The sequence below is a fragment of the Miscanthus floridulus genome, chromosome 15 (genome assembly GCF_019320115.1).
Source record: "Miscanthus floridulus cultivar M001 chromosome 15, ASM1932011v1, whole genome shotgun sequence".
NCBI classification, from domain to species: domain Eukaryota; kingdom Viridiplantae; phylum Streptophyta; class Magnoliopsida; order Poales; family Poaceae; genus Miscanthus; species Miscanthus floridulus.
This window is the reverse complement of record NC_089594.1, coordinates 44,346,151-44,418,239: the sequence shown is the minus strand read 5'-3', so window position 1 is coordinate 44,418,239 and position 72,089 is coordinate 44,346,151. Positions and strand designations below refer to the sequence as shown.

The 72,089-nt window shown below is 43.7% G+C and overlaps 2 protein-coding genes and 1 pseudogene across 3 annotated transcripts; 2 read left to right on the top strand and 1 right to left on the bottom strand.

Annotated features, from left to right (window-relative positions):
* The first annotated feature begins 29,823 nt into the window (after nt 1–29,823).
* On the top strand, nt 29,824–34,536 carry LOC136508348 (4-hydroxy-7-methoxy-3-oxo-3,4-dihydro-2H-1,4-benzoxazin-2-yl glucoside beta-D-glucosidase 2, chloroplastic-like). The gene is given in 13 exon segments (XM_066503001.1): nt 29,824–30,305; nt 30,618–30,687; nt 30,860–30,918; nt 31,163–31,238; nt 31,514–31,591; nt 31,705–31,755; nt 31,758–31,791; nt 32,047–32,302; nt 32,397–32,730; nt 32,837–32,871; nt 33,110–33,212; nt 33,810–33,918; nt 34,113–34,536. Coding segments are annotated over 13 exon segments (1,692 nt in total). The 5' UTR covers nt 29,824–30,032; the 3' UTR covers nt 34,327–34,536.
* Nucleotides 34,537–40,136: 5,600 nt separating this feature from the next.
* Nucleotides 40,137–41,283, bottom strand: LOC136507437 (uncharacterized; annotated as a pseudogene).
* A 6,893-nt stretch (nt 41,284–48,176) lies between these two features.
* On the top strand, nt 48,177–56,085 carry LOC136508316 (calcium-dependent protein kinase 29-like). 2 transcript variants are annotated; one of them, XM_066502967.1, is made up of 8 exons: nt 48,177–48,905; nt 54,078–54,201; nt 54,320–54,463; nt 54,595–54,747; nt 54,838–54,953; nt 55,056–55,223; nt 55,405–55,626; nt 55,739–56,085. In XM_066502967.1, the coding sequence occupies exons 1-8, from the start codon at nt 48,324–48,326 to the stop codon at nt 55,931–55,933; spliced, it is 1,704 nt and encodes a 567-aa protein (XP_066359064.1). In that variant the 5' UTR covers nt 48,177–48,323; the 3' UTR covers nt 55,934–56,085. The 2 variants fall into 2 exon arrangements, with proteins under 2 accessions (XP_066359064.1, XP_066359065.1); XM_066502968.1 differs by having other exon boundaries at nt 55,726–55,901.
* Nucleotides 56,086–72,089: the final 16,004 nt, after the last annotated feature.

Here is a 72,089-nt window from a genome sequence, read left to right as displayed (position 1 = left end):
CCACTGCGATGAAATGAACTAACTGTTATAAACACTGAATAAACTAGCACACTACCAATTATAGATTGGGATACACAGCATTATTGACATCCAGATACATAACACAATTAACTAAGTTCAAACCATCACCAAACTCATCTTGTTGCCCTTCCGCTTCTGCACCCTTTTTTGCATGTTTGGCCTGTGGCAAAACAAGGGGGTTAGACTGTCCTTTGGTTATTGATTTTGCATGTCCAAGATAAAAGAGCTGGCTGGACACCTAATATATGGCCTGGGCTCGTCTAATACAACATGGCTGGACTGTGCTTTGGTGGCATAAAAGATTAGGCACCTATTCCTAGGTCTTAGTTGGTTTTGTAAAGCTAGGCATGTCTACTTGCATGATAAGAGGGGAGCAGTGCTACTAGAAAGATATCATAACATCAAACCAGACTTCATATATATATGTGGAGTACAACAATAATATGAGTTAAGACTACATAACCATGCCTTCATCGACCATAATAAGAGGAGAAATGTGCCACACTACTCAAAGTCATACAACTACTACATAAACATACTAGTTCTAACTACAGATGATTAACATGAATTCCTAGTAGTAATGAGCACCAGGCAGTGTACTCGTCCTAACTACAAATGTTTACATGACTTGATACTACTAATTAATTTAATGAGCCATGCCATCCCATAGCTCTAAGCAACAACCAGCAAACATATCCGCCATGTCAAACTAGAGGATCACTTCACCCGCTCCCACCGTGGTGCACCTATAGCGGATCCAGCGAAGGCGAGTAGGACCATGACAGGGCCACCACCGTAGAGCCCTTGGACATGTCCTCGGCATATAGCTAGAGGGACTGTGATGTCGCAGGAGACCCGCTCCCACGGTGGGGCACTAGGAGTGGATCTGGTGATGGCGAGCTCAACCACGATGGGGCCACCAACGACGGTGAGGTGGACCACATCAGAAGCCATGGTGCTGGTGGAGTCAATGCTGTCATTGTGGGTGACGGGGAGACCAATGCCAGCCTAGGAGACAGCGTGCGGGCCTGCGACGATAGCGAGGTGGACCGCATCAAGAGCGTCAGTGGCGAGGGAGCCAACGGTCCTAGAGGCATCAACGGTATTGTTGTGGGCGACGGGGAGACAAATGGTAGCCTAGGAGATGGCGTGTGGGACCGCGATGGGTACTAGTAGTCAAGAAGGGTACGAGCAGGCATCGAAGTGGGGTGCAACAGTGCATTGGAGGAAGTGTGGACTAGAGCCCACCCATGGTTCCTCAAGAAGGACCTAGAGCACTTCATGGGGATGGCCTTCATGGCAACCGATGGAGAGGCAGAGGTGGGGACTTTGTGAGGCAGTGCAAGGCGAAGGCTTTCGCACAATGCAAGGGGGAGTGAAACAATGGGAGTGAGGTGACCATAAAAAACAATAGAAGTGAGGCCATGCTTTGTACAAACAGGGATGCCAGGGCTAGAACAGGCTTTTGATGCGAGCGCACCACGTTCAGCATTACTAGTATTTGAGTAGTGAATATTTTAGACGGTTGGACCTTCTGTCATATGGTGAAGTATGGTGCAGTCCAATCCATGGAGTCGCATGCTCGCAATAGCCAAGGGGCAGTAGCTAGCTAGAGATGTCTACATGGTTTCATAGGTTTTGATCGTCTGCACTCCCTTGGCTGTGTTTGAAGCTGCCGCTTTAGGAATCCAACTACTCCTACCTTACTACTTCATGCATGCAACCATAGACGGTGTAGGTCCTATTTGTAGCACAGTTGATCAGGCAAAAGTTTTACTCATAGATAAGTACAAGAGTTACATGTCTGGCCCATTCAAATTTACGCTGCTCGGACTATCAGGCGAACATACGGTTTACAAAAAACAGGTAAACATCATTTTGCCTAATATCATAGACAGACGTGGTTAGGGGAAAAGTTGTGATCGTTTGTTGTAGAGTAAACATCCATGGTATGGTAACTAGTTGCCATCTGTAAGCATGATTTTAGTTAGAATAAATGTCAACCGAGATCCTCAAACCAGCATGGACTGCAATAATAAGTTCATACAAATAGTACGGTTTGATAGGAAGCACATTACCTTTATTTAGATCCTCAAACTAGCATCGAATGTAGTTGGGAAAATGCAAACTATTGAGGGGGAGCCAGGAGGTAGGCGATTGATGCAAATGCTATCGGATGTGGGAAGGGGGATGCTCCTTTCTTATAGACCCTACACAGCTGATGAGAGTGAAGCGAATGTGGCAGGAAAGCTGGACACAAGAAATGAATCTAGAGAAAGAGCTTTTGGCCACCATGACATGCTTGACACCTAAATGCCTGGTGTGGTTGTGATAGGCATTTTCTGTACTTATTTCACTCCAATCCAAGCAGCCACGACAGTTGAGGGGCAGACTGATTGCTACTCCATACGACACTTTATTCTGTCCTACGAGATCAAATACTCAGTGGGCGGACTTTCTTGTGTTCGCAGTAAAAGTCAACATCTATGGCTCCTGTGTTGTGCATTAGATCGAGGCGAGACTTGTTCAGATGAATTCCTCGCTGCATGGTTCTTTCAAGGTCAACAAAATTTATGAAAGACACGAGTTGGCTTCAACAGTGATCAAAGGCACTCATGAATGTTTAACATATTATAGATCAGATCAAAGACAACTAGAAAGAAATCTATAGCGAAAAGCAACCAACAGGGGCTAGAAACTAGCTACAAAATGACCAAAGGACCTAAGCTATACCACGATCAACAGAGTTTAACTCACCTAATACAAAGTTCAACAAAGTTAACATAAGAGTTCACATATTTGCAAGAGCATCCATGACTACTGTTGGTATATTTTAACGCACAGAAATAAATCTACAAGTGCACGGATACCACCATAGCTTTCACCCAAAAATATTCCAAGTATCGTATCCACAGGGAAACATGTGAGACTAACTAAGGTCTGACTTAACTAAGGGTAGCAACAAGGTTAGAATAAATAGGAGCGTAGAGAGGAAAACTAAGGTTCTCTAATTCTAACTTGGGTAAGCTATGTCTTCTACTATTCAACTAGGGACATTACTAGAGCAAGACACCAGCAGAGGATGCTTTCCTTTGCAACCGCATCCTACATGCCCTTACAAATGGGAGGTGGACTACAGAGGATTCAACGAGGCTATAAGAGTCACCCTCATGAGCTACCACCGATCCAGAATGCAAGATGCATCTACGATTAACCTAAGTCTAAGCACCACGCTTACACTTATGATTAATACTTTACTCCCCATAGGAAGATAATAAAGCACTCAAAAGAGTCGCAAACCTGATGAACAATATAAACAAGATGCTTACTTGAATCAGAAGTTGATTACCAGAGAAATCTCAGAGGCAAGCTTAGATAGAACTTGGATCCACCAAGGTACAAGCCATAGAGAGAGCACCGACAGGCCAGCACTCCTCCAAACTCTTCTCTCACTCTCTATCTCACTATTATTTATAAGACTAGATCCTAAAGAGGACTAATCTTCTCTTAATAGCTAGCTCTAATCCTAACAAGGAGAACATTAATTAGGGTTTCATGATGGCTTCAGGGAGGGGGGTAGGGGCTGGTATATATGGGATGGAGCATCAATTCTAGACCCTCGGATCAAACTGACTTGAAAGAACGGCATAGATGCAATCTAGGATGTGGTGGAGAATCGACATTTGAAGGAGGGGCTGACAGGTGGGCCCAGGGGGCCAGGCGGCCTACAGATGGGGCCAGCCAGCCCCACTTGGTAGCCTTTGCCCCTCTGCTTCAGCGTGGAGTCCTCTCGAGTCTTCTAGAATCTGTTTCGCTGTGGATAAGCACGATTAAATCTAACATGTAGGTTCACCTTGATGGCTTTCTAGATAAACCCTACTGAAAACATAGATTCACCAAAACTCATGGAATTTATTAGTTTAAACCCCTATACCTATGTTTGGTGATGGAATTAAGTATAAATACAGGTTATGTCGATGGTTTATAATTAATGTTTGTGACCGTCAACAAGCTCCCCTAAGCTTAACCTTTGTCAGTCCCCAAGCAAAGCTAAACTCAGCAATTGGATCAGGAGTTGCTACAATGCTTTCATGCCTCAAAAGTACACATGCGTTCAATCAAAAATTCTCCTTCGGATTAGAATAAATTGATCTGACTTTCAAACTTACCCATGTTATCTTCAACCATGGGGCTTCTTAGCCTTCACTTGGCCCTTGAGCAATTGAAACATAGAATGATCAAGTCAAGCACTATGTCTCAAATTCTTTGTTCAACCATCATTCCAGAGTTTTTATAAATTTTCAAAATAAATCTCAGAGATTTCATTGTTTGACACTCTCAAGTCTCTCAATATATATGGTACTTGTGGATCCTCACCAAGGCAATAAAGATGTTATACCTTTTTTCTCTTCCTACCACTAAGGCTTATGTGGAGTTCAAAGGTTGGGAGAAAGTTAGGGCATACTTGCAATGCATATATTGTAAAGTCAAACCTCGGATCCAAAGAGAGTTGAGTCATATAATCAAATCAAGATGTGCATGTGTGTGGAATATATGGTGGATATATATGGTGGCTAATCCTAATTGTACTTTGTTCCTTAAAAGCTTATCTCTCTGTTGAAACTTGGAAACAATTGCTAGAGAGCAGGGGCTATCTTATTCATCTCTTTTTTTAGGCGGGCATCTAAGTACCCATTGTTTTAGATATCTCGGACACTTGTCTATTTTTTCTCAACTTTTTTTCTTTATCTTCCCTTTTTTATGAATAACTTTTGCATAGCCCCATGCCTCTTTTCTGCAACAAAACTTTAGAGAGATGGCAACAAGATCAAGCATGTTTTTGTGTTCACTCCTAGTGTAGGAGTAAAACATTTTTAGGTGGATTTAGATGGAAGGCATGTTTTTACGGCTACCCCTAGTGTAGGAGTAGTGCATATGTGGGTGGTGTGTACATGATCTTGATTTTAAGAGCATGACAAACCTCTCATAAGGGTCAACAAAGCTGGACTGAACTCAATGCAAAGCAAGCAACATATATGAGTAGAAGTTTTTCTAGCCTAAATAACATGTATGGCTCTGGTAGGAATTCAAGCTTTGTCAAACAGGAATTCATAATGTAGTATTTTTGTGTTTTTCAAAAGATAAATCTCCAAAACTTTAGTGTCACTTGGAACAAGATAAACAACAGCTCAGACCTTCTTATATCATATCCGTCAATTACCTAGACTTAGATCATGCATATGATACCCACGTGTTTCAAGTTCAGAGTAAACCCTTATGTCAAAACAATCTTATCCAAAACTCAGGAGAATTCGAGGCTGAAAGCTAGGTACTTGAAAGGAATTACAACAGAGCAACTATTCATCATTTCCATTCGAGAGATTATTTTGAGTCCTCTTCATTTTATTTGGTTCTTAAAAACAAACTATCATAGACACTTTTCTTATTTTGTTTCTATTTTTAGATCACACATTATTACTATAACTATATATATTTATTATGAGGATAACTTTTTATTTTGTTTTCATTCATCAATTTTTTTAACTATATAAAAAAACTAAAAATGAAAACAATGTGACGAGCCTTGAGGCGACGACCTCTACTATAACAGGCTGTTGACGCCACCCATGTGCGCGCCTATGCGGGAATGCAGGAGCACGTCGTTCATCAATTACACTATTCGGATAGTGAAGATTTCAGACGGCCAGACCTTGTGTGATCCTATGAAGTATAGATAGTGCGGCCTAATCCAAGCAGTCATGACAGTCAAGGGTTAGACTCAGGACTTGCTTCAATTTCTCTTGATTTGCAAAGGCACGCATCAGATTAAAAAAACCAAATTTTGAATAAAATTATCTTTGATGAATGGTTCTTGCAAGTTCAACAAATCTTATCAAATACATGAAAATAAGATGAGTTGGGTTCAACAAAGATAAAAGCCACTGATGACTACTACTACTAATGATACAAATGTTGTAACCGAGTGCACTTGGTTGGCAATAGTTTTACTCACAGCTCTGTACTGTATAGTGTCTGACAAGATCAAATATGCCGCATTTGAACTTGCTTGTGAGTGCAGTAAAATATGAACATCTATCTGGTTGCTCCGTTTTGGGCCTTGTTCCTTGATGCATATTTCTCAGAAGGCATGCTCCTTAGTGATCGTGGAGATGTGGCCTCGCGCCCTCACCTTACCTCCCGCTACCGCCCGGCATCTGCTGGAACTCAATCGGCTGTGCGCGTCCCCTACTATAAAAATAGAGGAAAAATAGGGGAGTCAGTACAGTTGCCTTGTAACCTTGCGAACTCACCTTTCCTGCTCACCGCCTCCTCCCTAGCACCTCGTTCTTCAAGCTTGAACCATGGCGGCAGAGAAGCATCCAATGGAGGAGATAATGTTGCGGGACCTGGATGTGACCAGGCAAGCTCGTCGCATAGAGAACCAGGAGGCGAAGTGGCTGTGGTCATGCCTCTTCGCTGTGGAGATGGCACTCACCGTAGCCGATAGGGAGATGGCTGCTACTGAAGCCTCAACGGGTTAAGCGCAGGTGTAGCTTGCTGGTAAGGCACTGTCATTACTGTATCTTCTTGTTTTGTGTGGCATCACATCTTATTAATTGGTAGGGTTTTCTTCATTCTTGCTCTTTCAGCCGTCATGGAGCAGCTAAACGCCGCGTCCGTGCTGCCAACAGGGCCAAACTTCCTTAAGCACGTCCGTGCTCTACCAGCACAGATCCGAGAGGTAGTGACACATGGCATTCACCATGGGGCTGCATCAGCCCTGGCCGCCGCCCACCTCCATTCAGATGTAGACTTATGTGCGGTGGAGCCGTGGTTCCTGCCGGAGCTGTAGGTCCAAAGAGCTTCATATGTTTTTTCCTATAGGATTTGGATCCTTCAAAATTCTTGTTTCTCCTCCATTCCAAAGTAGCCATAAGTTTTTGAGTTTCTTTTGTCCATTTCTCGGGATTCCAATTTGTAGTGTTGGTGGGCCCTGAACAGACGGGGAGATCTGCCTGCGTGAAAATTTGATTTTCGGCAAAAATTTCGCACCGTGCCGAGCAGTCCCGCCAACACGCACCAAAAATTAGATATCTGTCTTTTGCCCTCCACTCGGAAATCAGGTTTACAATGCCATCAATTTCAGACAAGGGCATTTGTGGTACTGTGATGGCCACATAAAAGCACAAGGAGTCACCGTCAGCCGCCCCCTCTGCCACCCTCTCTGGACCCTAGGCGCCATTGGCACAATAGCTCAACTCATCAATCTCCAGTCTCCAGCTGCACCCTCTCTCATAGCTTTCCAAACCCTAGCCGGAGCCAGATCCCCTTCGATTCATCGATACCAGGTCATCTGACGGCAGAAGGACCGCCTCAATGATGGTATAGGTCAGATCTGGATCCCCTTCTTCAGCACCTATCATGACCAGCCGGATCTAAACCCTAGCCAGAGCCGAATCTGGTACCCCTTCATCAACGCCGGTCGCACCAATTCCGCGACCACGATGACAAGACGGCTGTGCCAATGATGAAGCGTAGCCAGGGTACGTGGAGGAAGAGGTACCCAAATTCCTTTTATGATGTGTGCTATATTGTAGTGGTTCAACCTGGGATATGTAGATAGAAATGGGGTTGCATATTTCCTATAGTTGAGTGTAGCTGACATGTGCTTTATTGGATCAATGACTTCCATATAAGCTATTGTTACTAGTTAGGTTCTTATTTGCATACTCTTGCTCTTTGTTATGTTGACATTCGCTAGAAGCTTTAGTTAATAAATATCTTTGTAATCTAGATGAACAGACACTAACTGCTTTTGAACGAGAGCGGGATGCACAAGTCACAAAGAATCATAGGAAGATGGAAGAACCAGGGGTGGTTGTTGAGAGATTTGGTGATACAGATGAAACATATTCAGATTTACAAGATGGGCCAGTGGCCCTTGCAGTTGAGGTGCATGTTCTACCTTGTATTGAGTTTGGGCGAGGGGTGGGGAGGGTGCAGATAGCAATGCAATGTTTTGCTGTATGGATAGCAATGCAATTTGTATATGCTTGCTGCTTAAATTTATTTCTCCATTTTCAGCATTCGGTTCGAAGAAGCCACAGAGGAGGCTCCGCCAGCAGGACAAAAGGCAACGCTGATATTAGCCCTAGAGGAAGGTAGTCCAAGAGACTAAAATCAACACGACTTGGAAAGTTGTCTCATGGATCTAAGAAAAACAAGCAAAACCGTGCAAAAGTGAAGTGCCACTAGGCTACAGGATCTCGCTCCTATGCTATACAGCTGCAATTATTTGTAAGTGATGGTTGTGTTTTATTGTTACTCTAGCCTTTGTATAAATAGAAACTCATGTGAGCTGTTAATAGAAGCAATATTGGTAGGAGCCTAAGGCCCCCTTTGGAACGCAGGATCGAAAAACGTAGGAACAAGAAAATAAAGGAATATGATTGGAATGCAAGTTAAAAATAGAGGAATGAAAAACTAAGAAATTTTGATAGAATGGGTGTTTGGTTTTGTATAGGAAAAACATAGGAAACCAATATAATGAGGTTTCACTGGATGTTTTTTCCTTTGTTTTTCCTATGAAAGTTGAAGGATAGGAAACTTTCCTACGGTTTTCCTTCCCCCATTTCTTCCTTTGAACCCAAGGTCTCTACGGTGCTGATTCCATAGGATTACTGATTACTACATTTTTCTTTGGAAGTCCTATGAATCAAAAGGGCCCTAAATTTGGCATCATCATTTAATTTTGAAGTTGCAATACCTGTGCATTGTGCTTATGTAATCCATATCTGTAGCCTATTGTTTACTGCTTGAATTTCATAGTATGTAATCCATATCAATACCTATGCATTGTGCTTATGTAGAGGGTGTTTGGTTGAGGGCCACTGGCCGCCACACCACAAACTGTGGCTCGCCATAGGAGCCGGAGTAGCTGTTTGGTTGCTGACTTAAATGAGTCTACCACAACTTTACTCAGTAGAGAATGAGCCACAAGAGTGTGGCGGACAAAAACCCTGCCACCGCCACAACTCACGACAGCATGGCTATATGTGGCCAAGATCCAAACAACCTCATAATCCATATCAATATGAAACCTATGTTACTTGTTATGAACTAATCTCTTGGGGTTTTAATTAAAGTCCACTTCCACTATTTGTAACGTAATGTTTACTGCTTGAATTTCATAGGAAGCTATGGAAACTATGCAAGCAAAACCTGTTGCTGATGGGCATGAACCAATGACAAGTGCTAATGTTGTTTCCATGGTCCTTTGCCTCTCCCATGGCAAGGTCCACTCCTAGGTCAGTGGCAACACCCTTTTTTTTAAGAATGCTAGTATCCCAACAAGCTTCGCTAGAACAGAAACATCGGCTAAGAGAATGCTTTGGCAACAGCTTGTTGCTAAATAGGAAAATTCTGCTAACCTCATTGAATAAGTGGATGAACTGAAGAGCAAGACAGAAAAGACTGAAAGGGAGTTTGAGGAGTTCAAGATACAACAATAGGAGGAGCACAATAAGCTACGTGATGATATCATGTGCTTTAGCTCTTCTTTTGGTAACTCTCAGTCGCCAACTCTGTTGGCTTGATGCAGTAAACATTTGTGGTTTGATGTGTGTACTTGTGTGTTGGTTTGATGTGGTGAAACTATCAACGGGTTGCTACTGATGTGGAAATAGTAATTTATTGTATTTGATTATCATGCTAAATAATTATGTAAACATCGTCGAATAATTATGTAGTCAATCTTTGCAGCAGTGACAATCTTGAATTACTTTTATGATGAATTGATTATTGGGCACGTGGTAGAACCTGGGCAGGCCACGTGATCAAAAAAAATGCGACACATGGATGAACTAGTGGATGACACGTGAAATAGCCATGTCACGACATGTGGGCTAATAAAAATCTGACACATGGAAGGAAGTGGGCAAGCCATGTGCCCGAATAAAAAAAAAACACAGATGGACAGCACTGTGACACATGGTCAAATATGAAACGACCACGTGGACCAATAAAAATACGACACATGGTCCAATGAAGAAATGACACATGACCCAACCACAACATGACACATGTGCCAATAGAAAACAGACATGTGGAACAACAGCGACCCGACACGTGGTCCATTAATAACCCAAAACATGCCAGAACTAGAGATGGCCACGTTGTCCAATAACAAGGTGATATGTACCCGAACCATCTCCAATGCAACCGACTATAGCAGGTACACATGGAAAGCATCTCCAATGGAAGCAACCGCCAGCGTGGCTGCCCCCTGCCACGCATGCCAAAGCACTTCTATGATGATCAGTTTTTCATCATAGATCTATCCAATTCTATGATGATTTTCTAGAATCATCATAGATGTGCAAGAGTGACGTGACTTCTATGACGAACCAGTTTTTGTCATAAATTCATCACAAAACTGAAATTATGACAAATTTGGCTTCTTCAGTGATGAAATCTTTTCGTCATAGAAGTGGATATTCCTAGTAGTGTATTTAGGATATTGTATTTTTCACAGGGAACGGAGGTACTCTTTTAGCTAGTTTGTCCAAGGACAACACCAAGGTAGAGTTGGTAAAGGTTGGGTTGTATTCCTATGGTTATAGGGTCTATGGATAGATAAACTCTACTTCTACTTGCTTACTTTGGGCACTGGTGAATACTTGGTCTGCCAAGAAATGCCAGCCTATAGCTCTACGTCGAACCCTAACGTGGGGGATTACAAGGGACGGACAGGGCTGCCACCACCTACCGCCTACCCCTCAACCATGGGGAACGAGGCAAATAAAGGTAGCCTCTAGCCTTGACACCACATCTACACTATCTACTACTCTAGTATGCCGGCAAGGGTTATCTGTCTTTATCAGGGCCCTTCTACTAGAGCATCCACCACAGGGATGGATGATGAACCCGCAAACAAATAAGAGTAAAGTTTAACTAATCAAAGACTTTTCACTATAGAAAACACGAACTCTTAGTTAGCGGGAGAACCCATTGAAGTGAAGATGCATGTCGAGGTACAAGTTGGGGAGACATCGACAAGTCTGGCTCTTCCGAGCTCTCCCTCACATCTCTCCCTTACAACTCTACTAGCTATCTAGGGCCTAAGCCCTTGGAGTGAAGCTCAAAGGTGGAGTGCTCTTGCTCTTGTGTGGTGTTGTCTTGAATAAGAGGGAGTGAGGGGGTATTTATATGTTGAGAGGAGGAATGGAGGCCACTCAATGCGCCATGTCAACGATCCATGTGCCTCTCCACCATAGCCCTTGGATCAAACCGTCATAAGATGGATGGTGGTGATGGAGTGGAGTTGTGTTTCCTTGCATGCCTTCCTATTTTGAGCAAACCGCCATCCTTCGGACCAAATCCTTCATGAATACCCATGCAACCGACGTTGGTGAGGCAGTGGGAACCAACTGACCAAAGTTCGGGCTGAACGGAGCCAGTGGGGGTCGGTCGCCCCCCACTAGGCCAAATTGGCCCATCTTTGGTAGTGACCTCCTTTGGGCTTCTAGAGTGGGACTTTGTTGGTATTCCACAGAGATGAGGTGATTTGATTTTGGTTTGTCCATGTTCTCCTCTCTTCTGGGTCCTATTTTGCCTGGTTGTGGGCCTCCTCCCCCTTGGGCTTGTGTCGGACATCTATAATATTGTATTTCTTGTATACTTTAGGCTCATTTTTGTGGAATTCCAACATGTCCTTTTGCAAATGAATAATCACCAAAACTTGTGGAATTGATTAGTTATAAGTCCTAATTCTAAGTTTGGTGTTTATTTTGGGCCTGTTTGGTACAACATATAAGTTGCTTATGGCCAAAATAAGCTAAAATCAATAGCCAAATGCCACGCTTTTCAGCAGGTTATTCTAGCCATGCTTGTTCCCGCATCTCCCATTTGTACTAAAAAGCAGAAGCTGGATCAGACTAGCTTATTTTGACCACCGCTTTTACTCTATTTGTGCAGCTTATCTGGGAAGCGCTTTCCAGATAAGCTGTACCAAATAGGGCCTTTAGTAGTTTTTATATGATAGTTGGCAGCTAGAAATTGGAGTTAAGGACCGCCAACAAAGGTTTTCATGGATGACTTTTTAGTCTATGGCAAAATGTTTAACCACTGTCTGGAGAATCTAGACAAAGTCTTGCAGAGATGCCAAGAGAAGGACCTAGTACTTAACTAGGAAAAGTGCTACTTGATGGTCCGTGAGGGCATCGTTCTTGGGCACCTTGTGTCTGAGAGGGGGATTGAGGTCGATAAGGCCAAGATAGAGATCATTGAGCAACTACCACCCCCGTGAACATAAAAGGGATCCGTAGCTTCCTAGGTTATGTAGGGTTCTATAGGCGGTTTATCAAGGATTTTCACAAATTGCTAGACCCCTCACAAACCTGTTAGCTAAGGATGCACCTTTTGAGTTCATAGATGAGTGCTTAAATGCTTTCCACACTCTCAAGAAAGCACTCATCTCAGCGCCAATCATCCAACCACCCGATTGGTCGCTACCATTTGAGATCATGTGTGATGCTAGTGACTATGATGTTGGTGCGGTCCTTGGCCAAACCAAAGATAAGAAGCTTCACGCAATCGCATATGCTAGGAAAATGCTGACGAGAGCACAACTTAACTACGCTACCACAAAAAAAGAGCTCTTAGCAGTCGTTTTTGCTATCGACGAGTTTAGGTCTTACTTAGTGGGTGCAAAAGTTATGATTTATACTGATCATGCTGCACTTAAATATTTGCTCACTAAGAATGATGCTAAACCAAGATTAATACGATGGGTTCTCTTACTCCAAGAATTTGACCTTGAAATAAAAGATAAAAAGGGAGTAGAGAACACTATCGCCGATCATCTATCGCGTTTGCAAGTCACTAACATGTAGGAACTCCCAATAAATGACTTCCTACACAACGACATGCTACTCAAGGTGACGGACTCAAACCCATGGTATGCAAACATTGTGAACTTAATGGTTTCAGGATACATACCACTGGGCAAAAACAAAAGGAAGCTGCAAGCAAAAAGCAGACATCACCTTTGGGATGACCCATACCTGTACAGGGTATGCTCTGATGGCCTATTGAGGAGATGTGTACCAATTGCGAAAGGATTGCAAATCATCGAGAAGTGCCATAGCACTATAATGAGGCCATTATGGAGTATTCTGCATGCAAGCCAAAATCTGACAATGTGGGTTCTTCTGTCCAACGATGTACGAAGACAACAAGGAGTTCATCCAAAGGTGCCAAAAATGCTAGCTGCAAGGTGGCATTATAGCTTGCAATGCAATGCCCCTCCACTACAACCTACAAGTGGAGATCTTTGATGTTTGGGGCATTGACTTCATGGGGCCATTCCAAAAGTCCCATGACAATGAGTACATCCTCATCGTCGTTGACTACTTGTCAAAATGGGTGGAACCTTTACCCTGTAGAGCTGCTGATGCCTGGCATGCAAGGAAGATGTTTCATGAAGTAATCTTCCCCCACTTTGGAACACCATGAATGGTGATAAGACATGGAGGATCCCACTTCATTGACAAAACCTTCAGAGCCTTCTTGAAAGAGCTTGGGGCCAAGCACAACATTGCCACCCTGTACCATCCTCAAACAAGCGGTCAGGCAGAAACTTCAAATAAATAGATCAAAAATATCCTGTAGAAAACGGTCAATGCAATGGGAAAAGGGAGGAAAGACAAGCTACCTAATGCACTTTGGGCATATAGGACAGCTTATAAAACTCCTATTAGCATGTCGCCGTTCTAGCTCGTATATGGGAAAAGCTGCCATTTACCAGTTGAGCTTGAACACCGAGCTCCCTGGTTCATAAAGAGTTGGAGCATGAATGTGAAGCTAGCCGGCCAAAATCGTCAAAAACAAATTGCTGAGCTAGAAAAATGGAGAGAGAAAGGCGTACCACAGTGCCAAGCTCTACAAGAAAAGAACAAAGAGATGGCACGATCACCGAATCCAATACAAAGAATTCAAGGAGGGAGACAAGGTTCTTTTGTTCAACTCTCGAGTCAAACTCTTCAGTGAAGGAAAACTAAGAAGTAAATGGCAAGGACCGTACACCATCATCAACACTTTGCCACACGGCGCAATCACCATCCAGGACGATGACGGTAGCATTTTCAAAGTTAACGGTCAACATTTAAAAGTTTTCCTAGAGCCTTCTTATAACACTAACTCAGAAATAGATAGAATATATTTAATTTCTTTTGATAAATTTATTCAAAACTTATGAAAATTTAAAAATTAACTATGCTAACATATTCTTTCATTTACTTAAAATATATATTTTTTGCTTTATCTTCTTAAGCAAGTCATCATGGTAAAATGACCTTTATGCCCTCACTAGACAACCCATGAATCTTGCTCTATGTTGCTTGATTTTTGCTGATCACATGTATATTCACTCATTAATACAAAATCATGTGAAATTTGCAATATGATTATTCTCTTGATTCACCATGATCATGTGCATTTTGGGCTATCACTTGCTGATTCTAGTGAATAAAAATCCAACACCACCATCCCTAGAATCCCCATGCATGCAAGTGCACCTGGATGAAAAATCAGGCCAAGGGGAGGAGCTAGGGGTGCGGTCGCACCACCCATGGCTCTGTTGGCCCCCAATCTTTGCGTGCATCTCTTCGATCTCCTATGTATCGCAGCCATGGCGGTGCTTGGTTTGTTTCCTTCACGGTAGAGGCCCGAGCTCTTATATAAACCCCCCATAGCCTCTCATCTTTTCACACCAAGCTTCAAAGCTTTCTTTCTCCCTCCACATAGCAATCTAAGCTCTCTCAAGCCCAAGTCATGGCCAACCATGCCCTCACTTTGTACAAGGGTTCTTGCTCCACCTACAACCTTGATGGCATTCCGGCATCAATTGATCTTGTACCCTAGAGCTCATTCATGAGGGAAGAAGTGAGGGCAATCTTGGAGGCACCGCTCGCTATCATGGCACCACTGAGCTATGCCTGTAGCGGTGGTACTAGCCTCAAGTCCACGGCGTGTTCCAAGGTGCCCCAAGGTGGTGCCAAGGAGAAGAAGATGGTGCCCACCTGACCTACCACCAGTGCCATCGGCCTCAAAAGGAAGGCAACCGAAGTTAGCGAAACTAGCAAGCGCTCCCTTGTAATGCCTTTAGCCAATTCAGTTTCATGAGCTAGTTCATCCTTACCCTCTGCTAGGCCAAGTCCTTCTTACATCGTGGTAGGCGTGCGCAAACCTGATGGAGGATACGGGAAGGCGCTCATGCGCAAACCGGCTAAAAAGCCGGTGAGTAAGCTGGCTCCGTCAGGAAAGGAGTCAGAATCCTCGGGTGCACCCCTTAGGTTCAAGAGGATGGTGAAGCCTCAAATTAGAGGGCAGCCCGCTGGATTCTTTAGCGACAGTGATAGCGAGCAGCCACACAAAGGCCCCATGCTCACATCTCTTAGTACTAACAACAAAAGTCTATGCGAAAGTATTAAAAAGGCTAATGATCGTCTCATCGAGAGTCTAATGAAAATGAAAGACCTCGGTGATGATATCAATGAGTTTCACCGTGGCTTTGGAGAAAAGGTTGCTAGAGTCGCTAAAGCAGCGGGAGTTGAGCATGCTTTAAATCAACCTCTCTAGAACACTCCCGCTGTAGAAATAAATTAGGCGCACCTTTATATTTCAAGTTTTTGAATTCCAATCTTGTAATGCGCCTATCATTTTATAATTGAATAAAGTTTTATTTTTAGAAATATTTGTTGCACTTGTTTTCTTGTTCTTTTTATTGTCAAAATAAAAATAGGAAAGAAAACAAGTGTGGGGGAGGAACCACACTCACCTTCGACTCAGTTGCACAAAAAGACAGTCAAATTCAAATTTGGTTTGTGCAACTCTCACTCTCTCACTCCATATTTAATAGAGACTTTAAAACTAAATAAACTTTAAAATTAAGTAAAAAGAAAATGCTCCATCTCAATGTCTTCCTATGATTAAAAAGTTTGCATACTTTTTATTCCTTGCTAACATTCCTAAGAAACTTGTGAACACTTATCAATAGGGAACCCATTTTAACTAAGTAATTGACGAATGAGATATAGTAGGCCGACATGACACTTGCTCATTTCTTGCAAAGTACTTGGGATTTATTTTACAAAACAAAATTCAATAGCATGTTCCTTGAATGATATTCAAACACCCACCAAGGCCATATATGATCATGCATGACAAAACCTTCCCTATATCCCTCTTACTTTGTGTTGAGTTTGGTCAAGTTTTGTGACCCCTGTTGAGAGATGTTTCATGCTCCCAAGATCAAAACTCACATACATGCCACAAATAAATAGCTATTCCTACACTAGGAATAGGCTAAAACATGTTTTCCATCACCAGCAAAATAAATACTCCATGCTCTAAAAATATGATCTCTATAAGCATATATCTTAGAAAGAGACAAAAAAAGGCTATGCTAAAAGAAAAAGAAAGAATGGGACACATGAAGGTCCCAAAGTATAGAAAAAAGGGACACATGAAGGTCCCAGAAGCATTGAAAAAAAATATATAAATATGGTCACATGAAGGCTCGTAGAGAAAAATAAGCTAGCCATGTCTCAGAAGAAAAGCTAGAAAAAGAGATCATACCAAATAGAGGAGTATATTTCCACCAAAAATACCACACACCCGCACTGTTTCGATCAAAGAATATGATGCTTCTCTCCGGTGAGGTCCAGGATTTGACTTTACAACAAATGCAAGGTAAGAGTGCCTCACAAATTTTCATCCCTACCTAAAGCTCCATATAAACTTTTTAGAAGTAGGCTGATCAAAAGAGAAGGAAAAATTTCAAAATATGCATTGGTGAGGAACCACTTACAAATTTGAGTGACCCAAGGGAATCGTTCAAGGTACAAAAGCTATTTTTATGTTTTAAAAAACATACAAAAACCCAAGTTTGTAAGTAGGGATAGAGTGAGAAGATTTGAATCCAAGTTATTCCGTTTTTCTATTACCCAAGATATTTTGGTAGACACTTGGAAGTTCACAGGTTTAGGTGAAGCTTGGAATTACTTGTATGCAGATTTTCAAAATAAAGGAGATGAACCCGCTTAGTCCTTAGAACTTTACCCGAGGACGAGCAAAGGACTACGTGTGGGGGAGCTTGTTGGCGCTGCTTAACTCATATTTCTACTGCAATGTTTAAACAAAATAAAACAAATAAGAATGCCAAAACTTAGAATTAGGGTTTACAACTCACATTTTCCACGAGTTTTGGTATATACATGTTTTGCAGAGCAATACGTGAAAACACACCAAAATGCACAACCAAGAAGGCATATTCAAGCAAAACACAAGCAAAAGCCCATTCATACTGCACATCAGGGCCGAGCACTAGTGTAGGAGAAGACTAGGTCTAGGCAAGAGCCCACACGCTGAAGGCGGTGGCTAGGCGCATAGCCCAGGGCACCTCCCCCAGCTCCCCCTAGCCCCACCTTTCTCTAGCGGTGCATTCACTGCACGGGGAGGCGATTGCATGCGGTGTTTCCTAAAATACCTGAGCAAACCGACCATCCTCAAGCTATAAAAGGAGGCCCCTCTTCACATTTGTAGCAATATACACATTGAAGAAGAAAAAGAAGGGTTACACTCATTCCATTAGCTTCTAGCTAGACTAGAGTAGGGAGTGAGAGGGGAAAGAGTTAGAGGAATAGCGAAGTAGTGGTGCCCTCTACATCTTGTACTCCACGAGCCTAGTACATCGAGTAGTTGGAGTGCCGGACTTGTTAGCTCCCTCTACACTTGTACTTCTACGTTCATCTTACTACTTGGCATAAGAAGTTCATGTTCATCTTTTGATATTGAGTACTTAAGTAAGTTATCTTTGTTCTTACAAGCTTGTGGGTTCGTCGTTTGTCCCTAGGGCGAATACTCTAGCAGAGGACTCCGGATAAAGACAGAAGTTCTTGTCCAATGCTAGAGTAGTAACGGTTAGCGTAGACGTGGTGTCTAAGCTACATGTTACCTTCGTTTGCCTCGTATTCCCCGGTTGAGGGGTAGGCGGCAGGTGGTGATAGCCCTATCCATCCTTTGTAATCCCCCACGTTTGGATACATCGTAGAGCTGTAGGCCGACAACGCTTGGTAGACCAAGTGTTCACCGGTGCTCGAAGCAAGTCTGTAGTAGAAAAGTTATCTTCTCTTAAGATCCCAAATCATTAGAAGAACCTCACTACCCAAGTTACCCCTCTTCTTATTCTTGTTAGGTAAACTAGTCAAGAGACTACTTACACCTCCATTCCTTGTGGAAATACGATACCTTGAATACCACCGGGTAAAGTGCTACAATGGTACTTTCATCATGTGGACTTTTCTGCTTATGCTAAGAAGCACCAACAGTCCATCCATGATGTGCAAGAGGACATGCAACTGGTGCACATAGACCATATACTAGAACCCAAACTGACTTGTACTCAGCCCCTCCTTAGAATATAAGGGGAGGGACAAATATTGTAGAAGGGAAAGATTCCCAAACAAACTAGAGAACCTCAGCTACAGAAGGTAGTTTCTTACTCGCTGGGGAAGAACACTGACAACACTAGGATATCCCTCAATCTCCACCATTGTAATCCTTGATTTGGGCATTTCCTAACACAAAGAACATGGACGTAGGACTCAGAAGCCTAAACCAAGATAGATCATCATGTCCCTCTTGTGTTTTTGAGCGTCCGAGCCATCGAAAACCCACACATCGAATTCCGACAAACAACCACGATGCTTATCGTGGTTACGAACCTGTGACACCGACCACCTCTCATTCTCTATTGTTATTGTCTCTGAGTTTCCCAATCACAGGAATGCCTGTGTGCACAAGTGATGATCTGGGAAAGTAGCTAGAACTCTAGAACCACAACATCCACTGTGAACCTGCATGGGCAACGGGTGATCAGGCTTTTGGAGAGCGCACCTTCTATGTTACTACTCACATCTTCAATACACGATGGCAAAAATGAACAACTACTTTTTGATAACGTTCAAGTACACGGTTGAAAGCTCTAGTTTGGTTTTGGTTAATTGATGAAACCCTAAGTGCTAACCTAGTTTATCAAGATGATTATGAGATAGGTAGCACTACTCCAAGTGATGAAGCAATGGCAAAGATCATGACAATGGTGATGGCATGGTGATGGTCAAATGCTTAAACTTGGAAAAGAAGAAAGAGAAAAACAAAAGGCTCAAGGCAAAGGTATAAAATGTAGGAGCCATTTTGTTTTAGTGATCAAGACACTTAGTGAGTGTGATCACATTTAGGATAGATAGCCGTACTATTAAGAGGAGTGTAACTCATATCGAAATGCGGTTATCAAAGTGCCACTAGATGCTCTAACTCATTGCATATGCATTTAGGATCTAGTGGAGTGCTAACACCCTTGATAATATTTGTGAAAATATGCTAACACATGTGCACAAGGTGTTTGCAGGGTTGAGATGGGTTTGGGTCGAAATGATTGGTGGTTGGCACATTTGAGCAAGGGTGAAGAAGTTAGAGTTGAAATGGAGTTGGTCGAAATGATGCTGGCGTCGGTCTACTGACCAGACGCTGGGTCACTCAGCGACCGGACGCTGAAAGGTTACGTCCGGTCGAGCTGTCAGACGGTACAGTGGCTAGGGTTGAGCACCAGACGCTGGTCTACGTCCGGTCAAGGTGGACCGGACACGTCCGGTCGAAAAAACATGCCTCAGGGAGCTTACTGGAAATGACCGGACGCTGGGGCTTCAGCGTCCGGTCAGTTTTGACCGGAGCATCCGGTCAGCTTCATAGCCGTTGAAATCTGATGAACAACATTTGAAGCTGGTGACGCGTGGCATCCATCAGGTGACCGGATGCTGAGGGCCAGCGTCCGGTCAGTATGACCGGAGCGTCCGGTCAGAGCGCGTTTTGCCCAGTGAAGGGGTATAACGGCTCTATTTGATGGGGGCTCTATTTATAGCCCCATGGCCGGCTCAAGGGATAACTCTTGCTTATTTTCATTGACATAACAACCTTGTGAGCTTAGCCAAAGCCCTCCCACTCATCTCCGTCATTGATCCATCATCATTGTGAGATTGGGAGAGAATCCAAGTGCATTGCTTGAGTGATTGCATCTAGAGGCACTTGGTATTCGTGTTGCGCTGCGGATTTCGCTTGTTTCTCTTGGTGGTTGCCACCACCTAGACGGTTGGAGCAGCGGTGGAGGATCAGCATGAGTTGGTGATTGTTCGTGGCTGTCTCCGGTGATTGTGAGGGGAGTTGTACCTTCCCCGACAGAGCGCTAAAAGGTAACTCTAGTAAATTGCTCGTGTCATTGAGTTACCTCACTTGTGGGTAGGTTCTTGCGGTGTCCAATCGTGTGGACGAGGTTTGTGAAACACCTCTTAGCCGCCGAACCACCAAGTGTTGGTCGACACAACGGGGACGTAGCGTGTTGGCAAGCACGTGAACCTCGGGAGAAAATCGATTGTCTCTCTTCTTTGGCATTCTCTCGATGATTGGCTATATATTCATCTTGTGATTGGTTCATCCCCTACACGTCGGTATAATCACTCTACTCACTCATTTACATTCTTGCAAACTAGTTGATACAAGCTCTTTAGTGTAATTAGAATTGAGAGCTTGCTTTATTATTTACATTCATCTAGTTGAGCTCATTAGAGTAGCAAGGTTGAGAGCTCTTAGTGAGTAATTACATAGCAAGTTTGTGTGCCTAAGTATTCATTACAACTAGAATTGTTGGATAGGTGGCTAGCAACCCTTGTAGAGCTAGAGCAAGTTTGCATTACGCTATTTGTCATACTAATCAAATTGCTCTAGTTGATTTGTAGATTTTTAAATAGGCTATTCACCCCCCTCTAGCCATATTAGGACCTTTCAACAGTGGACAGGCCCGACCCTGGGGGGTTCAAGCTGGGTCGCCGCATTGGGCCCTCGAGGCCAGGGGGCCCAACCCCAAATATGTTAGTAGTAGTAGTATTCTTTCTATGGCCCATAGGAAGAGCTAAACCAGGCATATGAGATATGACTCCACGTTGATTGCCTTCCACGTCCGTGACTCCCGTGCCCTTCCGCCGCGTGGCCATGACTCCGTTCCTAATTGAGTGCCAAGTTAGGGACTCCTATGTGAGGCTGCGAGCAGTGAGCGATCCGGTGCGTCTTGGTGATCTTCACGAATCGTGACTCCCGTGTGAGTGTGAGCAGCCACCGGCCAGCGGCATTCACTAACTCTGTCTGTTCCTGCTCCTAGTCTTCGTATATGGTGGTAAGAAACTGGCCCTTGGCCCTAAGTGGACAAGCCCCCCTAATCACCCCAATCTTTATTCTTTACTTCTTTAGATTTGGGATTTAGGAATCCCATATGATGTAGCAATCATGTTGAATTTAGTATGGCATATTTTTTAATTACTCACTACTTTAATTTTCTAAATTTATAGTGAACTCATGTTGCCCAAAAAACATGCATCTGGAAGTGAGAAAAGAAAAAAAGAAGAGAAGGATAGAGGGCTTGATAGATTCACAAAGAGGATCTATTGATAATTTTTTAAGAGTAATACAAGCACTACAAGAAATCCAGATGAGTGGGCAATAGTTGCTGTGGATGAACAAACTACGCGTCCAGAACATCAAAGCCCTATGGAAGATAATGTTGGCATCGACACGGATGATAATGTGAGTGACCATGAGCCCATATTTAATTCTCCTACAACAGAATCTACTCGTGTTGATGAAGAACTAGTTTTGTACTATTGATATGTATGATACAATATATTGGGACAATCTTGACAAGGGAAATATTAGTGGAGAAGGGGCCTATTAGAGAAGAAAATATTGTGTTTCCTATGGATGCCAGATCAAGATGTTTTGCATACACCCAAGAAAAATGAGTAATGGAGAGGTACGTGACAGGAAATGGTTGGTCTATTCAAGAAGTGTTGACAAAGTGTTTTGCTTTTGTTGTAAGTTGTTTGGTTGTAGCAACCGCAAGAGTTCATTGGGGCATCATGGGTTTAGAGATTGGAGCCATGTTAGTCAAAGACTAAAAGAGCATGAAGTTAGCATGGATCATATGACCAACATGAACTCTTGGAATGAATTGAGAGTTAGATTAAGCAAACATGAAACAATTGACAAGAAGTTGCAACATCAAATCACAAAGGAGAAAGAACGCATAAGGCTAGTTCTACTAAAAATTGTTGCCATTGTGAAGTTTCTTGGTAAACACAGTTTAGCTTTTAGAGGATCTAGTGAGCAACTTTACAATGATGTGAATGGTAATTTCTTAGCTTGTTGTGAGATGGTTGCTGAATTTGACTTGGTAATGCAAGACCACCTTAGACGCATTCAAAACAAAGAGCTGCAATATCATTATCTTAGTCATAAAATTCAGAATGAGTTGATTTCACTTATGGCTTCTAGTATTACAAACTCCATCATAAAGATTGTTAAAGAGGCCAAATATTTCTCGGTTATCCTTGATTGTACCCCAGATGTAAGTCACCAAGAACAATTGAGCTTGTTGGTTCGATGTGTTGATATGTCTATGGGAAAATAAAAATTGGGGAGTACTTTCTTGGTTTCTTGAAGGTGGATGACACACCTGGCTCGGGGCTTTTCAATGTATTAGTTGACTCCATCAAGTCATTTGGCCTTAATGTTGATGATATTAGAGGTCAAGTTTATGACAATGGCTCTAATATGAAAGGAAAAAATAAGGGGGGTACAAAGTCGTTTGCTTGATATAAATCGAAGGGCTATGTATATGCCATGTGCATGCCACAGTCTTAATCTCACTCTTTGTGATATGGCTAAATCATGCAGTAAAGCTATATCATTCTTTGGAACTGTGCAGAGGATATATGTATTATTTTCAGGTTCTACCAAAAGATGCAATGTTTTGCTTGAACATGTTCAAGATTTGACCGTGAAATCATTGAGCAATACTCGTTGGGAGAGTCGCATCAAAAGTGTCAGAGCAATTAGATCTCAAGCTCCTCAACTGAGGTCAACTTTCATTTGTTGTGGCTAAGTGAGGATAGAGATACTAAACCAAAGGATAGGAGTGATGCAAAAAATTTATATGACGTGCTTGGCAGCTTTGAGTTCATACTTGGCATGGTTATCTGGCATGACATTTTATATTCTGTAAATATTGTGAGTAAGAAGTTGCAATCACCAACCATGTGCATTGATTCTACCCTGCAGCATATAGAAGGTATGGTGAATTACTTTCAAAACTATAGAAATAATGGATTTGATGATAATCTGGTTGCTGCACAGAAATTGGACTTGAAATGGGAGTAGAGGCATCCTTTCCAATAAAACGTTGTTCTGTCAGGAAGAAACAATTTGATGAAACTAACTCCAATTAATGAAGCTATTTTGCAAGCTGAGAAGGATTTTGATGTAAGTTATTTGAATGTTATGGTTGATATGGCAATTAGTTCATTGAAAAGCATATTTAAAGAACTCCAGTCCTTCAATGAAAAATTCGGATTTCTAATGAATTCAACATCCTTGAAGTCATTGGATGGTGCTGATCTAAAAGACCAATGCATGAAATTTGCAAAAACTTTCTCTTCGGATGGTTCGTCGGATGTTGATGTAAATGACCCGATTTCTGAGTTAGCTGTTATACAGTTTACTCTGCCAAATAAGCCAATGTATACTATGGAGATTTTTAGTTTGTCATAGAAGCTGATTGTTATCCTAATATTTTTATTGCTTATTGGATCATATTCACTATGCATGTGACTGTGGCCTCAACTGAAAGAACCTTTTCGGAGCTGAAATTATTAAAGAATTATTTGAGGTCCGTAATGTCCCAAGAACGATTAAATGGTTTGGCAACTTTATGCATCGAGAAGAAACTATTAGATGAAATTGGTATTGACGCCATCATCAATGACTTCGCAGCAGCAAATGTTAGAAGAAATTTTTAAGGTAATATAAGATGTATAACTTGTTTCATAAAAATATTTTTAATGTGTTACACTTATTAGAAACGTTATTATATTATTAGAGTTGTATTAAAGGGCCCATCGTTCATCATTGTAGCTTTGCTCTAGATCTATAAATTGACAGGACCAGGCCTGACGGTGGACGACGACTACATAGCTTTCTCTCTGCACTATATCAACTTTTAATCATCTATATTTAACACGTTTGGTCAATATGGACCGAACGAAACAACGGCGCCCTCCTGTACTTACAGCACTGGCCCCGCCTTAGAGTACAATGCTGCAATTTATATTGGCTGTTATTTTTATTTATATGATTAGTATATTGGCCCCGTTCGCTGGTCTGAAACTTGGCTGAAACTGGCTGAAAAACACTGTTCCGGCTGAATTGTTGTGAAAGAAAAATACTGTTCCGACTGAAAAAAGAAGCCGAACAAACTATTTTTAAGACAAGCGAACGGGGCCATTGTTGATGTCAATTGCGTGTAGATCACGTATGCACGTAACTGTCATAAATCCTTTGACATTTACTAGTAAACATGCTCGTTCGTTGCAATGGAAGAAAAATAAATCAAATGTTCATGACAAAGGATAATGGGAGTGATACATATATATATATTTATTATGGTTTGCCTTTTGTATACAATTTCAAAGCTATGATTTATTATATGATGACAATGGCATCCATAATATAATTTAATATTAGCAATAATACGACAATGTCATGTTAAGCCTATATAAAATTAAAATACAATGTTGATAGATTTTTTTCTCCCATTGCAAAGCTTAGAAATAGTTAGAGGTAATCATAACTTATATTTTCATACGTACTATCCATGTGTTGCTAAAATTAAATATAGAGTTTCATGACTTTCTTTAAGGATACATAAAAATTTGTAGTTTAAATCTCTAATTAAAGTCGGCGAGGAGTTAGTCACCGACGTGTCAAGGTTTGGTTTGTCCGCTGATGTTTATGATAGGAGACCTCTCTCGTTTTTCAACAAGTTTTTCAACAAGTCCTCATCGGGATTGTGGTGATACATTTATTTATACTAGATTAGATGACAAAGTACTCAAGTTTTGAGTTCATGATTTAATTAGTTAGTATAAGCTGATAAAAAATTTAATGTATATCATGTCACGTCAGCACGAGAAGCCAACGTGGAGAAGTATGGACCTAGATGATACGACGTACAAAGTTTATGAACCCAAAAAGCCACTTTGAAAGTTGATGGACCGAACCGAAACCTCCTCACAAGTTAATGGACCTCTGGTGCATTTAACTCTAAAATTAAAATACAACGTTGTTAGATTTTTTCTCCCATTGCAAACCATAGAAATAGTTAGAGGTAATCATAACTTATATTTTCAAAAGGATACTGCATGGGACGCAGAAAAAAGGAAACAAAGATGTGATGTCATGCTCGTAGCCTGGTACACATGTGGTTCGGATTGGCCTATCTAACGGACGATATCAGCGGCTAGTTTGTCGCGTCCTACACATGTGTGATGCGTGCTAGTCGTCTTCTGGTTCGATGGTCTAACCGGTGCGTGTGTGGTTACCGGTCAACTTCGATCTTCTATACTCCGTACGTGATAATTAAGTTGACGCGGAAAGCCAAAAATGATTCTAAACTGTACAACGCTGGCAAGGCCAGTTCACACGACAGCACGTGATCCAGCTTTACGCGTGCAATTTTTACACCATCGGATATGATGTGCTGGCTCGCAAGTGAGGCCAGTGTCAGCAGTGGAGGTTTCATGTCTTGGTTTTCGGCGCACTATTATTTTGGAAACGGTTAAGAAGAATTTTATTCTCATGAAACTCTCTCTAGGCCTTGTTTAGATTGGGGTTATGAATCAGTATTTGGCACTGTAACACTTTCATTTGTATTTAATAATTATTGTCCAATCATGGCCTAACTAGGCTCAAAAGATTCGTCTCGTAATTTACAATCAAACTGTGTAATTAGTTATTTTTTTATCTACATTTAATACTCCATGCATGTGTCTAAAGATTTGATGTGATGGAGAGAGAGTGAAAAAACTTGCAATCTAAACAAGGCCCTACTTCATTAAACTTTTATCACCTCTCTTAAGTAATACAATGCTATGTCAGAGTTTTTAATGTCTATGAAATTCTATGCAACTCCTATTGTGATAGGCCAAAATAGACGGTGTGTACTATACACATCACGCGCACTCCGCTACATATTAAAATAATTGGCAATAACCCGCTTACACAGTCGGCATCTTCGACTATAAATAGACACTACATCAGCCTCTCCTACTATGCATAAGCAAAACCTTCAATTATAGGGTTCGTCTAATTTTAACCCACAACTACAAAACCGTCTAGAGGTGATACTCCAACTGTCAAAACCGTTCACTTTTAGCACCTGGGCGCGGGCAGGGCTGTTTTGTCCTACGTGGAGCGGTTTTGACCCCGCTGGCATTGACCACTACACAGGCCCTCTTTCCTCCCGTTCTTGCACGTGTGAAGGAGGCAACGGAGCACACAGTGCGGGAGCAGGGCGGCGGCATGAGCAGGCTGCGGCGACGGCGCACGAGCAGCACAACAACACGATGGTCGAGCAGGCTGCCACGGTGCGTGAGCAGGCAGCGGCAACGGCTTGCGAGCAGGGCGGTGGCGCTCGAGCAAATTGCGGCGGTGGCGCCCGAGCAACACGGCAGCGCGCGAGCAAGCTACGGCGGCGGCCTCCTCCCTGCGCCCCAGCCGAGCTCGCCACGACATAGCAGCCGTCTACACTCTGTCGCTGCAACTGCACCCACCGTGGACAGAGCAGCCGCACGCGCCGCGGCAATAATGCTGCCCGCGCTGAGCCTCCTCTATGTGGCTCTGCTGCCCTTGTACCTCTCCCTCACCCTCCGGTCACTTCAGCCGCTGCAGCAGTAGAAATTGGGGGTTGAGCTCCACCGAACGGTAGAGTCTAATAAAATACCACTAATAGACTTGCTGAGACTTGATATAGCTCGTGCTCACCTCACCTGAACCTCTACCGCAGCCATTCAGCCGGTGACGGGGCCATGTCCGCCGCAGAGCGTCGCTGACCTCGCTATCCGCATGTGGCCAGCCTTTAACCAACACCCTCCGCCTCAACCGTAGGCACTGCTAGCACCAAAGTAAGACGTGGATGCTCCCACTCAATCTCTACCACTCCCTCACTGTCTAGGCTTCCTGGAACAGTCGCGCCGGTGTGGTCAGAGCGCTAGAGTTCATCGTTTAACTTCTAACCGCCGCCCATGGTTTCGCTTTGGTCCATATATGCTCATAGACTCGTTAGCTTGGCCGGTGCATCGCTCTTTTGCCTGGCGTAACCGCGCCGTGTCGGTGGGCGCCGCACTGGCGAACGTGGGGGCCCCAGAGGTCTTCTCAGCTCCTCCCCGCCGCAATCGTGGCCGACGGGCTGCCAGTACACGTGGGCAGGAGGCCCCACCCCGCCTCCGGCCGAGCCACGGCTAGCCCCGGGACCGCGCAGGCCCCGCGCTGCTCACCAGCAGGCCTCCTCCACCGCCATGGTTGTGCGTGCATGTGTAGCAGCGGCTTGGCCGCGTGCCTTCGCTGCCCTTGTTGACGCTCTCCTCCCTCTCGAAATCTACGGCGGCCTTCAAGCCTGCGGCTGGCTGCCCGTGTCGGCCGGAGCCCACAGTCGGATCGTCCTGGCTGAGGCGCTTGCGTCATGCAGCCCTACGCGGCTTCGTTGTGAAGGGAGGTGATGAGTGGGTGACGTGTGGGCCTTGTATGTCACCGAGATGGAGGTTGGCAGCCTACGTGGCGGTCAACACCAGCGTGACATGGTCAAACCCGCTCCACGTAGGACAAAACAGCCCTGCTCGCGCCCAAGTGCTAAAAGTGAATGGTTTTGATAGTTGGGGTATCACCGCTAGACGGTTTTGTAGTTTAGGGTTAAAATTAGACGAACCCTATAGTTGAGGGGCTAAAAGTGGACTTAATCCTACTCCGTACGTAATAATTAAGTTGACGTGGAAAGCCAAAAATGATTCTAAACTGTACAACGTTGGCAAGGCCAGTTCACACTACAGCGCGTGATCCAGCTTTACGCGTGCAATTTTTGCACCATCGGAAATGATGTGCTGGCTCGCTTGTAAGGCCAGTTCACACTAAAGCACGTGATCCAGATTTTTTCTCCCATTGCAAAGCATAGAAATCGTTAGAGGTAATCATAACTTTAATTGTCATACGTACTATCAATGTGTTGCGAAAATTAAATATAGAGTTTCATGACTTTCTTTAAGGTTACATAAAAATTTGTAGTTTAAATCTCTAATTAAAGTCGGCGAGGAGTTAGTCACCGACGTGTCAAAGTTTGGTTTGTTCGCTGATGTTTATGATAGGAGACCTCTCCCGTTTTTCAACAAGTCCTCATCGGGATTGTGGTGATACCTTTATTTATACTAGATTAGATGACAAAGTACTCAAGTTTTCAGTTTATGATTTAATTAATTGGAGTATAAGCTGATAAAAAAATTAATGTATATCTATATACCTAATATTAAAGAGGCAAAAATTCTCGTCACCCATTTTTCTTGTCCACCTCGCCGTAACTACCTGGGCTGGGTAGTGGAGAGTTTCTTCTGTGTCTCGTATGTGACCCGAACTCATGGTGCATACTTATATGAGTTAGGACAACTCACATCTATCAAGGATGAATACAGAGTCTAATTCCAATATGTATTGGGTCACGCCATAAGTATCTAGCATGTGACGCCAGACTCATGGCCTACGTTCATACAAGTTAGAACAACTTACATCTTAGGATGACACGGACTCCTATTCCTACACGTACTGGATTCTGGTACAATGCACGAGTGCGTTTGCTATAAGGATAACTTTTGTTTCGAATCAAAACTAAATCAGTAATTTAGTTTCTAGAAATCTTTGTTTCCTATAGAAGTGTCAGTGGTTTAAATGACTCATGATATTATATTTATTATTTCTTTTTTAGAAAAAAAAAAACCATACGGTAGGACTGGGGTAACCAAACAAATCGGAAGCTGACATAAAAAACCGGAAACAGAGGAACGGGGAAAAGGATACTGCATGGGACGCAGAAAAAAGGAAACAAAGATGTGATGTCATGCTCGTAGCCTGGTACACATGTGGTTCGAATTGGCCTATCTAACGGACGATATCAGCGGCTAGTTTGTCGCGTCCTACACATGTGTGATGCGTGCTAGTCGTCTTCTGGTTCGATGGTCTAACCTGTGCGTGTGGTTACCGGTCAACTTCGATCCTCTATACTCCGTACGTAATAATTTAGATTCTACCCAAAATCCAAAAAATTTTAAGATTCCCCGTCATATCAAATCTTGCGGCATATGCATGGAGCATTAAATGTAGGTAAAAAGAATAACTAATTGCACAGTTTGTCTGTAATTGACGAGACGAATCTTTTAAGCCTAAATAGTCCATAATTGGATAATTTTTACCAAATACAAACGAAAATACTACAGTAGCCAAAAGCCAAAAATTTTCGCATCCAAACGGGGCCTAAGTTGACGTGGAAAGCCAAAAATGATTCTAAACTGTACAACGTTGGCAAGGCCAGTTCACACTACAGCACGTGATCCAGCTTTACGCGTGCAATTTTTGCAACATCGGATATGATGTGCTGGCTCGCTAGTAAGGCTAGTGTCAGCAGTGGAGGTTTCATGTCTTGGTTTTCGACACACTAATATTTTGGAAACGGTTCAGAAGAATTTTATTTTCATGAAACTCTCTTTACTTCATTAAACTTTTATCACCTCTCTTCAGCAATACAATGTCATGTCAGAGTTTTTAATGTCTATGAAGTCTATGCAACCCCTATTGAGATTGGCCTAAATAGGCGGTGTGTACCGTACACATCACGCGCATTCTACTACATATTAAAATAATTTGCAATAACCCGCTTACACAGTCGGCATCTTCGACTATAAATAGACACTTGCATCAGCCTCTCCTACTATACACAAGCAGCTCAAAACTTTAGCCAGCTAGCAAGGCGCATGGCTCCACTTCTTGCTGCTGCCATGAATCACACTGCCCATCAAGGCCTTAGAAGCCATCTAAGACGACCCAATAATGAGAGTTTCTCACGGCACCACCTTTCTTCTTCATCACAAAACAGTAAGCGAAGGTGTAACCTTAGCTTTAGGCCACGAGCTGAAAGAGTAGCAGGCAGTGAGAATGGAGTCCAAAAGCTGAGCTTCTGGGAAATCCCTAAAAGGGACTGGTTCCCGTCTGACTTCATCTTTGGCGCCGCCACTTCAGCATACCAAGTATTATTTTCTAGCACGAATGTTTACATCTTTGTTAGATATGAAAAGAAAGTAGTGTTAACAGTTATTACAATGACAGCTAATACCTAGAGGAAAAAGAGATGATGTGTGTGAATGCATTGTTCGAGCTGTTTGGTTTTACCGACACTAACGCAAACGCAAATGATTTAAAGCTGCAGATCTTACCGGCGGGAAATGCTAATTTCATTTACGTTTACGTTACTGTTGTACCAACCAAACACTATGATATTTTAATTATTTGTTTGATATGCACAAAATTAAGTGCTATACATATGATATATATCTGCGTAGATCGAAGGTGGTTGGAATGAAGATGGAAAGGGGCCAAGCACTTGGGATCACTTCTGCCACACTTATCCGGGTAACGTATATATACCCCAGCGGCCCAGCCTTTTTTTTGTTTATAATAATAAGCACGCAGGATGTATATGTACCAACAATAAGATGCAATTTTCAGTGTATAACCATCATATGTGATGTCCTTCTTTCCTTAATTCTTCCTGTTCGTTCTTTCATGTGCATATCATCAATAGAAAGGATAGCGGACGTGAGCAATGGGGACGTTGCAACCAATTCGTACCATTTGTACCCTGTAAGTACTGAGATTATGTCATTGATGACTAGCTAATATTATAATTACCTCGAAGTACCTGAGATGTATTGTATGCAGTTAGCTCTGTTAAACATGTAAATATGTATGATTATGAAGGGATCTATTTTGTATTGTGCATATTTTTTGTGGCAAAAAATTGTTAATGTATATGCACTACTAACTTAATATGCTTGTTAATATATATTGTCATCATTATTTATGTTAGTATACTTTTGACTGGCAGGAGGATGTCGGATTGCTGAAGGAAATGGGCATGGACGCCTATAGGTTCTCCATCTCTTGGCCCAGAATTCTGCCGAGTAAGTAATACTCCCTCTGTTCCAATGAATAAGTCGCTTTGATTTTTTTGTTTCATCTATTTTACTATGTATCTAGGCATATTATTATATCTAGATGCATAGTAAAATGGATGTAAAAAAAAATCAAGACGACTTATAATTTGGAACGGAGGGAGTACATATATTAAAATTACGAAGTATGTTTTCCATGGTGCATGCATTAATGCATCCAATAAGGCAATAAGAGTTGTTGGATTGTTATGATGCTAATTTCAGCGTATGCTTACGACTTTCAGAAGGGACGCTCGAAGGAGGTATTAACTGGGAAGGCATCCAGTACTACAAAAGTCTCATCAACTTGTTGCTAGAGAACGGTAAAAACCCATTTTTCTTCCTGGTTAGATTAGCAGCTTAATTAATTAATGAAGATCGTAATCCAGTGAGAAAAAGTTTTCACACGAATCATTTTTTACTCATTGCAACCCAGGCATACAGCCATTTGTAACAATTTTCCATTGGGACACGCCTCAAGCACTGGAGACAAGTATGGTGGCTTTTTAGATCAGAGGATTGTGTAAGTACTATACACAGTTAAAATAATATGCTCACATCTATCATTATTTAGTCTACTTGCTCTCACTCCCCTTGCACAAACAAAAAATACCAATGAGAGGATGGCGATTCTGGAGTTACATACATTTTGGACAATGAATTTGTATTATGGTTCGCATCAAAAGTATTAGAGAAACAGCATCATCAATTGTCATTCATGGAATTGCCAGTTAATTAGCATATATATAACACATCATTTGGTTTTGCAATTTTTCAGAAAAGATTACACAGACTTTGCTAAGGTGTGCTTTGAGAACTTTGGTGACAAAGTGAAGAATTGGTTGACCTTTAATGAGCCCCATATATTTTGTTCTATGTCATACGGAACCGGGACCCTTGCCCCAGGGCGGTGCTCACCGGGACAAAAATGTGCTATCCCAACTGCAAACTCACTCACTGAGCCATACATTGTTGGCCACAACCTTCTCCGAGCCCACGCTGAGGCTGTCGATCTTTACAACAAGTATTACAAGGTACCTATATATATATTCAAAGACTCATATACACTCTTCTAAATTAATAGGTAGTGGTACAATATATACTCCAATATTGATAAATAAATTCCAGGGTGAGAACGGACGCATAGGGCTTGTGTTTGACGTAATGGGTTATCTGCCATACGAAAATACGTTTCTGGATCAACATGCCCAAGAAAGGTCCATGGACCTTAACCTAGGATGGTTCGTGGAGCCGGTGGTTCGTGGTGACTACCCTTTTTCCATGAGATCGTTGGCAAGGGAACGGCTACCCTTCTTCACTGACAAAGAGCAAGAGAAGCTAGTGGGTTCCTATGACATGATGGGGATAAACTACTACACCTCAAAGTTCTCCAAGCACATCGACATCTCACCAAACTACTTGCCAGTGTTCAACACTGATGACGCCTATGCCACAGAAGAAAGTAAGGAACAATAGTTGGGTACTAATAACCTTACTGCTTCATTGTTCCATTAAAAAAATCTGACATTCTCATATTAATCGTGCACTTTTATTCTTCTGTCAACCAGCGTATGGGCCTGACGGGAATCCTATTGGTCCTTCTGTACGTGCCGTCCTAACACTATATTATTCTTTACCATATTTTATGCTCAAAGTGATAATGTAAAAAACCCATACAAAATTAAATATAATCATATAGTGCTCATGGTTAAAGTTTGACACTTGAAAAAGGAATGTTCGTTAGGCATGCAAATGTTTTGTGTTGGCATTAAATCGGAACAAATATGTCGTTTGTTCTTGTAATATGCATATTGGATCGATATTCATACTTCAGTTTGCAGATGAGGAATTCGTGGATCTACATGTACCCTGAAGGCCTAAAGGATGTCCTTATGATCATGAAGAACAAATACGGAAACCCACCCATATACATCACTGAGAACGGTAAGTAGTAAAATGCTATATATTTTTGCATTTTTGTTGCAATTTAGGTCATAGGTTGTACTAAATTTTAGCTACCTACAAGCAATTGTATATTTTTATTCTTCTTATGGGCCTTTTGTAAATAAAGGGTTTTTGATACTTTTTAAACAAGCAAAACGTTGAAAAGTATGTAACTAAACTTTTCATGATCACAAAGACTGGATCACCGTCACAAATGGTTTCAATTTCGCAAGAATAGCTCTGTCTTCTTTGTTTGAAAGATGAGCTTAATCCTATATATATGCACATTAGCTAGGCTAGATGAATCACTATCACAAAGACCGGATCCAGTGACGTACGTATCTAGTCTAATCGGGATCATATCGTCCCCAAAAAGAAAATGAAATCAGTTGCATATTGAGTCTGAGCTTGTCATATAATAATCACATGGTATGGGCATCTAATCAGGACCATGAATGTGGCGAAACTAAAGCTCGCCCCATAGCTTGCTAATAAGTTACTGTATTCATTAAAACATCTGGCGGACGACTGAGATGACTTGGCCGGATAATCCATGGAAGTGAGGCACTGAATAGGGTGATTTATTTGTTTTTACAGGGATGGCTGACGTTGACAATGGCAATCTACCCATACAAGTTGCCTTGAATGACCACAAAAGGGTAGCGTACCTCCAGTGCCACATCGCAACTCTTAAGGAGTCAATGGAGTATGAATCTATAGAACTTACCTCTAGTTTATTTCATTCTTTTCGCTTATTTCATACATAGAATCTTGTCCGTTAATTAGTACACATTTTGTTGCACTATATACATACACATGTACATTATTTATATGTGGCGCACGGTTCAATTAAGATAATAATAATAATGCTTGCATTTGCATTGCATCCGTTCGTGCCAGCTTGGGAGCAAATGTGCACGGCTACTTCACTTGGTCTCTGCTGGACAGCTTTGAATGGGCCACCGGCTACACCGAACGTTTCGGACTCGTCTACGTTGACCGCAAACACTGCTGCAAGCAGCGCACCATGAAGCTGTCAGCCAGGTGGTTGCAAGAGTTCAATGGAGCTGCCAAGAAGGTTGAAGATAAGATTCTTACGCCAGTGCTTAATTAGAACACTGCTGGCTGATGTATGGTGGCACGCACTGCACGCATGGAAAACTTGCTGTGTGCCTGTGTGGTTTGGAACCCATATTTTTCTTTGCAGTGCCAGAGGTAGTGGAGACATGTTCTCCAGCACCCTGACTAATAATGCATCGTTCCTGTTCACTGTTACCTTGCTATATATGCAATAAATGAAGTGGTACATTTGCCCGTTTCAATATTTGTAATGTTGAATTATTATGGACGATGCCTTGTATTTGTCAGGGGCCCAAAGCAAATGGCCTGAACTTCCATATAAACTATTTTCCAATTGTATAGTATGTGAAAAAAAGAAAATTGAATTTTGTATGTATTTCTTGATGGTTCTGTTAAAACTCTGAACGAGATTGGAGCGGCGGCACTTGTTAAAATGCAGTATATCCAAGACACAAATACCTTTGGAACACAAAATAACTTCAACATTTTTTAATGAAAATTAAAAATATTTTTCTGATTTACTAAAAATATACAAAATACTAAAGGGTCAAGTATAATATATTATATTAATATATACCTAATATTAAAGAGTCAAAATTTCTGCTATTTTTTCGTCTGGCCCGTACTAACTAATTCTGTAGCTTTATTCCAACATGTCCGACGCGTCTTTGCTTTCCCAGTCCACTCCGAATCAGAACGAGTCCAGCACGCAGTTAAGTCCCTACAAAAGAAGAATCCTATAATTGTCCTCAAATCCATCGATTGCAAATCGTAAAGGAAAGAAGTTTGAGACAGGTCGTCCTCGTCCAGTCCGGAGATAGCACGATCTCGTGCAGCAACCAAAAAATCAAATTTATGTCGCTTTATATATCAGATATATGAAAAACATCTAATCAAAGAATTATATTTCTCAAGCAAATCAAACGCCCGAAGCTAAGCAAGAAAAAAATCATGAAGCAGTCCAGCGCCCACCGTCCAGCTGACCGTCGAGCCGTAGAGTCACGTCGCCAAACCTCGTGCCGCTGCACACAGCCCCATTCACCGTATACAAGATGTGCCCCCTTTGTCGGATGTGAGGAAAAAAAGAGATTGAAATCAAGCAAAGCGGAAAGAGAAGAGAGGAAAACAAATCAAAAAGCATAAGAGAGAGAGACGGAGGCTCTAATAACACTTGGATCAAGTGACAACTGAACATCAGGTTCCCTCACTGGATCGAATCCATCCACCATGGACAAGAAACCTCCTCCATCAAATCTTCTCCTCTAGCCAGGAGTTCCTCTACAGGCTTGGTGTTTCTCGCCCACCGCAGCCTCTCCACGGCACCATCAATCTCCTTCTTTGCTTTGCTCAGTTGCCAATTCTTCTGCTTTCCTGTGGGGTGGAAATCTGATGATGTAACTATATTCTTCTGCTTACCTCAGTTGCCAATTCCACTCTGTCAATTAGCACTTTGAGATTTTCTAGGATTCCTTCCTCCTCAATCTCCCCTTCTTAAATGGTGAGAACTCTGAAATTATCCATGCCAATCCAGTGTCTAAATCTTTCTCCCCTTGGCTCAATATCAATGTGGTAAAAACCAAGACCTCGATTAGCACTACCAAAATATTGAGCAACCGGCTGATAGAGGTTTCTGCCATTCATGGCACTTGTCCACCACATGATCCACACTATGGCAGATGAAGCAAGATTTGGGTCTATGGCAGCCTAAACTGTAGTGACCTAGCTCTCCACAATTATAGCAAGCTACATTCACCAGCTTCTCATTGATATCAGGAACTATATCCTCCTTTGTCTCCGCAGCCATCTCAGTTTTTGTTTGCTCAGCAACTTTCTCCTGATTCGGACACTGTTCTGCATCTTGTTGAGGTCTCCCTTGCTGGTTCCTCCCCCTTCCTCTTCCTCCCCCCTGGAATCCCCCTCTAGGTCTGTTGCGCCCAGCGGCGGGGTCGTATTATCAACCATGAGCCCCCCAAGAGAGTGCCACCGCACCTCCTCTTCAGGATCTTTGTGTTGGGTTACACAGACATACCCAATATAAAGCATTCCGAACAACTCACTTGTTAACCACTCAAGTCCCCAACTTAGTTAAAACAATCTTTGATGATAGAAGCTTTGGAGAATAATAATTCCAAGTTTTGTTACACAAACGATACTCCTAGTCAACTCTAAGTTACACTAAGTCGCTCATCAATACATCGGATTACAAGCAGCTCATCTTGGAGAATGCCCAATCCAAGGTCTACTAACCTGGCACTGGATTGAGCTTGGCTCAGGCCAATGTCTTACATACCTGCAAAACAACTTAACAGCAGCACCGTGAGTACATTTCATACTCGCAGGATGTAATTCTAATATATAGATATTTGATGGATGCAAGGATATTATCAGGAATTTGTACATTTGCAGAAAAGCAATGGCGTTTCTTGAGATGACATGCTAATGATTCATTATTAAAACATAAGCTTAAATAAGTTCATAGCAACTAGAAAGGTGATTCGACATATGTAATTCATTCATCATCAAGGTTTCATCATTAACACTGTTAGAAGTAGAATGAGGCCAACCACACTGTATTGCAAGGCCCAAGAGGGCTAGTATACACATGTACATATGCAAAGAAGCCCTCCAAGTAGAGGGAAAACACATATACCTCCTATACATCTAACACCCCCCCTCAAACTCATGGTGGATCTACAACACTGGGTTTGGAGAGTAGAAATCTATGATGAGCCCGGGTCTATGCCTTGGTGAAGAAATCAGCTAACTGAACCTCTGAAGGCACATGGTGGAGCGTCACAACCAGATCATGCACCTGCGATCTCATGTAGGAAGCATCAACGCCAATGTGTTTGGTGAGCTCATGCTTGACTGGGTCTCGAGCAATACTGATCGCACCGGTGCTGTCAGAAGAGAGAGGAGTGGGTGCAGTGGCAGGAACACCAAAATCCTCAAGAAGCCATCGTAGCCATGTCACCTCCGTAGTCACAGTCGCCATAGCACGCAGCTCAGCCTCAGCACTCGAGCGGGAAACTGCAGTCTGCTTCTTGGTTTTCCAGGCAATCAAGGAGGAGCCAAGGAAAACACAATAGGCAGAGAGAGAGTAGCGATCATAATGATCACTCACCCAAGTCACATCAGAATACGCATGAAGCTGAAGAGAACTAGAACGAGAGAAGAAAAGGCGCCGAGAGATAGTTCCACGAAGGTATCGCAGAACACGAAGGAGGTGAGCATAGTGGAGCTGGGTAGGAGCTGAGATAAACTGACTCAAGATATGCACAGAGTGAGAAATGTCAGGACGAGTGATCCCAAGGTAGACAAGACTCCCAACAAGCTGACGATAGCGAGTAGGATTAGCAAGTGGTACACCATCAGTGGGTCGTAGGTGAACACCAAGCTCCATAGGAGTATCAACAGTGTGGTGATCAGTGAGAGCAGCACGGGAAAGAATGTCCTGAGTGTACTTCTCCTGAGAGAGAAAAATACCATCAGATGTGGAGGTGACCTCAAGACCAAGGAAGTAACGAAGGGGACCCAAATCAGACATAAGGAATGTCTCACTGAGACGCTGCTTCACAAACTCAATGTACTGGGAATCATCGCCCGTGATGATCATGTCATCGACATAGAGAAGAAGAAGGGTGAGACCACGAGGGGAAGTGTGAACAAAAAGAGCAGGATCGTGATCACTTGGCGTAAAACCAGCATCGATGACAACAGAGGAGAAACGCTCAAACCAGGCCCGAGGAGCTTGCTTGAGGCCGTAGAGAGAATGGCGCAACCGACAAACCAGGCCATCAGGAACAGAGTATCCTGGAGGTGGCTGCATATAGACTTCCTCTCGCAGCTTGCCATTGAGGAAGGCATTCTTGACATCCAACTAGGATATCGACCACTGACGAACAGAAGCAACTGCAAGAAGAGTGCAGACAGTAGTCATGTGCGCGACAGGAGCGAAGGTCTCCTCATAGTCACGACCTTGCTCCTGTTGGAAGCCGCGCGCCACAAGACGAGCCTTGTAGCGCTCAAGAGAGCCATCCGAGCGGGTCTTTACCTTGTACACCCACTTGCAAGTGATAGGGGTGACGTGAGGTGGCAAAGGAACAAGATCCCAGGTGCTAGTACGTTCTAGGGCAGCAATCTCCTCAGCCATAGCATGTTGCCACTCCTGGTGAACGGCAGCTTCCCGATAGGTCGCGGGCTCAGCCAAGACGGCAGCAGTGAAGCCAAGGCAATCGGGACGACGAAGGATGCTGCGATCACGAAGAGAATAACGAGGAGGAAACTCGGGAGGAGGTCCAAGGACGGACGAAGAAGAGTCAAGTGGTGGTACCGGGCGCGGACGACGAGTGTAGTAGTGAGTGATCTCACGAGAAGGACGCAACGATGATAGTGGAGGAGAGACTGGTGGTGGAGAGGTAGGAGGAGGTGGTGAAGGTGGAGAAGTAGGTGGTGGTGGTGGAGGCGGAGTAAAAGATACCTGAGGGGGCGAAGAGGATGGAGACGACAGCGGAAGATACCACTTAGGTAAAGTGAGGAATGAGAGGGACTCAGTGGTACTAGAAGAACCGGAAGGGGAACGAGGATAGTAAGGCCGGGATTCATCGAAGGTGACATCCCGAGAAATCCTCATCCGACGAGCAACAGGGTCATAGTAGCGATAACCCTTATGTTCCGTACTGTACCCAAGAAAAACACACTCAACAGACTGAGCAGTGAGTTTTGTGCGCTCACGACATGGAAGTAGGACGTAACAGACACACCTAAAACAACGAAGATGGCTATAGGAAGGAGGGGTGTCGAAAAGATGCTCATAGGGGGTGCAACCCCGAAGACAAGTAGAGGGTTGGTGATTTATAAGAAAAACAGCTGTAGAAACCGCCTCAGCCCAAAAATGAGGAGCAAGCATAGAAGAGATCAAGAGAGCACGAGCAGTCTCAAGAGTGTGGCGATGCTTGCGCTCAGCAACACCATTTTGAGCATGAGCACCAGGACATGAAAATTGGGCAAGCGTACCCTGCTCAGCAAGGTAGGAACGATGAGCAGTGGAGATGTACTCACCAGCAGAATCCGCACGAAAAACTCAAATGAGAGAGTTGAACTGGGTACGGATCATGGTGGCAAATTGCTGGTAAATAGAAAGAAATTGACCACGAGAAGACATCAAATAAATCTAGGTAAATCTCGAATAGTCATCAATGAAAATAACATAATATGATTGACCCCCTTTTGAAACAAAAGGTGCAGGACCCCATACATCAGAGTGAACATGATCAAAAGGTTTCTGGGACTTAGACTCACTAGAAAGGTAGGGGAGTTGCAACTGTTTGCCAAGTTTACAACCCGTACAATGAAGAGTAGTGTCACCAGAAACAGGACCTAAAACACCACTACCAACAAGGGTGGACAATCTAGAACCAGAGAGGTGGCTAAGACGACGATGCCACTGCGCAAAAGAAGTGGTAGACGAAGCAGCTGACACGGATGCTGGAGAACTGGGTGATGTGGGAGCCAAAATGGGTGAAGGAAGACGCAACCAATCAAGCTCCCAGAGGCGTTGGGAGTCCCGACACCTAGGCCCAGTTCCCACCAAGAGGCCCGTACGGAGATCCTGAACACAACAAGAATCAGACTCAAGGATTATGCGACAGCCATGATTAGTGATTTGACCCGCAGACAAGAGTTGCATAGTGAGTTTGGGAACATGCGAAATAGTAGGAATATTAAACGAAGAGGTCGAAAGAACACCTCTCCTAGCAACAGGAAGAGAAGTGCCATCTACGGTGCGAACAGAAATAGGTGGATCAGGGGAAGATAGAGAGGATAAGTGTGTTGCATGAGGTGTCATATGAAAAGAGGCACCAGAGTCGAGGAACCATGGGGATGATATACCTGACGGAGGAGGAGTGGAACTAGTAGCCTGAGCTGTAGTCCCGTGACCGGAGGCCTGAGCTGCAGTAGTGAGGCGACGAAACAGGGCAAGAACCTCCTGCTCCGCTGCAGACACGGAACGAGTGCTCTGTGAAGTAGAGGAACCACCAGAACCCTGAAAAGAGCATCTGCCATGATGCCCTGATCGGTCGCGCTGCTTCTTGCGACAATCCTTCTCCTCATGACCATAGATCTTGCAGTAGCCACACTGAATACCAGAAGGTGCCCCCGTCACCACAGGAGAGGGCTGAGATGGAGGCGGAGAGACCTAGGGAGGTGTGGCTGCTAGGACAGAGGGCTGCGGCGGAACACGAGTCACACCCCTAGCTCGAAGACGTGTCTCCTCAACTCGTAACTCAGGCATCGCCTCTGAGAGCGATGGGCGCGGACGACGAGTCAGCAACTGTGCTCGAACAGTCTCAAACTCGGGACGAAGCCGAGAGAGAAACTCGTGAAGGCGAAGAATGTCTCTCTGGTCCCGATGATGGTCACAGCACCGGCAAGTACCACCACCGCAGAACTCAGCGCCCAAACTGTCCAAGCGATGCCAGACAGCTGTCATCTGACGGTGGAAGTCCTCAACTATGGAGTCAAGCTGATGAAGCAACTGAGCCTCGTCAACAACAGCAAGGTACATCGCTTCGTTACGAATCTCGTAGCTGCGACGGAGGTGAGCCCACATAAGGTGTGAAGTGGCAAGACCTCTACCGGATAACGAGAGATCGACCTCCATGCTCGCAAGTAAGATAGCCTTAGCAGATTTTTCCTCGCGCAGCCAAGTCTCATAGACACCGAGATCAGACTGGTAGCTCTCCATCTCAGCCTCAAATGCCTCAAGTAAAGCATTCTTGGCATCATCATCAGCATCTGGCGGGTATGTGGGCGGCGTGGGAAGAAGAGGACGGGGAGGACAGATCCGCTCACCCGTGAGGTAGCCCCACAGCAGCTGCCCATCCATGTGGACCTCCATATGGAAAACAAAATCGCTCCAATTGGTGCCATTGAAAATGATAGGGCACTGAGGGACCAGAACATGGCCAGGATGTCCGGGAGACGCCATGGAGGAGAGAACGAGCCTCTCTTCTTCTTCTTCTTCTTCTTCTTTGTTTTTTTTGTTTTTTTTTTGTTTTTTTGTTTTTTTTTGTTTTTTTTGTTTTTTTGTTTTTACAGAGAGGAGAGGAGGACCGGCCAGCTCGCTAGCACAAGACCGATGGCTCGCTATACAGGTGCGGACAAAGAGAGGAGAGGGAGACAGAAAGAGTTGAGATGAGAGTGGCAGCAAAGCAACTGCACAGGAGACGAGCCACGCACGCAGGTGGAGGCGTCCGGCTCGTAGGGCCACTCGGGAGGGAGCGGGCGCAGTGTGGTGGCGCGGGAGGGCGGCGTGGTGGCGTGCAGGACTACGCGAGCGGCGGCGGGCCGGCGCGTGATGGCGCGCGAGCGGGCGGCGCGGGTTCGCAACCGCTACGCGATGCGGTCGGATGGCCGGGGCGGAGAGCGCAGCGTGAGGGTGGGATGCGGAGGCCGGCGGGGTTGGGCAGAAATCGCCGGCTGCTGCTCAACAGCCGAAGGTAAGGATGGAAACCTAGCTTGATACCATGTTAGAAGTAGAATGAGGCCAACCACACTGTATTGCAAGGCCCAAGAGGGCTAGTATACACATGTACATATGCAAAGAAGCCCTCCAAGTAGAGGGAAAACACATATACCTCCTATACATCTAACAAACACTACCATAGGTACAGAAAGTAAGAACAACCATAAAGGGTTTCCGTCCCGAGGGACTTCAGGCTTTCAACACTCTACAGAGGTGTACAACTGTATACACACGGAAATATGGGACTAACCACCATACTCCGGGTCCGGTAGTAAGGGTTTTCTCATGATTTCCAACATTTCCCTAATTCGGCCTGAATGTCACATGAAAAGTTTGATTGGTGCCCGATTAATGCTATCACCATCTAACCAACGCTACCTTCTTGCTAGTTCCACAGATAGACCGACCGTGATTAGTTACTAGGCTTGCCATTCCCATCCCCAGCATGTGGTCTGTACAAGCGGTTACTCGGACTCACGTATCCCAATGCACGGTCATTAACTGCTCCACGAGCTATGTCACTTGAGATCCCACACTCAGAGTGACCTACCCCTCGCTTGAGCAAGAATTACCAAATTTGATCATCATATGTTCATATCACAAAGTTATGTTGAGTCCTTAGTCATAATTAGTGAAGTAGGTAAGTGGTAACCCCCATTCATTTTAGTAATTAATTATCCCGGTGTAGCAACCAACACGCGTAAGTATGAGTTCCCTTCCTCATACTCGACTTCTACCGTTATCTAAGCAAGTAAGCAATTAAGCGTTACCAATCCTATTTTTAAGTGAAGGCTCTAATTAATCAATGAGTAGTTATAACTTCGTGAAACATCATTAAGTTGATTAACCAAATCTACATGAAATGCATGACTCGTAATGAGACATAATAAGCATCCAAAATAGGGTTTATAATAGTGGGGTGCTGTAGGGTCGAGATGGTGGACTAGAGAGGGGGTGAATAGTTCTTTCTAAAATTAAACACACCAGCTAGCTGAAACAAATGCGGAATTAAAACTATCGATCTAGCCAAGACTACACCCCTCTATCTAAGTTCACAAGCACCTTATAAAAATCCTAATTAGGCAACAAAGGTGCCGGGCTAGCTAGAGTTCACCTAATAATTCTAGCTTGCAAGGTCACACAAACTTATGCAACTAGTACTTTGGCAACCGAGAGAGCTCCTACACAATCTAGTAAGCAAAAGCACAAAGCCACCTAAGCTCACTAGCAAAGCTCAATAATAAGGCTACACAAGCCAAATTATAGAGTACAAATTACTTAGCTACACAAACTAAGCAATGTGACTAACAAGGTTACTCAAACCGAATTAGTCACGCAAGGGAGCTACTTCTATGCTCCACAAGCAATAAGGTAACTAGCAAGCTACATAAGCTAACTAATTACAAGAGCGACTACACAAGCACAATGTATATGAAAGTAATTACAAGCTCGTGTAGAGGGGATGCAAACCAACGGGAAGACAATGATGACACAATAATTTTTATCCTAAAGTTTATGTGCTTGGCAACACCCTAGTCCCCGTTGTGTCGACCGCTCACTTGGTGGTTCGGCGGCTAATTGGCATCACCCGCCAAGCCCGCACGTCGGGCAATGCAAGAACCTACCCACAAATGAGGGTAGCTCAATAACACGCTCTACTAGAGTTGCTCTTCGCGGCTCCCGCGGGGTGAACACAATCCCCCTCACAATCACTTCTTCGGAGCACCACACAATCTTCTTTGCGTGCTTCAACGGAGACCACCACCAAGCCGTCTAGAAGGTGGCAACCTCCAAGAGTAACAAGCACCACCGGCTTGCAACTCAATCACCTAGTGCCACTCGATGCAATCACTCAATGCAACGCCACTCGATCCTATCAATGATGCAAAGTTAGATCACTCGAGTGGCACTAGATGACCGATATGCAAACAAGTTTGCTCCTCTTGATAGTACGACCATCTATCCTAAACCCAGTCATAAACTTCTCTACACACCTATGACCGGTGAAATGAAATGCCCTCTAGGTTATACCTTTGCCTTGCGCATTCCATTCCATGTCCTCCATAGTTGATGCAACACATGCACCAACCATATCACAAATGATATGATCCACTTTATATCATCACGTGACCTTGTTAGTTCATCGATCTTGACCTCACTTGCTCTTTACCGTTGCTTTCATCCATCGGCGCCAAGTCTTGCTCAAGCTTCACCGCCACACGGTCCATCGCTCCAAAGCCTCCAACTTGCCCTTCACGCTTGCAACCGGTCCATCAAGCCAATTCTTGTCTTGATCTTCTCCACCTTAGTCACATGACTCCATGTCATGTCTCATATGCAATGAGCACCTTCATCACATGTGTAAGCTTTGCAATGTATCCAAGCCATTTTACCGTCATGGCATAGGTTTCTCACACATGATGTACCTATGGACTAATCACCTGTGTATCTCACATTAAACATAATTAGTCCACCTAGGTTGTCACTAGGTTGTCACTCAATTACCAAAACCAAACAAGGACCTATTAGGTGCCTACCTAGTTATGCCGTTTGAATGAATTCGAAGTTGAGGACGATAACTTGCACATGTTCCTCACGCTACTCGGTTCCTGAAAGAGATAAAGATCTAGATTGAAGATAACTGATAAAGAGACTTAGAGATAAGGCTCGATTTGGAATTTGGAAAGAGACATCTAACTATGGCTCTACTATTGCCCTATTTATGACTGGGTTTGACCTAGTGTTGCTGACCTCTTGGGTAAGCTTCCCAAACAAACTTCACTCTTGCTGTTAACTGATAGACGCTCCACTATAAGTGTCAGACTCTCCATCTGACTAGGCTTTGACGTAACTTAGCTCTGTTTTGACTCTGGTTTGGTTTGACGGACGCTTTGTTACATTGCGGATACTTCAGTGGCTCTGGACTTAGACATTCTAGGGTCTCTGGCCTTCCATCGGACGGTCCAAGCCATTCATCAGACGCTCTGGTAGTAACTAGGAGGCCTCGAGTTCCATCAGTTTTCTAGGTTATAAAACAACGGACACTCCACGTGTAACTGCATACAATCTGCTAGGAAATTGTTGTTCTTGGGTTCCAACTTTAATAATTCGACGAACACTCCATCGAGTTCGACGGACGCTCTGTCACTCACTCCGAAAGGATGTTGGGGTCTCTGTTGGGAAGGTTATTGAATTAGGAAGGTTTATTGGACACCACATATGACGGACTCTCCGGTAGGTTGGGCGACAAAAACTATGCTCTAGGTTTTTGGCTAGTTTGATTCCTAGTTTGGGGCTGTAAACATTCATGCATGTGCACTACATTCTCACGGTAGCTCTAATGATACTCTATGTTGAAGCTATCTAGGTTTTGGGTCTTGGCTAACTAGTGCACCTAGTGGTTTGTGCATGATTCTAACCATGAGAACTCAAGATAAAGACTTAGGGTTGAGCCATGAGAACTTAGCTCTAGAATTTGGAGACTATAAGACGATCATGACCATGAGAAGAGACTTGAGCACATCTTGCTTTTCATCCTTGAGGAGGCAAATGAGCCATTCCTTGATATTCTTGCAAAAGATCCATAAAATAGCATGAGAGGGGTTTTGAGAAAGATCTCTAGAGATTAGTCATGCATAGAGCCTTAATCTTACCTTTGTGATGAAGGAGAGATCACCAGACTCCATGATCCATACATGCATGAGAGATTTAGGATTAGGGTTTGAGAGAAATATCCAAACAATTGAGATGAGAGCTCATGAGCTAACCATGACCATGGATAAGATGAGAATGGCTTGAGCTTGATGAGATGATGATCTTGGATTTCTTCCTTTTACTTCACCTTCCACCTCCATCTCCAATCTCCACTTTCTCTCTAGTTCTTCCTTGTTCTTGCTTTCTAGAGAGAGGGAGGAAGGTGAGAAATGGGAGAGTGAGTTGAGTTGGGAGCTGCTTTAGCTGATGATCCCATCTTCAATATCGTGCATATGACATGTGGGACCACGGGCAAATGGAGGACAACTCATTCTCCACTCACTGCTACTATACAGTCACCTAACAGATAGTCTGATAGATTTGTCGGACTGTACGGTAACTCTCTGCTTCTGTGAAATTGATCCAAGCATTTGGGTTTTGGCATCGGGGTTAACATTCATATCTCAAACAACGACAACCTGACCACTATGTATCTAAGAATTAGGGCAACACACCCCCAATAAGCTTTGGTTGACTCTTGTTGACCCATGATGTGAATCACTTTCTCAAACCAAAAGCAACGTGTTTTCTCCGATTCTAGTCCATCGAGAGATCCCAGCAAGGGCTTGATAAGGTGCTTCACTGATGGTCGAAAACAAGAGCCTATATTGTAACGAACTCTGGTCGTTACAAGGTCTTTGACCATTGAATCGGTTGAACGGTCCATACTATTGAGGTGGAGGAAGGTTGGGGAAGAAGCCATTCTTGTGTGGAGGTGGTGGCGGAGGAGGTTGATTGAAGAACTACTGCGGTGGGTGTGGCGAATACAGCTGCGGGAACTGGTTGTAGCTGTCGCCCCCAATCCCTCCACTCCTCTTCCGAGCTACTAGGGCGCATCCCTCTCCCACGCGTGCGGTTGGCCATGGATTCCATCATGATTCTCACGAAGCTCCTCCTTCCTTCCTTTGCCTAGATGTCTTTTGTGAAATCTAGCTTGTGAGGCTTGCCTTCCCCAGACATCACCTTCACCAACGGGGAAACAATCCTCCTCGCTGAAGGGCTTGGATTCCCAGAGACTTCCGGATCCACACCAGAGCTTGCCCCTCACACGCCCTAACCCTAGCTGCACGCGCAGCGGTGTTGCGAGCCTGGGAAGAACCACAGTTGGCCCCAGAACTCTTGAACCTCTTCATCCACCTCACGCGGGTTTTGGATTTGAACCCTTCCTCCAACTCAATTTGCCATCCATGGTTGAGCAGGTGCCACTTGGTTTTCCCAGCATCTACCTCGACTCCAAGCCGCCCTTCCCGAGGCGGAGAAGGAGACCTAAACGGTGGTGAGACGTGCGGGGGAGTCCTCGCTGTCGCCCTGGGAGGACCCCCTCTCTCCAAATGACACTCATCCTCCTTATTTGAACACAACTAATATCTAATGATACTAATTATACACTATAAAAACTAATATTCTCTTATATATATTTAGTAAAAAATTGTAAAGGTTTGACTTCTCGGTAAGTGAGAATGACACTCTTACGCAACGAAGTATATAGTCGTCTACCTTGCATAATCACGAGAATTCATTAAGACGTAACATATATAACGAGACAACGATCCTAAATTTACATTACATCTCATACACTAAGGTAGAACGTAAGAGCATCTTCAAGAGTGCCCCATATCCCTTCCCCATCCATGTTTTTTGGAGAAAAAAAAGAGAAAAACTTATCTCCAAGAGTACCCCATATCCCTTCCACATCTTTTGGCACTTGACAAACCGGCCTCCATCGTGCGCAAAAATGCGCTGTCCGTAGTTGCGTGCATCCTCACGATTCCCACGCCGTCTCCTCCAACGCGGTGTCACGATTTTTTTTTGCCGCGGTTCCTCTGCGCCATTGCACGCCGTCTCCTACCGCCCGGCGCTGCCGGGACTGCCGTCGCTCGCTCGCGAGATGATCTCCGACGCCTGTGCCCGCCGGGATTGTCGTGCTCGCTCGCGGTGCCATGCCCGCCGGGATTGCCGTCGCTCGCAGTGCTGTGCTCGCTCGCTGTGCCGGAATTGCCGTCGGTCGCGATGAACTCCGACGATAGTTGCTCCCGTGTATATGTGTATTGAAGTAATGCTCTTGGCCGGCTGTTCTACTGCTTGCATGATACTGTTTGGCCGCGTGGTGAACCTGCTTGCCTGGTAGCCGGCTGCATGCTACTGTGCTGATGGCCGGGAAGCTGGCCGTCGCCGCCTGAGATCTGCAAGGGATCGGCACGAGCACGAAGGAGGCGGCGCAGAAGGATTTCGCGTATGAGTCCACAAATCTAATATTTTGGAAGTCAATTATGGAGTACTATTGGAGACGTCCTTTTTTTTTCTCTCCCCATAATTATTTGGGAGTTAGCAAACACCATGTTTTGTGAACAAAATATGCCAAACTCTTGGAGATGCTCTAACATACTAGTGACTAGAACAAACGAGCTGGAAAAAGCTAAACAATATTTTGAAAGGGAACTAGCAGAATGCAAACGTGATTCCGGGGAAGCAATGGAAGAATTCCAAAAATGGGAAAACGAGAACGAAGGACCCGGCGAGAAAAGAGAGGCTGCCTGTCTCTCAAAACCATCTACCACGACAGCACCATTTTCCTCCATCTCTCTCCTCCGATCCTCTCTTGCCCTAGGGAGAGGGAGAGGGAGAGGAAGAGAGAGATCCATCGATATCCGCGCCGTCCGTCCGTCCAGGGAGAGAAGCAAAGATCGGCCGGAACCACTGAACCGCGCTAAGCGTGGTCGTCGTCCGGAGCCACGCGTGGCTCCGCGGCGATGGGCAACTGCTGCGTGGCCCGGCCGTCGTCAGGCAAGCGGCGGGGCGGGAACCGTGGCGGTGGTGGCGCTGGCGGGAACCGTGGCGGGCGCCTCGGTGGCGCCAACGTGCGGTCCTGCTCCACGCTGTCCTCCATCTCCGACGCCGCGCGCACCACGGCGACGCAGGCGTGGACGCCGCTGACCGTGCTGGGGAAGGGCCTGGCCGCGGAGGCCAGCGCGGAGGAGCTGCTCCGGCGGTACCAGCTCGGCAAGGAACTGGGGCGCGGCGAGTTCGGCGTGACGCGGCGGTGCACGGACACGTCCACGGGCGAGGTGCTCGCGTGCAAGTCCATCAGCAAGCGCAAGCTGCGCAGCAGCGTCGACATCGAGGACGTCCGGCGGGAGGTGGCCATCATGCGGTCGCTGCCGGAGCACCCCAACGTCGTGCGCCTGCGAGAGGCCTTTGAGGACGGCGACACCGTGCACCTCGTCATGGAGGTCTGCGAGGGCGGCGAGCTCTTTGACCGCATCGTCTCGCGCGGCCACTACACCGAGCGCGCAGCCGCAGGCGTCATGCGCACCATCATGGAAGTCGTCCTGGTACGTGCCGAGTACTGCCTTCCATGGTTGCATGCATGTTACATGTCAGCGTGTGCGCGCATTTCCATGAACAGTTCCTGATCTGATTTAAAAATGCGTGTAAATAACCGGTTAGCTGAAATCATAGGTGTGCAAGACAAAAGCAATGTAATTTTATAAAATGCCATCCGTGCATTCATCAGAAATTTACAACTTCTTTAAAAAAGTCCGAATGCATGGCATGCGTGTTTCCTTCTTTCCAATTAAAATCGGCAAAGCTTAGAGCATCTCCAATAGCTAAAAAAAGAACATCTGGTAAATCAATGAGTTTTCCATATAGCTAAAAAAAAAAAGATAAGAGCACATTTGTTTAACAAAATCTAGCTCAGTAAAATTTAAGACAATTTTACATCACAAATTATAAACTATTTCTAAATCATCGTAACCACTTTTATACTTTCTCATTTATATACATTTAAGTTGGGAACCTGCCCTACTCATTATTATTCCCCGCATCCTTTTACCTACAGATTGATTGGACGATGGATACACCAGCGTATATTTCCGCTTGATTAGGTCAATAGAGCAGTTTTTTCCAATATTGCAAAAAAAAAAAAGATCAAGATTAGGAGTGTGTTTTGTAAACTCTTGCAGATGCTCTAGTTCTCTAAACATCCTCCTAATTCTTGTTTTTTTAGAAAGATGAGAAAAAACCCCTCTCCAACAACTCCTAATATTTACTCATAATCTTTTAGGACTTGGGAAATTCCTCCCCCTTCCGCGTAAGTTTACGCGGACGAAGTCACGCGCGGAGACGCCGTTCCCGGGCATCGTCCTTCTTCCCGCGTCGTATTTTGCCGCGAGGCCATCTTTCGCGCGCTCTCCATCGGTGGTTCTAGGTCGTGGTAGAAAGAAGTTGCTCCTCCATCACTTGCCACCAGGATCTCGCCGCTGCATCGCTCGCCACCAAGAAGAGGATCGACGCCGCCGCGGACGTGGGCTTGCTGCGCCGCCACCGCCACCCTGGCTTCGTGCCGACCGCCGCCGTCGTAGGCTGGGAGGTGGTGTCGTGCTTCCTTTCTTGTTCGATTGCCCTGCCGCCGGCCGGCCGCTCATTTGATTTCGGAGTTGCATCAACATCCATCCATCTATCGAATCGATCTATAGTAGTATCCAGGATGGATCCCCTGTATACATCAAAGTTACGCACTTGCGAAATACTTAATGGCCGGCTGCAAGCTGATGGCTAGCTGCTGCTGCTACTTGATGGCCGGCAACCTGCACTACCCCAGATCTTAACATCACTGTCAGTTCAAAAACCCTCTTCGCTGCCGGATTTTGAACCGACAGTGGCATACCGGTAGTTATGGGAGTTTGACATCACTACCGGTTCTTATAAACCGATACTGATGTGAACCGACAGTGATGTGGTTTCTAGGAAAGCCAATAAAATCATTAAAAAAAATGGGATTTTTTTAATACTGGGAGAGGCCCAGACAGCCACACGGTCGCGTGTCGTCACAAGTCACAAGTAGGTCATGTGATTTCTCGCGCACTTAGAGTGCCATCGGCGCTCGAACCCCTGATCTCATGCTTCACGTCTTCGGCCCCTAACCACTCCATCTGCAAGCTGTTTGTGTCCAAATGAGTCGTCCTAGCCATTTTATATTCATCTGATTTTCAAATAAATATGTAGGACCCTAAACGAATTCAAATGAAAAAGTTGTCAACTACAAAGTTTTTTAATTTTTCGAGATCTAGAACTTTTATTTTGGTAGTTTCTCCATCCGAGGTAGTTTACAAAATTTAAATTTTGAAATTGAGAAATTCAAACGTAGTCTTCCATGACAAGATGATTTCAAATCAATAAGTTATCAACTACAAAGTTTCATAACTTTTTGAGATGTACAACTTTTGTTTTTGCTGTTTGTCCATCCGAGATCGTTTAAAAAATTCAAATTTTAATTTTTTTTGAAATTCAAACATAGTTTTCCTTGAGAAGATGATTTATAATAAAAAAGTTGTCAACTACAAAGTTTAATAACTTTTTAGCATCTACAACTTTTATTTTGGTAGTTTGTCCACCCGAGGTCGTTTATAAAATTTAAATTTCAAATTTTAGAAATTCAAAAGTAATTTTCCTTGACAAGATGATTTCAAATCAAAAAGTTATCAACTACAAAATTTCATAACTTTCCGAGATCTATTATTTTTATTTTGGTCAGTTGATCATTTATTCATCTGACATAGTTGTAGTAACATTATTCACAAATGTTACACATCCCTCTTATTGTTTATGAAACTATAAGGGAGATATGTAAATTTTGTGAACAATGTTACTACCACTTTATCGGATGAAAAAATGACTAAAATAAAAATTATAGATCTTGATAAGTTCTACAACTTCTATGTTCATAATTTTTTCAGCTGAAATCATTTAGTGTTCCAAAATGATGTTTGAAGTTACCATTTTTTAAAATTCAAAATTCAAATAAATAAAACACAGTCACATAAAAAATGGATAAAATAATAGCGGTAAGAACACAATAAATTGATAGAGCATGATTTTAGAATTTTTTTGGAAAAAAACATCAAATTTGAAGTTAGTATGAGGGAGAAAGACTAGTTACAAGTTTTAGGCAGAGATTAAAAAAATAAATCAGAGTTGTTGAACAATTTCAAAATTTAATTTTAAATAGCATTTTCAAGTAGTAAATGATCACAAATGAAAAAGTTTTTAAGTACAAAGTTGCATAACTTTTCCAGATCTACAACTTTTGTTTTGGGCGTTTCTCCATCCAAAGCCGTTTGAAAAATTCAAATTTTAAATTTTAGAAATCAAACGTAATTTTCGTTAGATACACTATTGGAAACCGGCACTTTGCCGAGTGCCGGAAGCTTTGCCGAGTGTATTTTATCGGGCACTCGGCAAAGACGGATTTGCCGAGTGTTTTTTTTGGCACTCGGCAAAGATGGCTTTGCCGAGTGTTTTTTTTTTCGGTACTCGGCAAAGATGTATTTTGCCTGAGTGTCATTTTTCGGCACTCGGCAAAATGCGTCTTTGCCGAGTGCCTTTTTTGGCACTCGGCAAAGATGTATTTTACCGAGTGCCATTTTTTGGCATTCGGCAAAATGCGTCTTTGCTGAGTGCCTTTTTTTGGCACTCGGCAAAGAGGCATTTTGCCGTGTGCATTTTTTTTTGCCCTCGGCAAATTATTTTTTCAAAGCAATTTTTGAGGCCCTAAATGAATTCAAATAAAAAACACTTTTCAACTACAAAGTTGTATAACTTCTCAAGATCTACAATATTTATTTTGATCATTTCTTCATTTGACAAAACGACAATAACGTTCTTCATAAAATCTACATCTCATATCTCTCATATTAGTTTCATGAAAGTAGAAGAGCGATATATAAGATTTGTGAATAATATTACTACCACTATGTCGGATGAACAAATGACCAAAATAAACTTTGTAGATCTTGAGAAGTTATGAAATTTTGTAGTTGGCAACATTTTGATTTGAAATCATCTTGTCATGCAAAAAACGACGTTTGAATTGAATTTTTCAAAAGACCTCGGATGGAAAAACTTCCTAAATGAAAATTGTAGATCTCCAAAAGTTATGAAACTATGTAGTTGACAACTTTTTGATTTGAAATCATCTTATCATGCAAAACTACGTTTGAATCTCTCAAATTTAAAATTCAAATTTTTCAAACGACCTCGGATGGAAAAACTTCCTAAATAAAAATTGTAGATCTCCAAAAGTTATGAAACTATGTAGTTGACAATTTTTTGATTTGAAATCATCTTATCATGCAAAACTACGTTTGAATCTCTCAAATTTAAAATTCGAATTTTTCAAACGACCTCGGATAGAAAAACTTCCTAAATAAAAATTGTAGATCTCCAAAAGTTATGAAACTTAGTAGTTGACCACTTTTTGATTTGAATTCGTTTAGGGCCTCAAACAAGCAATTTACTCTCGATTTAGTATAATATATGAGGATAGATAACAGAATCTAGACACAAGTGACGGTGTAGTGCAGTGGTAGAGCAGTAGACATACGAGGGAGAGGTCGTGAGTTCGAATCCCGCCGGCTATGTTATCCTCGAATTTTGCGTAAAAAATACAGCGACTTCGATGGCGGGTGGCGGCCTCCCCCCAAAAAATTTTTTTGCTATTATTTTTAGGTTTTTTCGCATTTTTATTTTGCCGAGTGTAAATCTTTGCCGAGTATTTTTTCGGCACTCGGCAAAGGCTTTTTTGCCGATTAATTCTTTGCCGAGTGTATTTCGGGCTTTGCCGAGTGCCGGCAAAGCGCCGGTTTCCAGTAGTGATAGATTATTATAAATGAAAATATTTGAATATACAAACGATCTCAAATTAAAAAAGTTTGAACAACAAAGTTGTAGATCTCGTCGAGTACTACAACTTTGATATAAAGTTCATCTTCATCGGACATCATATGAGAAACTTATGAAGTTTTCCTACAGCATATCACTGTCGGTTCAAGCCACGAACCGACAGTGATAGTATCAGTGTCGGTTCTTGGCTAAACCGACAGTAATGACCCAATATCACTGTCGATTCTTAGCTAAAACCGACAGTGATATGTACCGACAGTGAATACCTGAATATCAATGTCGGTTGATCCTATCACTGTCTATCACTGCTGGTTTTTTAAAATCTGGCAGTGATGAGGCTGACAGTGATATCCAATTCTGTAGTAGTGCTGTTGATGCCTAGCTGCTGCGTACTGCTGCATGGTACTGTATGCATGCGTGGTACTGAACCACTACAAGTGCTGGGAGGAGACCACGGCCGGCTGGGAGGAGCAGGCCGTCGGCTGGGCCGAGCAGAGCTAGGGCAACGCGAAGGAAGATGGTGGCGGCGGTGTACGTATGCGCGGGGACGAAGAAGTACGCACGAAAAAAAACGTAAAAAAAAGCTGAGTGGGACCCAAATTTAATTATTGAGAAGTGAAATATTAGAAATTATTGGAGATGGTCTTTTTTTTCTCCTAATATATTTTTAGGAGTTGGAAAACATGAAATTTTTAGGAGGAAAATTTAGGGAACACTTGGAGATGCTCTTACATTAGACATTTATGTCATGTCGTGCAAAAACAAATTCCTGCAAACTAAAAGAAAATTTCCAAAAATAAATTGAACCTCTTTACATGCAGCATTGCCACAAGCATGGCGTCATGCACCGGGACCTCAAGCCTGAGAACTTTCTGTATGCCAACACATCTGAGAACTCGGCACTCAAGGTCATCGACTTTGGTCTCTCCGTGTGCTTCAAACCAGGTTGGAGCTTTGTCCATGGCAAAATCACAAAGCGTCCAACAATTACTTTTACATACAAAAAAACTAAAAATTCTCAAAATAATCTTCACAAAGCGTGCATTTCTTCCTTCTGCGTCAGGTGACAGGTTCAGTGAGATCGTTGGATCCCCCTACTACATGGCTCCTGAAGTCCTGAAGAGGAACTATGGGCAAGAAGTAGATATATGGAGTGCAGGAGTCATCCTCTACATCTTGCTATGTGGTGTCCCACCATTCTGGGCAGGTAAGTTCGATTCATATATATACCTCTGAATCAATCAATCAATGTAAAAAAACCCATCAAATTTCGTTCTGATGCATGGGTCATCTACTCGTTTATGAGGTTTTTTTGTACGCTGATCCTTTAATCTGCAGAGACTGATGAGGGCATAGCACAGGCTATCATCCGGTCCAACCTCGACTTCCAGAGAGAGCCTTGGCCAAAGGTGTCTGAAAATGCAAAAGATCTTGTGAGGAAGATGCTTGATCCCAGCCCCTACTCTCGGTTGACTGTCCAGCAGGTTCTGGGTTAGTTATCTGGCCTCATGATTTTTCCGCTCCCCAAAATTGTTTGGTTGAATGAATCTGACCATCATTTATCACCTTTCAACAATGAAGAACATCCTTGGATACAGAATGCCAGTGCAGCTCCCAACATCCCACTCGGAGAAGCAGTGAGGTCCAGGCTGAAGCAATTCACGGTTATGAACAAGTTCAAGAAGAAGGCTCTGCTTGTGAGTTTGATGATCCTTCGTACCTCAGTCACAGCTGTTCTTTTTGGGTATGCCACCAGTCTCCAAATATTACATATTTTCTTCATTGGTTATAACCTGCAGGTGGTAGCAGAGTACCTACCAGCCGAAGAGCTGGAAGCAATCAGGGAGTTGTTTCACATGCTGGACACCAACAAGGATGGGCATCTGACAATCGAAGAACTCAGGAAGGGACTGCGATTGATAGGGCACAATGTCCATGACACGGATGTGGATATGCTCATGGAAGCTGTGAGAACCTCGATCTTGTGCTTTACATTACATTTGCCGAACCATCTCATTCTCAACAGATTATTGTAAATTGTAGCATTATTGCACCCTTCTCGACAAGTGCAAGAAATCTGGACGAATAACTGGTTAACAATGTGATGAATGACTACTCTGAATGTGTCACTGTCTTTGCATTCTACAGGCAGACATGGACGGCAATGGGACCCTGGACTGCAAGGAGTTTGTGACAGTCTCCATTCACCTGAAAAAAATCCACAGCGAGGATCACCTGCCCAAGGTGTTCAGCTACTTCGACAAGAATGGGAGCGGGTACATCGAGATCGAAGAGTTGAAGGAGGCCCTCTCTCCAAGAGGTGACCAGAAGGCGATCGACGACATAATCCTAGATGTCGACAAAGACAAGGTTAGGCCACCATCCATCACAAAGAACTAGCGAACCTTTCAACAGATCGATAGTTTAAGTTCATTGCACTGCACTAGTCAAAAAACTAAAATGTGCTAGCTCCTACATACAGGACGGGAAGATAAGCTATGAGGAGTTTGAGATGATGATGAAAGCTGGAGTGGACTGGAGGAATACGTCGAGGCAATACTCGAGAGCGGTTTACAACACCCTCAGCCGCAAGATGTTCAAGGATGTGTCCCTGAAGCTTGACATTAACAATGGTCCACTTGCTGCAGCCGTCAAAGAACAACAAGCGGTTGACTGAGTGATGTCTCTACTACCTGCAAACTCAACTAAAACAGAGAATGCGAGAACTGTACCTAGTTTTCCATGTTTTGTGTATAGGTCACCACATTTTGGCAAGCAAATGTATCAGGGGCGGTCAATTGACTCAGTTTCAGGTGCATTTGTCAAGGCACTCCCAGAATTACACCCTTTCTCTTTCACATAAAAAAACAAAAGATGCTGTTATGGGCATGGGTGGCTTCGGACAGGCGCCCGTTAGTTGGTTCGGTCCAGCCTGTCCAACTGCCCTGGAAGTGAGCACCAAGGCCACACCCAGCGGCTGACCTGGCCACACCAACATCAGGGTGTTGTGTTATAAAACATGTCGTCAATCAGTAATATCTTTCTCTCTCCGTCTATCATGATCCACATTGTAGATAAAAACATATAGACATCATAAGATAGGAGGAAGAATATTCTGAAGGACCGAGCAAGGTGACCATAGGGGGTGAATAAGAGCCAAATCCAATTTTCTTTTGACTTTGGTCACTGTACCAAACCCTGCCCAAACGAAGCACTCAAACCACCGAAGACTTCCACACAATTGTACACAAGCCAACAGGTGACCGGATACACTCAGGAGACATCAGAGAACCCAGCGAAAAAGATAGGAAGTCAAACGGACGAAAGATGCAACCTGGGAAACGACAACGCAACATGGTGGCGACGTCACCCAGGAAAACCGACTTAACTGGTTTGGAACCGGCTTAGTTGATTTTTCTGCAAAAACTGGTTTAGCTGATTTTTTCGCACACCCTGAGAAAGAAAAAGTGAAAACCAAACCAAACGAACCTCCAAACATCATGACAGTTTGAGGGAAGGTTCACAACATTATAAAGAATATTTCCACCAAACCTCACCTTAAACAGAGCAAGTCGACAAAACTGGCTTAGCTGGTTTCGAAACCGGCTAAGCTGGTTCTTCTGCACAGCAGCCTGAGAACTTCTCTCCAAAAGCTAAAATTCATGCAAACGAACTCTGATTGCCCTCAAATTTTGCTGAGAGGTTCCCTAGGGTGTTTAGAAGATATCCTCCAAAGACCAACACCCATAAATCACGAAAACTTCTCAGATCTAAAACTCACCAAGAAAAAGAGGCTTTTCTGAGTTCTTCCTCCAAAGGATGATTCTCAGTGCTCGTGAGGAATCTGCCCAAACTATTTGGCAGAGATGTTCCTCAGAGGTCCTAGCATGAATCCATCCAACCAAAACACCCTAAAAAACACTAGATCAAGAAATCCATCAAAAGCTCAAGAGAGGGGAACCAGGAGAAAACAATCCAAATTGAATCAAAACACAAGATCTTGAGACAACGATTTAGAAAGTCAACTTTGTTTATTGCCATAAGATCAACTGGAACAAGGTCTGGTCTTACAGATGAACACAGACAAAGGACTCAATCTCTCATCTGCGGATCTCTCTCAGTACAGGACTCTGACTAGACATAGAAAACTAACACCTAGAGACTGGAAACAAAGCACTGGAAGAGATTGGTGGCTTGGGGCAGCCCTCATCTTATTTATAGAGTGTCGGGGTCTAATGACCGGTAACATATTATGGGGTTACCCAGAACGATGTTTAGTGGGTTTCGGCGGAAGCCAAACTCGATGGTAGACACAAAGACATCGATTTATACTGATTCAGACTGCTAAATAGCATATTACCCTACGTCCAGTTACGCGTGTTGCCTTGCATTGGATTGCTATGTTTGATGATGTTACAAGATGGTGCCTCTGCCTTCTTTATATAGTCCAAAGAGCAGGTGCATAATCTAGTCTTAGTCGGTTATAATAAAAGAGTTCTAATTCTATTACAGAGATTCACTTTCTTATAATCTGACTAGGTCGGTCCTTCATGCCTTGGAGAACAAGCCACCTTGTTCCACGTCCTCTATGTAGACCGTGTGTTGGCCCACCTCCTTGCCGGATAGTCGACCCTAGGGAGAACCCTTAGGATCTTGGTCCGTCAAGCCCCAGAGCTCTTCATGGTTGCACTTTGAAGTTGTCTTGAATCTCCTAGTCTTGTCCAAGTAGAATGAAGCAGCATGCGAGTAGCCTTCTTCAGAGAAGCCATGATATGCTCTTTGAAATTTTCTAGTGAGTGTAGCCCCCAAGCCTCTTGCTATTTAGCATAAAGAGCTAGAGGGTCTTTCTTGCAATTTTTCAATTTCGTTTTGAAGAAATTTCTAATGCATGCACTAAGGATATATGTCCCAAAGTCCCAAGCCTAAACCCAACTATCTGAGTCAAGTATAGGGTCTTAGACATCCTTAAGGGTGTAATTGAGTAACCTCCCCAAGACAATGATAAAAAAGACATCTCGTCATTGAGTTGTTTATCATTTTGAATCACATGCAAGCAGTGGAGAGAATCTTATCCTGCCTGCTGCAATGATTTTTCTTCAAGCCACCCGTGATGTACTATAGAGTCACATGCTAGTAGTTGTGAGAATCTTGTCCTATTCATTGTAAAAGTTGACACGTTGTAGTCTCCCTAGTGCGTCATGTGAAACCATTGTAGCATATCTCGTGAACTCTGTCCTTAAGCATCATGTGAATGTTGTCCACATCCATGAACGTCGGGCTATAAATACCCTCTGGCGAGCTCATCAACCACCAATGGTAACTTCACTTTAAAACTTAGCCTTCCAACCTTGAATATGATAGTGTCTAAGATGCTCGAGCCCCCGAGCGTAGTCAGAATAGCTGAAAGCAACATTGTCTTGCAACTAAAGAATTTTTGTGATTGGTTGAAGCATTAGGCTAGTGCCAGTCAGATCAGAAGCCAAATAGTTATCAACTACATCTAGAAGAACCCTTGTGATGACTGAATGTTCTCGCCAGTTCTTCCTACTTATTCTGCTATATGGCCAAGATCTTTGTTGCTCACTCTCTTGGGCTACCTAAAGATGTAGGCTAGGATGCCTTGATCTATCTTCGTCTGACCGTGGTGCCATGGTGTTGACACTAGTGTTGCTGCTGCGGTAACACAAAAAGTGTTTATATCCGTTGATGGCCAACTAGGGCGTGTATTTTTCTTTTAATTTGTCTTCTAATTTTGGTTTGGCTGAATAATACTTTGTACGTCTTCTTGATTCCAAGCCCTGAGCTTAGTTGAAGCGAAGCCGACTAAGCCATGGCAACAAGTGAGTCCCAAGCTCAGTGCTGACAAAGCTGTGGCTTTATTCGTGAATCCCGACTACGTCTGTGTATTGTGCTTCAATTATCTCCAGAATCTTGACTTGGCCGACTAAACATTCATCAAGATAATTGATTTGTAACAAACCGATCTAGTAACAATTGTGTTGTTGCCTCTGCAATTTTGACTGCGCATAATTGATGGTCAATGACCCCTCAACTAGATGCGTGGTCAATAAATCTGTCCATTGGCTACTGCAATGGTAAAAATATCTTCCCATTGGCTCTCCTAACGGTAAAAGAAGATCTACCCATCGGTGTCCAAACAATTACTTCCGGGAGAAGATAACTCCATAGTTCCAATTACAAATAGATCTCCTTAGGGTAAAATCATTTCACCCTGCCATTCGTGCATCTCATCCTTCCTGCCTCTTTCCCCCTTGTGCCCTTGACTTCACGTCACCAATCCCTAGGCACCTTTGCCACTTGCTGGATGCGAGTGAAGACCCGCGCATACATCCACGTGCAATGATGAAGAAGGGAACTAGCATGGCCAGAGGATCGAAGGAGGAGAAGGAGAAGAATTTGGTCAGACTAGGGCAGAAGGTTCCATCGAGTCAGTGCCTTGCATGGGATGTTCCGAAGACAACAGAAGTAGATCGGACAAATTTGGTTGTGGAAGGCAATCTAGAACCCAAGGAGCTCGGTGAATGGAAGTCACCTGAAGGTCGTCGCTGCCATCCCCACTTAAAGATGATCTTGTAGTCTTCACTACCTTCTTTGAGTGGAGTTGCAGGTTGTCAGCTTCCGGTTTCTTATGAGGGTTGCTCTTCCATTACTCCATCACTTGAACCCAAACTTAATCCTCCATCTCTCTATCTTTGTCCATCTTTGTGAGGCCTTCCATGGAATTCCTCCCTCTTTCACTCTTTTTTGATATTTCTTTCGCATAAAACCACAACTCAGCGAGGAGGCCCCTACCGTGGTTCTATATAGGGAATCACAACCCGCTATTAGAGGAGGCTACCAGATTCTCACCGAAGGTTGCCTTCCTTTGGAAGCAGGGTACTAGCGATACTAAGAAGCATAAGATCCAACCTCCTCTCGGCGATAAAGGCGCTGTTGAAGGATATGGGGCTGACTAGTGCGACAGTGGCGGCCAGCTTCCTGAGGCGCCGGATCCAACCATTGTAGCATAGGGAGAACTATAGGTTCGAGTACGTTGGAATAGTCGATCCGGCGCAGCTAACTCAAGATGAGTTGCTGGAAAGTGTGGTACTCGCCAGAATAGGGAGGATGTGAAGCAGCAGAATCACAAGCATCAACCCAAACAAGCACACCACCTCGAAAATCCATCATCATAATCATCAGTCCTAGCCAAAGGAAGATAGGATGTATCTCGTCTCGACTCCTCAGCTGAACATTACATGCAAACACCACAAAAAACACATATCAGTACAACATATCAGTACAAGTGCAATGAACAAAGATATATAATTCTAGTCACACAAAAAATTCAAGTTACATAAATACCAACCTGAAGATTGCCATATCATTCTTAGGGACCATTCCTGTCACCTCTATGGTCCGCACGAAAAACAATCTCAATATCATGGAAACCTATATAGGCGCAATGGGGCAGCTTGAAATGATTGAAGTCCAAACCATGTTTCAAATTGTCAACATAAAGAATCTCCGAAAAAAGAAAGGAGAAATAAAAACTAGGTACAAACAATGGTATATACAGAAACTATAATATTCATTTTTTAGTGGCCGGTAGGGAAGTTCCCTACCTTTTTTTGTATATATTAACAAATCCTGTAAGTATAGGGGTAAAGGAGTACGTTAGTTGTAATTCTCTAACCAACTATTGAAAAGATCACTAGTGATTTGATTGGCCTTGATGCACACCGTGGCCAGTTCTGTCTTGAAGTTTTGTCTCCAGTTACTTATTGAGATTAAGCCATTGTCGAAGATCACTTTGTTTCGAGTTGTCCAAACCACCCAGTAGCTTGTTATCAGAATTTCTCTCAAAATTCGACTCCCAAAATTTCTAAAAGGAAAACAAAGAAACTCACCACTAGAAATAATGTGCAACTACAAATAGAAGGGACATCTCCCGATTTCTTCAACATTAACTTCTTCCTCTTTTCCATCTTATACAATCTACCACTCTGCCTTAGGTTATCAACCATAGCTTTGCACCAATTTAAATTATGTATACATGGAACATCATCAGTACATGTCACATCAGTGATTCTGATATAAGAATTAGTGTTTGGAAACAGTAGCTGAGAGAACGCAACCATGAAGAAACACATCAACGCAAGATCATCATCAAACTCCTTGTCCACAATCTTTTCTAATATATGTAACAGATATTGGATTTAACAGACCCATACCACATCTCTAATAGCTCATTTCTACACTGAGCTCCTTCCTTCATATCAACAAGTGGAGGATTAGCCCCAGCATTGGGCAAACCAAAGACACAACGAGCAACAAACTCATTGATGCAGATTTCTTTGCCACCTCCAATTACCAACTTCATTGAATCAAGAACAAATATATCCATCAACCATGTAGCACCATCTCTACAGAGTTGAGAAGCCTTCAAATCAAGAAGACCACCAAATCCCATGTCAATAATCTTATCTCTCACTCCATCATTAAGAACATCTACAAACTCATTGAATTTCTTAGGTGAGCAATGACAATTTGTTGTCCTCAATTCCATATCATCATCATTTTCAACAACGCAAACATGTCACACATATGTTCATAATGTTTAACAAGGAAAAACACAAACATAACAACCATAAAGAATGACCAGCAAAGTAACTTACGGCTTGGCATAGTTTGTACTAATAAATTCATTTTATTTTATTTTACTATTAAATAGAAACAACAACATTCACTGCATTAGAAACAAAACTACAACAGTATAAGCCACACAGTTACAAGCTAAAACACATCATATAGATCATCGCTAATAGTATACAAACTTCAAACAAATGATTCCAAAAATTACCTCAACAATTTTTCCTTTATGTTTATTTGGATAGCATATTGCCTTCACTAGTCCATTAGACTCTGGTACACCAAATAATAGATTCTTAGAACCAGCATCTGCTTCAGCATTTCTGTCATTATCAACCCTAGCTCACTTCTTCTGCAAACCAGACTTTCATGTACCCTGCACTCCAAACATCAGAGAGTTACAACACAGACAATACAAAACATTGCAAATCACAAAAATAGATACAACCACATACAATGCATCAGAAACACACCATCATTAATTCAAAATGCATAGTTACGAGCACAAACACAAATCAGTAACAACTCAGTGCTACTAGAATACAAACTTGAAACAAGGGTTCTAAAAATACCGCAACATTCCTTCCTTTACGCTTCTTTTGAACTTATGAAGAAGACTCTACTACACCAGTCTTAGAATCAGCACCTGCTTCAGCATCTTTGCCGTCATCAACCCTAGATCGCTTCTTATGCAAACCAGACTTCTTGTCACACCCCAAAATTTCTGATTTTGGATTGTGCATAGAAAACACTAAATAAAATGAATTATTTTAATATTTGGATAAAATTTACCAAGTTTAGTTTGAGCTAGCGCAAATTTAGTTATAGGAAAATGTGGATTTTCAAAGTTTTCTAATTTTGACGGGCGTTTGGATGATGTGATATTTGCTTGCTGCTTCTTTATGTGTTGAGAGCGACCAAAGTCTTTAAAATACGTTAGTAGGTCGATTTTTCTTTTCCGGCACGTCTTTATCTTTTTCTACAATTAAATTCTTTGTTTCTCGGCTCAAGTTTTTGTTGGGAGCTTTCTAAAATCTTTTCTTTGTAACGCAAATCACTTCTTTCAGTTCCTCGTCCGTCAATCAATCTCTATAAACTTCTCGGGAATTTTTCCAGCTTTTTTTGGAACTTGTTCCTACTTGTCTATAGGCATAATTTAATTTTGAGATGCTCCAAATTATCTTATCATGGACTCCAAATACTTTATTTGGGTTCCTCATGTTCCATAATATCTCTGGAAATTTTCCTTGAATTTTTAGAGCTTTCAGAGTATTTGTTGCGGCTTAAATAATAATTCTAGACTTTTCTGGAATTATTTTATCCACGAAATTAATTGATTCCAAAAATAATAAATCTCTCATTTTTTCCAATGCTCAAAGCCCATGTGCAATAATCCTAATAAATCATAAAGACCCATGCATTTATTTACTAATGAGCTTTAATGATTATTTAGGTCCATTAGTAAATGTGGAGGGTGCAACATCAATTAGTACCATATTGCTAGTTGATGTAGATGTGGGGAGTTTTTCTCCCTATAAATATATACAAATTCCTTAGGCAAAGCACACCAAAACTACCGTAAGGGGAGCCTCTAGTTTGGGAAATCACTCGTGTAGTAAATTAGATTTTTTTTCCTCCTCTCACTGTCGCCATCGCGCTGCCCAGCCCGACCATCCTCTCCTTCATGCAACAAGTCGAGCCCACCCTTGTGCAGCTGCTGTTGCCATGGCCGCGTGGTGGCTGTACGGGAGGCCAAAGGATGAAGACGAGGTAATTACGAAATTACCACTAGTTCGTAATATCATCGTTGTATATTCGTTTTAAGTCCGTTTCGAGTCGTTCCAGTTGTGTTAGATTCATATAGATGTGATCTACATGCTAGTGTCATCATTTTTCATGTCAAGTGACTTTTATATTTATGCTTAAATATTAGTTTGATTAATATGCATGCAACTAGTTTTTATAAATAAAAGCAACATAATTATATACAATGCACTTTTGCAAATAAGTTTTAACATAACTAGTTGCTAACATAACTATGTTTCTAAATTATAATATGTTTAGTCTAAACACACATATCAAATTTGATTAGATGTTCTCACATGCCAATTTGTATTTGCAAGCTAAAGTTGAATTGGCATAAATGATATCAAAATATTTATATATAAAATATGATTAGCTTCAACTCAATTTTTAAGTATGAATATGATTTGTTTAATATAAATTAATGCTACTCACATAGTTTTTCCTAATTAACATAAATCAAGAATATAGTCTTCTCTTTTCTTTTATAATATAAAACCCTATAGTCGTTTCTTTACAAACGTAGTTCCGATTAGTGTGCTTTTCATGTCTGTATTTGTAGCGACGTGTAGAACATCTTTAAAATATTTTTACTTATTGTTTCATATGTTTGGTGTATTGTTCTAATTTAGTTCTATTTTTTGCTTTGTGTATGATTGCATGGATGCTTGTGTGGTGCTTTTATGATCTTGTCCAGTTGGTGAGCTTTACGTGTTGAATCAAGAAGTAGATCTTTGAAGATTTGTATTGAAAGAAGGATCTAATTTTAAGGCAAGTATAGCATGGGATCTTCCTTGTTGTCCTATACACCTTTAATCATTTAATTCATACTGCATGTGTATACCTTGACTACCACTAAGAATTTCCTAGTACTTTGTTACCTCGTACCTTGATTCCTATGGGTTATTGTATTGGGTAGTATAATGCTAGTGCTCAAATACAACCATGATCTTGTAACTTGACTAATGGAATATGCAATAAACATTAAAAGATACTTTTTAGCAACATAGAACAAGGGGCTAGAGCATTGGGCTATATTTATGGTGCTCTAGATTCCTCTACTTAAGGACTTATTTGTAAGTGATCATCCGAGACTTACAGTACAGCTGTGAGGGCTACATGGCTCTGGCTTTAGCTCAGTATGAGGATCTTTTCTAGCTTGTTAGTGGTTACCTTTATTAGCGTAAGAATGGCTTGCCGAATCGGGTATAGTGCGGCCTCTGTTCCCTTATGTATAGGTTGCGCGTCATTGTGCAATCGGGAAGGGGGGCTCTACATCTGTTTGCCGAGTGAATCTAATGACCCAAGCTTGTTAGAGAACCTTTGAAAGGTTTCATAATGAACCCTGCCAACCTTCCTTGGTAGTGGGTCAAGAGGCTGATCACCTCAGGCGAAGGGGTAAATCATGACTCACAGTGAAAGTGTACAACATCTGCAGAGTGTAAAACTGTTATATCAATCGTGCTCACGGTCACGAGCGGCCTTGGAACCCTTATGAAATAGTCAATGAACATTGATGATAAAGGTGCTCATTAATGATTATTGTTTATGCTATTCATTATTCATGTTTACCTGATCATGTGTTTATATGGGCTTGTGATAAACTTGTCGCTACTCAATTGCTAAAATCTTGACTCATTAAAAGCTAATCGCAGTTAACCAGTGTCAGCCTTTTGAGCCTCATGAACCCCATGTTATATTTGTTGAGTACGACATGTACTTACGCTTGCTTTACTTTTCAAATATTTGGATAAAAATCCTGGATGGGTACCAGATTGCTAGAGTTTGGAGGAATTAGGCTTGTGATCAACCAGTCAGTTGTCCCTGTGGATTTGGGGTCTTCGCCTGAAGATTGGAGTTGTCTTTCCGCTGTCTATACTCTAAGTTTATATTCTTTATACTAATACGTTATGTATTTAAGCATTGTCTATTGATATTACCCTTATTTGTAGCTATATGTGTATTTGACTTCCTGGGCTCACATATGGTGTGTATCTGGTTTTATCCTTAAAACCTGATGCTACACTTCTGTGTACCACGTTCTCCACCCATCTGAATAAAACTGTAGAAAAACATTGAACTGAGCTACAAGCTAGGCAATCTAAACATTGTAAATCACACAAATGAACATCATGACTTACCAAAATAAGTACATGTTAAACCACTACAAAAACTCAAAAAATTAGGTGCTTTGGGATAGGAATACACATTGTGGTAACACTTGCAGGTGACGTGTATGGCTAGCGCTGGTGGGGCTCCGCTAGGGGTGAGGTCCGATGCCGCCGGCATACTAGGTGTCAACAACAGCAAAGGGGATCAACACGGTGTAACCATGAGCAACTGCTCCACAATGGACAAGGATAACAAAAATAGCAAACAAACTGCAATAATGGGGCTCATTTGGGAATGCCTAGGACACAACGATCAGGGCTCCCAGAGGCAGCGGTTCGGCTGTGACCCTTGCAATGAAGATAGGAAGGAAAATGACAAATGATTGTAACTACACAAAATCAAGGCAGTAAACCCTATAAAACAAAGATGTAACTCAAAAATGGAAGAGAAGCACGAGAGCGGAAGCGGTACGCCACAAAATAAAAAAAAAATGGCAAGTCCACGGAAGTGGAGACACGAGCATGTGCGCGGCCCAATTAGGACAAGGCCCATGTTCGGCCAGTTTGGGACAGACACATATTTCTTTGTGAACAAATACGTGCACACCGAACGACTCCTTTTTTGAACACATCAACATGAGAGAACTTAACTAATAGAACAAGAATATTACATAGAAACCTTGTTGACAAGAGGATTACAACACCACCGACATGAGACAACTATCAAATAATTAAAAAGATTTGTCGAACCCTAATCCCCTAATCCAGGCCTTCATCGGTAGTGGCGTCCTCTTCTCGGACAATGCTATCCTTTAAGAGCTCCTTCATCTTGGCCTCCATAGCATCAGCTAATTGCTGGAACTTGAAGGCATATTGGGGTACTGTATCAACCACCAGATGATCGATGGAGCCAAGGCCGAGATCACTTACCACACCTTTGATTTTGTTGAAAGCAGTTCGCAGTGTTTGAATGACCCATCTGTTCTCCAAGACGAGTTCACGGTATCGATCGGCGTCGTTCTTGGCCAACTGATTCTTCACCTCCTCGACCGAATCTGCCTTGTCGTCGTCCCTTGCTCGCTTGGAAGATGGCCCTCCTGAGGAGCTCATGCTGGTGGCTAATGGTGGTTTGGAGGCGGATAGTTTAGATGTTCAGTGTTGTTAGTTAGGAGAAAGCTGTGGATGTCAAGGTTTGAACTGAATGGAGACGGATAACATTGCGTTAAATAGTTGCAATACGCAGCGATTTGCCTCCCATATCATGCGTTTCTATGCCATGGGGAAGAGTGATCGCATTCAATGCCTAGTGGAACCGGCTGCACATACTGGAAGTTTGAACGTCTACACAATAAATCCAGACGTCGGGCAAGGGTCGTGAGCAACGCTTGCAATCCTTGGTTGTCATGCACCGATGGCAAGCAATCCAGGAGCTTGAAAATGGACAAAAAAAGAAAAGAAGGAAGAAAAACAAAATTACAACACAATTGTAACCGCATATATGAACACGCCATATATAACTACAAAATAACACAGTTGTAAATAGTTAGGAAGAAAAAAAAAAAGGAAAACAACACCTGCATATCAGCCTAGACAAAACCAATCACAGGATTGTAACAACTTGAATTCTGGGTAGCAACTACTATAAAACAGAGCTTTAACTCAACAAAGCAAGAGCAGCACGGGACCAGAAGCAATACGCCACAAAAAGAGAAAACGTGCGCATAAGCGCAATTCAAACAAAGGTCGCACGCGTGGCCCAAATAGCAAAAAAGCGCAAGCTGGGCTAGTCGAACGGGTGGGCGGGCGTGGGTGCGTGCGCGGGATGGTGGCTTGCAAACAACAGCCTGTGCGCACAGCTCATAGGCGCTGTGCACGAGGTGAATCTACTTCTAGAAAGAGCAAATGCCGGTTTATGAAAATGTTTTATATGCTAGTGTGCCATTATGTGTGTAAGTGTATGTATGTCACTATGCCAGATTTTCACATTAGAGACGCGTCTAGGCTGTCATTAATGACGTGGAAAAAATGTGTCACTCATATTGCGTCTCTGATGTGAACACATCAGTGACGTATAAAAACACGTCACCAATGACCTTCAGCAGGACGCGTTCTGTCAAAACGCGTCACTAATGATCTTCAGCAGCAACTCGTTCGGCCCCTATAAAAAAAAGCAACACGTTCATCCTAGACGCGTCACTAATGACCTTCAGTAGGGACGCGTTCAGCCAGGACGCATCACTAATGACCTTCAGCAGCGATGCGTTCAGCCCAGACACGTTAGTGACGACCCTTTAACAGCAACACGTTCAGCCCAGACACGTCAGTGATGTGGATATCAACAGCGACATGTCTTGTCTAAAAGTGTCACTAATGACAATTTACAAAAACAAAAAAAAAGAAAAAATCCGAAGGCACTACTCCACAACACCATATCACCGTCAGACATCTGACGCTAAAACTTTTTTTATCGATGGATGATCTGACGCTAAAGATAACTCACAGACAATCTGACACTAAATCCTCATTTAGCGATTTGTTGTCTGTCGCCATAGGTACTTGTCGACAGAATATGCTCGGCAGTCCACCGAGGGGTATCCCGCGATGGTAGATTTGTTGGTGGGGGTGCGCGTAATCAGGAACCGGATGGTGACATAAGGCGCAGAGACAGCGATTTAGATAGGTTCGGGCCGTCTGATCGACGTAATACCCTACGTCCTGTGTCTTTGGTGTATTGTATTGATCTGTATGTAGATCCGATCTGATAGATCCTATCCGCTAGGGGACCCCTACCTCTCCTTATATACTCTGGAGGAGGTAGGGTTACAAGTAAAGTAGCATATTTGGTACTATACAATGTCTTGCGGTGCACGCCGAGCAGCACCGTGCATGCCTTAACCTTGTGGGCCAGGCCACCCCTGGGGGCGCAGCCCATGTCTTGGGGGCCATACCCCCATAGCTAGTCCCCGAGCCTGACAGTAGGTGACGTAGTCACGTGGTGCCAGGGTCAGAAAGTAGAAGACCAGCCGAGCAGGCAGCCAGTCCCCGGGCGTAGCCTTGAAATAACAAGCACATTCACCGCAAGGTGAAGTGTGCCCACTTAGTCCCCGAGCCTGCTGTCAGATGAAGAATGAATCTTGTAGCAGGGTCAAAGAAAAAGAAGTCTGAAAGCTTGCCGACGTTGTCCGACATGTGCGTATCAAGACCCTAGACGTGTTGCCCAAGATTAGCACCCTTATCCGAACAACATGGAGCAGCTTGATAGCACACCGACGAGACATAACAAGATCCGAGCACCAAGGAGTTTCCGGCGTAGCCAGTGATGTCCGACCACCTAGGGAGTTCCCGGCGTAGCTGGCGATGACCGAGAACTGAGGAGCGAGGAGTCCCCGGCGTCGGCGGCGATGATCGAGCACCGAGGAGTGAGGAGCGAGGAGTCCCCGGCATAGGCGGCGATGACCGAGCACCAAGGAGCGAGGAGAGAGGAGTCCCCGACATCGACGACGATGTTAGAGCACTGAGGAGTGAGGAGTACCCAATGTAGGCAGCAACGTTCGAGCACCGAGGAGTCCCCGGCGTAGGCGGCGATGTCCAAGCACCGAGGAGTCCCCGGCGTAGGCGGTGATGTCTGAGCACCGAGGAGCAAGGAGCGAGGAGTCCCCGGCGTCGCTGGCGATGATAGAGCACCGAGAAGTGAGGAGTCCCCGGCATCGCTGGCGATGATCGAGCACCGAGGAGTCCCCGGTGTAGGCGGCGATGTCCGAGCACCGAGGAGTCCCCGGCGTAGGCGGCGATGTCCAATCACCAAGGAGTCCCTGGCCTAGGCGGCAATGTCCGAGCACCGAGGAGTCCTCGACGTAGGCGGCGAGGTCCGAGCACCGACGTAGCTGACGACGTCCGTGCGGTGAAGTGTGCCCACTTAGTCCTCGAGCACAAAGAATCCAAGGGCCGAGGAGTAACTGGTGTCGCTGGCGATGAAGCACGAGCGACGAACAGTCTGGTCGGCGACGAAGTGAACATTGAGTAGAAACGACCGACGAACAGTCCGATCAACTGGTCGACGACAGAGTCCATGAACCAAGCGGTCCAACCAGTTGATCGATGGAGAAGTCCGAGCACCAGGTGGTCCGATCACCTGGATGATGATCCTGCAATACAAACATGTAGAACGGGTAGTATATGATGTAAAAATAAATAAACTCCGGAGAAAAATCAGTAATGGTGATGAAACGGCGTATGCAGTTCGGCGATCAGTTGGCATGAAAATATATTTATGTTTAATATAAACCGCTTGAACAGTTAGTGTGTAGCTGAGTCTCCAGCCCTAGCCAGCCCATAGTCCATAACGTCAAGCGCGGAGCCCGTGCACGTGTAGGAGGAACAGGCATGACCAAGGAGCCGCTACCGACCACCCATAACGCAGAGGGCAGACGCTCGTGCACATGTAGGGAGGAGCCGGAGATAGGGCCATCTCTGGAGGCGTCCGAGCATCAACAGGACTGTTCGGGGGTTCAGAAAATCGTTTGGAGAGCAAATATGGAGAAAACAATTCGGAGAAACATTGCGGCGATATATGAAGATTAGAGAATATTTAGAAAAATATTAAAGCATGACTTAGCTTTGGACGGAGCGTCTGGTCGGCGACGTATGGCGTTATCTGGTCGGCGTTGACGGCGAACACCTGGCGGACGGTGAGTTGTTGGTGAAGGCAACCTCGGAGGTGGTTCTGAGATCGGATCTGCTGTCGCGGGGGCTGGTGTAGCAGCGATGAATTGTCGTCGTGGACCGGCATGGATCTCCATGAAATTGACGACGAGAATGCGTTGTTGATTTGAGGTCCATCTGGCTCGCCATGGATCAAGGGCACACCCCTACCTAGCGCACCAACTGTCGATAGAATATGCTCGGCAGTCCACCAAGGGGTATCCCGCGATGGTAGATTTGTCGGTGGAGGTGCGTGTAATGAGGAACCGGATGGTGACACAAGGCGCAGAGACAGCGATTTAGATAGGTTCGGGCCATCTGATCGACGTAATACCCTACGTCCTATGTCTTTGGTGTATTGTATTGATCTATATGTAGATCCGATCTGATAGATCCTATCCGCTAGGGGACCCCTACCTCTCCTTATATACTCTGGAGGAGGTAGGGTTACAAGTAAAGTAGCCTATTTGGTACTATACAATGTCTTGCGGTGCACGCTAAGCAGCGCCGTGCACATCTTAACCTTGTGGGCCGGGCCACCCCTGGGGGGTGCAGCCCATGTCTTGGGGGCCATACCCCCACAATACTCATATTTAACGTTTAACTGTCCGACGCTAAAATGAGGTATACTGTCAATCTGTCTATTGCCAAAAATAAATGGGCCCCACCCTCGCACGCATATTCAGCTCGCGCGCCCGTTTACATTCATCTCCCAGGCAAATATTGGCCTGGCCCACGAGTACAAAAACCCTAGACAAAATCCCAAATCCAGAAGCGCCACCCTGCCCGCGCGCCACCGCCCTCTCCCTCTTCCAAATGGCGCCCGCCCGCCAGCCCCAAATCTCACCAGATCTTCCCCCTCGCCCTCACCAACAGTGTCGAGCTCTCCTCCCCTCACCGACGGTGACCTCTTCTCCCCCTCGTGCTCCTCCACATCTGGGGCGTCGTGCTGGGGCTCCCTGATGACACCGAGGAGGGGCGCACGGTGGAGCTCATGAAGTCTCCTACCAGGCCGTCACCGGCAAGGACCGGCCATGCGCGCCCCCGTCCCCGGCGCCCACCCCACAGGTGGCGCAGGCCACGGCCAAGGCCGTGGTGGCCATGAGCCACGTGATGTGCCATCTGCAGAGTAGGCTATGCCGCGAGGAAGAGAGCAGCTATGCCGTACCCGCCTATCTCCTTCGATTCGAAGCTCGTTGTCACGGGGGACGACCGCTGCCTGCCGTTCGACGCGTCGTCCGTCGACTTCGTCTTCACAGGATGCTCCCTCGACGCCGCCGAGCGCCCGGCCGACCTCTCCACCGAGGCCACGCGGATCATGAAGCCCGAGGGCCATCTCGTCGTGCTCACGTCCAGCGCCGCCGACGCCTACAACCTCCGCTCAATCTAGGCGCTCCTACCTTGTAATCTTCTGTCTTCCTACATTCTTTTGTGGTTTCATATACGTTCCTTGCTTTAAAATTCTTATGGGCACATCATTTATTTTAGGTTGGAAAGGATGTGATATTATTTGCTATATTGAGATCTGAGTTAGCTGTGGCTAGGGAACAGTCATTTCAACTAATC

Excerpts from the sequence above, each read along its gene's own strand:
- LOC136508316 (XM_066502967.1), top strand. The coding sequence starts at position 48,324 with ATGGGCAACTGCTGCGTGGCCCGGCCGTCGTCAGGCAAGCGGCGGGGC. Across the intron at positions 54,202-54,319 it reads CTCCGTGTGCTTCAAACCAG|GTGACAGGTTCAGTGAGATC; the intron begins GTTGGAGCTTTG and ends CTTCTGCGTCAG. Across the intron at positions 54,464-54,594 it reads TGTCCCACCATTCTGGGCAG|AGACTGATGAGGGCATAGCA; the intron begins GTAAGTTCGATT and ends TTTAATCTGCAG.